Source organism: Scyliorhinus torazame, chromosome 17, assembly GCF_047496885.1.
Source record: "Scyliorhinus torazame isolate Kashiwa2021f chromosome 17, sScyTor2.1, whole genome shotgun sequence".
Classification (NCBI taxonomy): domain Eukaryota; kingdom Metazoa; phylum Chordata; class Chondrichthyes; order Carcharhiniformes; family Scyliorhinidae; genus Scyliorhinus; species Scyliorhinus torazame.
The window spans coordinates 104590754-104662842 of NC_092723.1; the positions used below are offsets into that span (position 1 = coordinate 104590754).

The following is a 72089-nucleotide window of genomic DNA, read 5'->3' on the forward strand; positions in this document are numbered from 1 at the left end:
AGCCTTTATGCGTGATGCACAGGAAGATCTGGCAGAGATCCTTCCGTTATTGAGGTGTCCATGAGGAACATGAGCACGAAGTTGACCCTGAGAGACAATCACAAATCTTCCTCCATTGAAAGAGTGGTGTCTCACATGGAGAACTAGCTTCGGGAACACCCTCAGGAGTTCCAGGGTTCACGCTCGGGCTTGCAAGCCAGCCCACCGGCTGTGATCTCTGGAGGTCACGACAGTGTGAGAGATGGATGAGGCACCTCGTCTCTCTACTAGCCACATGCCCATCAATGGTGAGCAGGGCAGTGCAAACACACCTGTCATTGACAGATGACCTGTCTGTTGTCTGTATGGGCTTCTCTCAGGGAGCTCCGGACAAGGGCAGCAGTTCCTCTGCCATTCTGCCAGTGGCCGCAACATTTGAGGAGTGCCCAGTCATGAGGCTGGTGCTCCTTCCCAGCGGAGCCAACTCAGGTACCAGTGACCAGAGGATGCCTGCCAACGTCATCATTGCCCCCACGACAGCGACGTCAGCAGACTGCTTCAAATGCCGCTGCCAGCGATGGGGGTGGGGAAGGGGGGGGCAGCACCAAGACGTAGCACCCATAGGTGTATGTTTAAGGCACCTTAAGCATAACAGGTGACATTATTTGCATTCATCACTTTGAGTTTTCTGTTTAGTTTGGCACATTTGTATGCTGCCCTTATGTTAAGTAACATAAACATGTTCCTAAATTCAATGGGCTGAGTTGGCTGCATGTTTTGTACATTGTTGGCCAGATATTGCGCAGCTTGTAAGCTGAGAGCTTTGTGCGGTGCAGGATTTCTGGATTGGGCTCTTGAGGGAAGTTTTACTGTGCAGTGAGACCTTGTTATTGGGTTGAGTCAGCCTCCATGCCTTGGATGAGCAGCTGAAGGTTCGCTCGACCACTGCATCCGTCACGTCAATGTCCCCCTGAATCTTCATGTCATCCACCTCAAAGTCCTCACCCTGTGTGTGCCCAGGCCCATCCTCCGACCCATCACCGGAATCACCCCCCCCCCACCACCACCAACCTGTGATCCTGCCTCACTCTCCTCAGCCTCCACTGGGTCTCACCTTGTCAGAGTGAGATTGTGCAGGGCCCAGCTTGGGGCAACTATCAGGGAGATACTCTCTGGAGAATGTTGCAAGAATCCCCTGGATCAGTTCAGGTATCGGAAGCTCATCTTGAGCACCCCAATGGTACACACCACCACCCCACTCTTGTGGAGGCACCACTCCTGCTGAAGCTCTCCTCAGGCTCAGTTCTTGGGTGACGGAATGGGGTCATCATAAATTGCCCTTAGTGTCCAAAAACGTTAGGTGGGATTACTGGGTTACGGGGATAGGGTAGCGGCGTGGGCTTAAGTAGGGTGCTCTTTCCAAGGGCTGGTGCATGTTGGGCCGAATGGCCTCTTTCTGCACTGTAAATTCTATGATTCTATGATCAGCCACCACTTCATGGGATAAGGAGGACCCATCTTCGAATTGTGCAGGAGCCACGAATAGCCTTAATATCTGGGAGCTCCACAAGATGTAAGAAGTGTGTAAGTTCCCTGGGTAACGGGCACAAACATGGAGAATCTATATCCTGTGGTCACAGACAATCCACACATCCATTGAGTGTATCCCTCCTGTTGTGAAAGCTCCTGGTTCTCCTGCCCGCACCTTGGTGGTCACATGATTGCAGTCTATAGCACCCTGAATGCAGGGGACCCCAGCTATTGCCGTGAACATTCGTATTCTCTCCACCTGGCTGCCCTCATGTGCCTGGTAGTTGATGAATGGGCAGGTGTGTCTAAAGGTGGCATCAGTCACCAGTTTGAAACAACTGTGTGCAGCTGATTGAGAGTTGCCGCACAAATCCCCCACTGAACCCTAAAAAGAACCAGAGGTGTAGACGTTGAGGACCACTGTGACCTTCAACTCCACTGGCATGGGGTGAACCCCTCCCCCAACAGCTGGAGATGATTTTGGGACCTAACATGTCACAAATTGATGTCTTTGTGTCCCAATCTCCTGGGCCTCAGGCACTTGGAGGTAGCTGATGCACTGCCTGTACACTCTGGCCATTGGGTAGTGGTATCTTTGGCGTCCCATCCTCGCCTGACCCGTGCCTTTCCTCTCCCAGGTCTCTGCCTTGGACACTGGCCTCGCTCACCTGGCCTCCTCTCCCTCCTGCCCCTCTCTCCTTCAGAGTAGGTCCCATCAGAGTAGTACAGTATTCCCACAGGATCAGATGCAGAGGACCGGTGCCTTGAAGATGAGGGCTCACTGTCCTCCAATCCTCACGAGAACCTTCCAGGTAATTCCTGGCATTCTGAAAGGCTGGCTTCAAATAATGAAAATAACCACAATACTCAAACTAAACTCTATACTCACACAGCTGTGAACTCTCTCTCACAGAGAAACCTTTCCTGTTCCGGAGGGGCGGGGTCTTCTAGCCTGCGATGAGGAAATGCGAAAAAGGAATGGGTTGCCAAAGAGGTTGAGGGCTACCATCACCTTGGTGGCCCCGGGAGCTGGTGTCCTCTCCATATCCCAAGTGTGCCACCATCATGGGTGGCACTGTGTCACAGTGGTTAGCACTGCTGCCTCACAGCTCCAGGATCCCAGGTTCAATTCCTGGCTCGGGTCACTGTCTGTGCGGAGTCTGCATGTTCTCCCAGTGTCTGTGTGGATTTCCTCCAGGTGCTCCAGTTTCCTCCCACATCCAAAGATGTGCAGGTTAGGTGGATTGGCTATGCTAAATTTCCCCTTAGGTTCCAAGGGTTAGGTGGTTACTGGGCTTAAGTCGGGTGTTCTTTCAAGGGCCGGTGTAGACTCGATGGGCCAAAAGACCTCCTGCACTGTAAATTCCATGATCTGGCACATGTGGTGCCCCGTCTGCCATGTGAGCCTCAGTCGGCAGTGGCACAGCCAGTTCGGCAGCTCCTCGAAGGCAGGCGCTGATGGTATAAACATGGCCTGATGCGGCACCTCCTTTGCACCTTCTCCTCAGCCTGGTGGACAACCAGCACTTGAGCCCCACTGATTGTCACCTGCTGGTCTGGGCAGGCTCCTCGCATGCAGGGTCTTCCCTTGGCTGGCCCTAGAGCCGCCGTTGCTGTGCACCCACGATGGCAGCAGCGGCTAGGTACATAGCGAGCATTGCTGGCTGTCATCTGAAATCCATGTCTGTGTGGGTTGAGGGGGAGAGACAGAGAATGTCAGCAAGATGAGGATTTCCTTGACCATCCAACACCACCAGGTTACATGGTCACTCTAAGTTGCACTGTTGTGCCACCCTCAGCATTTTCTCTTCCCCCCCCCCCACTCCCCAGGCTCCTTTGAGACAACGCAGATTACACAGCATCCCTGTACCAGTCAGTGATTGGTACCCGGCCCGTGATGTGGGGAGCCTCTATCCTTCCCACCTGTCTCTGCCAACTGAAGTACCGGTGGCTGTCGCAACCAGTGTTAGCAATAGGCTCTGTGGTCCCTGGCCTGGTTCTCCCAGTGGGATCTACTCTGGGTCACCTCACTGGGTGAGCGTTGTGCTCCCTGCCAGAAGGGTTGCAACTGGTTGTATGGTGGAGGCATTCATACAGTGCAGGAATGCGTCTCCATGCTATGTGGATGGTGTGCACACAGGTCCTACGATGGGGGTGAACGAGGGATGCATGCGTTTGCTGGGAGTTTAGTTCAGTATGATGTTGAGCCTGAGGTTTACACACAGGTTGTGATAGGGAGCTGGTCAGGCTTCCTAGCTGGGGATGGGATCAGGGGCACGGTGGGCAGGTAGGGCTTGGAGACAGCTCGTGATCCAAATTAGTGGGCTAGCTGATAGTGTCACTGGTGAGGCTTTTACTCTGAGAGGGGCAGTGTGCCAGTGTGCATTCCAGCAGCACCGGTGCATGGGTCCTTTGTTTGAGGTGAGCTCTGCAAATCCCCTCCATCCTCTGCTGTGGGGCTGCACTCCTGAGGAGTGCACTGTGGAATGCCAACACCTGGTCGGCCAGGGATTGAGCATGGCCATGCCCATTACCTTGGTGATACTGCTGGGATATGAGGGTGTCCAACTGTGCAGGTTGGGTGGGTCTCCACATGACCAATGACCTTCAGAGCATTTACAAGGTACTGTGAGCCATCAGCAGTGTCAACAGTAAAAGTTGAGTTTAAATGAATTTATAGCAGCGATGGGGGTCTCAGTCCGATCCTGAGGCGGACACCCCAAGTCCACTCACTTGCCACCAAGTCTTATCCCTGAGGTGCAGGCATACAGCCCCCAGAAAGCCCGAAATGTTTCAAAGCTTTGCTTACCTCCTTGCTTCCACTCAATGGCCATGGCGCCTGGACTCCCACTTGTAAATACTTGCACCAAATCATGCCCGCGTAACTCATGGCTGTGACGGGTGGAGCATAACAGGCGGGTGGAGAATCGAGCTTCTAGCCCATAAATCAGATTTAAATACATGCAAGTTCCCGTTTTGCATGGTATCACCTGCGCGTGACAGGTAGCTCACAGCCGCTATTGGTGGGGGATCGGAGCATCGCAACAGATTTGCCATCCAGCGGCAATCCCGTTTTTCGAGGGGCATTCCATTCTCCGCCCGATCGGGAATCCCGATATCGGCGTCGGGAAATGGAGAATCTACCCGCTTGAGTCATCCTTTCAGCCATTAACTGGAAGTTATTTAACATTTATCTACTGAAGTCGTAACAATAAGTTGAGGAAAGAACTAGTCATTCAGAGATAGGGAAGAGAAAATCATTGCTGCATTTACTGCCTCTGACTGTAACCCAGCGATGTTTTAGCTGGATACGCACACTGGGCTAAGTCGCTGGCTTTTAAAGCAGACCAAACAGGCCAGCAGCACGGTTCAATTCCCGTACCAGCCTCCCCGAACAGGCGCCGGAATGTGGCGACTAGGGACTTTTCACAGTAACTTAATTGAAGCCTACTTGTGACAATAAGCGATTTTCATTTAATTTCATGTCAGCTGCAAACTGCATTTGTGTGTAAACAAGATAAGGCTTAGATACAATGTCCCCTTCATTAAATAACTTGTAAATAAGATAGGACTTTAAACTAATTAAGTAATTCCGAAGATTCAGCAAAGGTTAAATTCAAAAACAGTGAAAGAGTTGTCAATCCGGAAGAAATGAAAATGATATGTAAATCGCTTATTGTCAAAAGTAGGCTTCCAATGAAGTTACTGTGAAAAGCCCCTAGTCGCCACATTCCGGCGCCTGTTCGGGGAGGCTGGTACGAGAATTGAACCATGCTGCTGGCCTGCCTTGGTCTGCTTTCAAAGCCAGGTCTTTAGCCTTGTGCTAAACCAATTTAGGTAAAACTAAGAGTGGAGCAGGAAAGGATCGAGAGCTTAATAAAAGTAATATCACTTTAGAGACTGAAATAGCATTCGGGAGAAATGGAGAAGGTTAATGCTGAAGATGCGTGGCGGAATTCTCCAATTGCTGACGCCTAAATCGCGTTCGCCGATCGGCCGGAGAATCCATTTTTATGCCGAAATCAGGAACGGAGTCATTTTACTGATGCTCCACCCCCTCAAAAACGGCGTACTCGTGGAGTACATCACACGCCGTTGGGACGGCCTGAGGACGTCACCTGAGGCTCTCCACCGATGCTCCGCCCCCAATGTGCCGACTTCCCGACAGCGTTGGTCGCGTGTCCTCTCAACTTTCGCTAACCTGGCTTTGCGGCTACGGACTGTGTCCAGCACCGCCATGGTCAGGAGGGAGAGCCATTCCGCTGGCAGGGAGGGCGTCGGTGGGGGGGACTAGTGGGAGGTGGTCCGGGAGTGGCGAGGGAGGTTACAGGAGGGCGGTTTTTGGCAGTCCGTGTCCACTTGCGGCCGTGCCATGTTGTATAATGCAGCCGCCACCAAGCGCATGGGCGGCCACGGACCCGGCCATTCTGCGTCCGTATTGGCAGGTAAATCCGGGCTTTACGTGGCGCGGTTGCTAAGCCCCCACCGGATGGTACAATCGGTGCGGGGGCGGTGCCGACGTTTTCGTTGTGAGACCAGACGCATCCTCCTGACACAGCTGCAGAACTGGAATATCCAGCCCACGATATTTGAATGTGCACAGGATTTGCAATAAAATAAATGAATTGTTAGAAATTAATGGTTCTAATGTAATAGCCATTACAGAAACATGGGCCCAGGTTTTTGCTCCCAGGTTGGAACCACAAAGTTGGGACAATTCCTCTCTCTGTGAACCCGACCTTTAAAAATCGCTGCTCGCATGCCGGATTGTCAGTCTGAGGAGGTCGGTTAGAATAGGAATTGGGGTGGGCAACCCCAAAAGAAGAGCCGATGCTGCCAGATGTGGGGGAGGGCTGACCCGCCTCGAGGCTCTGGCACTGCATCCAAAAATAAAAAATAGATTCAAAGATAAAAAATACTTCCACACGGCGCTGAGGACACAGGTTCGATCCCGGCCCCGGGTCACTGTCCATGTTAAGTTTGCACATTCTCCTCGTGTTTGCGTAGGACTCACCCCCACAACCCAAAATGTGCAGGCTGGGTGAATTGGCCACACTAAATTGCCCCTTAATTGGAAAAAAATAGAATTGGGTACTCTAAATTTATTTTTAATAAGATTTTTAAAAAATATTTCTAGCCCTCACACCTCCTCCCCTTACACATTCCCCATGTCCCATCTATGTTAACCCATGCCACCTCATACCCTGTATTCGCCCCCATGGGCCCCATACCCTGATTGCCAACCTATGCCACGTACCACCCCATTACACTTCATAGGCCTTATGCCAATCTCTGTCCCTGTCCCCACAACCCATGACACTATATAGTCCCTATGCCAGTGTAATGACAACTCATGCCAATCAATGCTCTCCATCCACCACCCTTTGCCCTTACACTATCCCAATTCACCTAGTATCTATGATAAATAGTATAATGAAACGTACCCCGCCATCATTCCTGCCCCTCAAAAATGGGAAGTGCCATGTTTGGCAATGGAACTTCCAATTTTGGGGCATTTCTGCTGCTTTTGCCATGACGTAGAAAATCTGGGTTGTGGTTGCAGTGTGACCAAAGTTGGGAACTAGATATTCAAGGAGACTTGAATTTTGTAAGAGATAGCCAAAACTGAAAGGTGGATGGGGGGGAAGTAGCCCTGATTATAAAGGGTAAGATATAGATAATAGAAAGAAAGGATTTTAGCTTGGAAAATTAAAACATGGAATCAGTTTGGGTGGAGTTTGGAAACAACAAGGTACAAAAAACACTCAGTAATTCATAGGTTCCCAAACAGTAGTTGTAATGGCGGCAGAGAATAAATCAAGAAATTAGAGGTGCGTAGGGCGGCATGTGGCACAGTGGATAGCACTGGGACTGTGGCGCTGAGGACCCGGGTTCAAATCCCGGCCCTGGGTCACTGTCCGTGTGGAGTTTGCACATTCTCCCCATGTCTGCGTGGGTTTCACCCCCACAACCCAAAGATGTGCAGGTTAGGTGGATTGGCCACGCTAAATTGCCCCTTAATTGGGAAAAAAAAAAAATTGGATACTCTTAAAAAAATTTTTTTTTTTAATAATTAGAGGTGCATGTAACAAAGGTAATGCAGTAATCCTGGGGGACTTTAATATTCATACTGACTGTGTAAACTTGATTTGCATTATTAGCATGGAGGGTAGGTTCAAGAAATAGATGCAGGTTAGTTTTCTAGATCAGCATATTAAAGAATCAACTTTAACATTGTTTCGCAAAAGCAGAGAATAGATTATTTTGGATCTAGTATTCTGCAATGAGAAAGGGCCAATTACAACTTTGTAGTAAAGATCCATATAGGGAGGAGTGATCATAATGTGAGAGAATTTTAGATTGGACTGAGTTTTACAGCCTTCTGTGGGGCCTGTTTTCAGCAGGAGGCACATGTAAAATATGACAGATGGCTATCCCACTGCCTTCCCGCCCAATCTGATCCCCATAAAAGGGTAGGTGGGTGAGAACGTGCCATTTTAAAATAAATAATGAATGGGAAATTGAGCTTATTAGCAAGATCCAAATATTACCCTGCCCACACCATAATGCGCTTGGTATGGACAGAAGGGAGTGAGAAAGCTGTTTTAAAATAACTTTGTGGAAAAGGCAGGAAAGAAGTGTGAGCCACTACATTCGGTAGGGGGAGGGGGGGTGGATAGCGCACACTGGGGAAACGGCAACAATATGTTACCCCCTGCCTTTATTCTGCCATGCCAGGCCTCTCAAACTGCCCTCACGCCCCCCCCCCCCTTTCTCCCCATGGCTCCCCAATCCTTCCCCATCAAAAAACCCCAGACTTGCCATGGCTGTCCTCATCCTGGGGCCATGACTCAGTTCTGGCACTACTGGATAAAAGCAAATTACTGCGGATGCTGGAATCTGAAATGAAAGAGAAAATGCTGGAAAATCTCAGCAGCTTTGACAAAGAGTCATCGGACTCGAAACGTTCGCTCTTTTCTCTCCCTACAGATGCTGCCAGACCTGCTGAGATTTTCCAGCATTTTCTCTTTAGTTTCTGGCACTACTGGGATTGCTAGAGCTCTCGAGGTCTGGACTTCCTCCCATTGAGGGGCAAACGTCTGACTCCCTGCTCATTTAGCCCGCTGGCAGTATGCTATCGCTACAAGTCGGGCTTTTTTAAAGTCGGCTCGGCTGGTGATCACCCTTTGCACCGGCAGGGGCAAGCAATGCATCCCCTTGTAAAATTCAGCCCATTGGGTTTGAGAGCGATTTAGCCAAGTCCAAAACTAAACTCTCAAATCTGCAGAAAGCAAAGCACATGCATATTACAGACAAGCTAGAGTGGGAAGCTAGATTAAAAGATGTGCTCGTAGATAAGAAATTGCAAACAATGAAAGGATAAATTCATAATTTTCAATATGCCCTCCCTTAAGGAATAAAATCCAAGGGAAAGTGGTCCATCCATAGCCAGGTAGGTTGATACCAATAGTGGGAAAATGCGAGAATCTATTAGAAGAGACACGGTAACAGGACACGTAGAAACTCATAAGATGATTAGACAGTATCAACATCAATTTAAGAAAAGGAACTCATTTTTGACAAACTTATGAGGTTTTTGAAGTCATAGAGAATCGACAAGAGAATTGATAAGGTAGATGCAATATATTTGGATTTTAAAAAGCATTCAGTAAATTGTCACTTAAGAGATTATCACTCAAAATTAGGGTTCATGGGATTGGAGTAATCTATGGATTAATAATTGGGGTTTGGCCAGGAATGGAAAACAGAAAATAGGAATAAATGGGTTATTTTCGCATTAGCAAGCTATAGCTCGCAGAATTAGGGCTCGTGCCTTGGCTCTTTACAATCTATATCGATAATTTGGATACGGGGACTGGGTTTAATGTATCAAAGTTTGCAGATAATACAAAGCTAGGTGGGAAATTGGGCATGAGGAGGACACAGAGGAAGGCTGAAAAGAGATGTAGATAGGCTAAGAGAGTGTCAAGAACACAACAGGTGGGATATAATGCAGGTAGGTATGAGGCTATCAACTTCAGTAGGTAAAGCATGTGTTTTTTGTAATGTGAGAGACTGACAAATGTTAATATTTTGAATGATCCAGTTGTCTTTTTGCATGAAACACAGAAAATTAACATGCAGGTACAGCGATAATTAGGAAAACAAATGGCATGTTGGCCCTTATTACAAAGGGATTGGAGCATAAGCCTTACAGCAGGAGTATTATGTACAGTTTTGGGACTGGATTCTCCGCCCCGCCGCGCCATATTTCCGTTTCAGCGCGCCGGTGGGATGCTCCGTTACGCCTGCTGGTCAATGGGGTTTCCCATTGTGGGGCAGCCGCATGCCGCCAGGAAACCCCCGGGCTGCAGGCAAAATGGAGCATTCCGCCGGTGGAGAATCCAGTCCTTGGTCTCCTTGCCGAAGGTAGCATGTACTTGCTTTGGAGGGAGAACATTGTAGGTTCACTAGACTAGTCCCTGGGATGAAGAGATTGTCGTATGTGGAGAGATTTAGTAGACATGGGTTATATTCCACAGAGGTTTGAAGAATGAAAGGTGATCTAATTGAAACCCACAACATTTTTAAGGGGTTTGACAGGGTAGATGCTGGGAGGATGTTTGCCCTGGCTGAGGCATCAAAAACTAAGGGCCACAATCTCTAGTGTCTGACCATTTAGTACTGAGATGAGAAATGTCTTCATTCAGAGGTTTGAAACGCTTTGGAATTTTCTAACCCCCAGATCACTGGGGATGTTCAGTAATTGAGTGTTTATAAGGCTGATTTGATGGATAGATTTTTAGATTTCGAAGGAACCAAGGGATAAGAGGTATAGTTAAAGTAGAAGATCAGCTTGACCACATTGGATGGTAGAGCAGGCTTGAACATTCGTCTGCTCTTGCAACTGTGTTACATCTACTCGAGCACTTGAAATGCTGAAAAAAGGGATTAGAATAGAGAGATGCTTGATGGCCAGGGCATACACAATGGGTCGAAGGACCTCTTTCTGGGCTGTAAACCTCTGTGACTCTATGACTCTATCAATCATGGCTCCTTGGATGATGTACCAGAGGTGACCAATGCCTCTGGAACATATCGCAGCAAGGAGTCAACACCTGCAAGGGAGAGGGCAAAATCTCGGAGCGAAGAAAACACAGAATCCCCAGTTTTCAGGCCAAATGGCTGAACAAACAGGTACAGATGAAGATTTTGAGTAGTCTCCTATTTCATGACTGGTTTGAGCTGCGTCCAACCAAGAATAATGAAAAACTGACATGATGAGTCACCATTAGTTAATTTGTGGTGTTTGCTGCCAGCTGATAGCAAAGACTGTCAGCGGTCTGGGAGCAATTATGAACTTCCTCTCAGCCTGAAAAATAAAACCTAACCCTAATCCTAACCAGTTATATAAAATATAGCAATTAAAAAGGAATTATGAGTGCACATCACATTAAACCATTACTAAGTTTTTAGGATGTATCTTAATATAATTTTACATAAAATATCTCTTCACAGATGCAGCCTGAGTCAGTACTACCCAAAGTAATAGACCAGGAACAGGGGTTATGGAGCACTGCCTGCAATTGACAAAAAAAAGATATAGATCATAGAATTTACAGAAGGAGGCCATTCGGCCCATTGAGTCATGGAAAGAGCACTGTACCTAAGCCCACACCTCCACTCTATCCCCACACCTCCACCCTACCCCTGTAACCCCACCTAACCTTTTATGGAACAGATTAACCATTCACCTGAGGAAGAAACAGTGCTCCGAAAGCTAGTGATTTGAAACAAACCTGTTGGACTTTAACCTGGTGTTGCAAGACTTCTTACAATGCTCACCCCAGTCCAATGCCAGCATCTCCACACCATAACCTTTTTTGGACACTAATGGCAATTTTAGCATAGCCAATCCACCTAACCTGCACATCTTTGGACTGTGGGAGGAAACCGGAGCACGCGGAGGAAACCCATGCTGACACGGGGACAACGTGTAGACTACACACAGACAGTGACCCAAGCCAGGAATTGAACCTGGGAGCCTGGAGCTGTGAAGCAGCTGTGCTAACCACTGTGCTACCGTGCTGTCCATGCATTCCCATGTTTCTAGTTCCCATTAGTTTACAGTAGCGTCAACAAACCAACTGATCCGGGAAGCACCAAAAGATTGCCTTCTGCAGATTAGATGAATCTCAGTGCATTACTAGGCCAGTCCAGCAGTTCTTAAATAAAGTGTTCTGTTTATCTCCACATAAAGAGCACTTGTACCATTTTTAACATGGTATTGGAGTCAGACAGGCAAAGAATGAGACATGCACTCAATCTGCCTGACCTCAGAAGCATGAGGCCCACATATTTATAACTCCCAGGGTTTATCTGCATGATACCAGTCAAATGGATGAGGGAGGGCAAACTGGGCAGTGCAGGATTTTGGGCAGCAAAAGGCAGCTGGCTGCACAGGGAAGGTTTCATGACCCTCAGGAAAGTCAATGAAAGGGAATTTCAGGAGGCCTCACAGGAGGGAGAGATGAGAGTCCATCCAGATTGTTCTTGTGGGTCCTGGGGGACAACTGCTGCTCCTGAGCCTGAAAAGAAAGTTTTAAAGCTTTACTTTAATTCAGCTTTTAAGGATCTTGATTCTCTGCACTCTGTCTTCACCTGGAAGGAAAAGCACAACGCGTACCCTATTTGACCAAGGGTAAAACTGCACTCAGAGTCCAGTAACATCAGCCGAACGCCATTTGTATATTTCAAGAAGGATTCCATCGCCCATTGGGCTTTTAGAAAATTAAACTGACATTGGATACCAACAGGCAAGTCACTTGGTCAAATTGAACTAACTGCCTGCACCAGTTTATGCCATAAGGGTAATGTTTCAATCATCTTTGCATGTCCACTCCAAAGATAGAATTTTATGTAGGCAATGGGGGCCTCGCCTGCCCCGGAGCACCTACTTTCAGGAAGGCATGACAAATTAAGTTTAATATGACACTCAACTGAGTGGCAGCAGGCCTTGCCCAGGATCAAGAACCCAAAGCCGCCGAACAATCAGAAGCTATCAGCTGTGCATTGCTCAGCAGCGCCACCACAAAGCCGGTGGCTGCTGCTGGCAATGCACCCATTGAATGCTTAGGATTGCCAAGGGATCCAGGCCGTGGGTGAGTGATGGCAGCATGGGAGAGAAGGGAGGGGATTCTGCAGCAAGGAAGGGGGCTATTTTCAGTGGGAACCCCCCCCCTTCCTGTTTCCAGGTCCCTCGATCAGATAGTACCTGACAAGGGCCACCCCCCACCCCCCTGGAAGTTCACAAACAACCCCAACAGCATTTGCTTTTTGGACTCCCCACATGGGCAAGTTTCCCATTCATTGGTGCGTGAATAGAAGTGGTGGCCGGACGAGGCTATTAAGAGGACATTAATTTCCCACTGAAAGCCCTCAATTGGTTGTGGGTGGAAAGGCCATCCATGAGCCTTCCCATCCTGAAATTATTAGGAAAGTAGTGGGAAAAAATGAAATGAAATGAAAATCACTTATTGTCACAAGTAGGTTTCAAATGAAGTTACTGTGAAAAGCCCCTAGTCGCCACATTCTGGCGCCTGTTCGGGGAGGCTGGTCTGGGAATTGAACCTGCGTTGCTGACCTTGTTCTGCTTTACAAGCCAGCTGTTTAGCCCACTGTGCTAAACCAGCCCCTCCGACAGATGGGCCTCCACCAACCACCCGTCTGCCTTTTTAAATGTGCTCTGTCTCCAAATGTGCTCTGGGGAGGACATTAATTTCCACCCCAATAGAGGACAGTTGGCACCTCTGAATACGAACTGAATTTGGGCAATTTCGATCTCGTATCCAGAAGGCTTGAGCAAACAGCATTCAACTTTCACTAATTGGCAATTTCACAGAGGGACTATAAAAAGACAAATGCTGGCTGGAAATCTATAATACAAACAGAAAATGTTGAAAATACTCAGCAGGTGAGACCACATTAGTGCAGAGAGAAACTGAATTAACATTTAAGATCTCTTTCTCCATGCTCACTGATAATCATCTCGGTACATAGGTTAACGTCTCCCACAGAGACAGTGCGTTTCAGTCTGAGCTGTGCCCAGGAATGAAGGGGTTAGCACACACGCAGATGCTGCCAGACTGGCTGAGTATTTTCAGCATTTGCTGTTTTTATGGCTGATGCAGAAGTTGCACTAGTTACGTTGAAGGTGTTCTTCCAAGATCAAGAGCAGGGCATGGTAAGTTGGACAGAGTAGGTGGAGAAATTCTCATTTTGCTGTATGTGACTTGGAATACCCGATGCCTCAGTATAACATCTTAAATGTTTGCAAAACAAAATCTCAGAATGGCAATAATTACCTGAGGTAACCACAGTGGACCAAGCTGGAAAGCTGGTACAGCAGAAAATAGCTGATCTGCTTATGTGCTATTGAAACCCAGGAAACACATATAGACCTAAATGAACAAAGTCTCCCTTGTACTTATGCTACAGGAAGGGCAGGTTTAAATGACCTTGCATTGCCTGTGTCGGATTTTCTAAACATTGTCAGATTTTCCTTCATGCTACCCTGTACCAGAATTTGCGATCATGATGTGGAGATGCCGGCGTTGGACTGGGGTGAGCACAGTAAGAAGTCTTACAACACCAGGTTAAAGTCCCAACAGGTTTGTTTCAAACACTAGCTTTCGGAGCACTGCTCCTTCCTCAGGTGAATGAACCTGAGAATTTGTGATGTTAGCCTTTCTGTGTTTTCTGGCAGTGCCAGGTGTTCGCTTTGTGGAATGACTATGCATGAATAGAAGCTTTTCGACCACAGATTTGCATTTGACTGAATATGAAAGGTGTTAACTTTCAGTTCCTTTTCAACAACTCAGAGATACGAGGTAAGAGGCTACTTGGTAGACCTAGTTGGAACAGAGCTGTTACTATATGCCTGCTTTCAGGAAATGATGGCGTTGGAGGGTTTAAGCAGCTGGCATTAGTTCCAGACCATTTGAGACAACTAGAAAACCATCAGCTCATCCTGTTCCCGAGTCTAGATCTGCCTGCGCTTTCATCAATGGAATCTCTGCACTTCAGTCTATTTTTGCTGCTCTCAGGTAAACAATCTTTACACAACTCTTCATTAAAGTATCTTATTTTGTTTCACCTTTGTCCCTTTAATTGAAGACATTTAAGCACTTTTTAAGACATTCAAAATACTTTGCAGGGTACAGTACTTCTATTAACAACGTAAAGTTCTAAAGAAACACTGAGGAATATTTGGGGTAAAACTGACCCTGCATTTCATACTTAAAGGTTATAAGTATTGCAGCGAGTCATTGAAAAAATGCAACTACAGTGGAAATTTCTTTCCCTGTTTTAATTGGGGAGACTCCAGAGATAGATAACATAAATTGGTAGATAATTGAGCATTCCAAAATTTTGGACCTTAATCCGTGATGCTGCAATCTCCTGGAATGAAGGACAAAATTAAAACGACATAGATTGAGCCTGACTTTTCGGGTTTGTGAGATTGATTTGCAATAGTTGGGATGGATTTTTTTTTGTTGCAGATTTTGAATTATCAAGGTTTTATCCTGTGAAAATTGTGAAGGGTAATCAGGAATGTGGAGTACAGCTCATAGAGGTTCCAGAGATTGCACTGACAGATTGCTCTTTTTTTCTCTTTCTCCATGCTCACTGATAATCATCTCGGTACATAGGTTAACGTCTCCCACAGAGACAGTGCATTTCAGTCTGAGCTGTGCCCAGGAACGAAGGGGTTAGCAGGTTACTGCTCCTTCATTGTTGTTTTGTATTTTGATTCAGTTTGTTCAGGGTCCACATGGGTCTCGTTATTTATAATTTGGGTGCATAATTCAAGGTCTGCTTCACTTCCTTATGCAACTTGTTTTGTCATTTTGATGTGGAGCAAGCTGCCATTATTTTTTAGATGTGTACAATGCCAAGATTAGCTGGTGCTAATACAATGATTGACTGGTATGCACATCATTTTCTCAGTGAAATTCCTGAGGGCTCTGGGCTGTGTTTTTTTGTGTTCCAAATTGTAAATACAGCAACTGTTTTGCTATCACAATTTATACTAATGGCCAGACAGCAACAAGTCAGTGCCATTGTAGTCAAATTACATTTTATTTTGGTGTTCATCACAAAGCCGGACCAGCTCCCAGCATTTGCTAGGATACCAGAGAGAAACCCCAATATTTTATTTAATTTGTAAGACTGTGAGGAAAGGATACCTCACTCCAGGAGTGGCTCCATGCACAAATAGGGATATGGTGTATTAAAACTTTAATAAGGACACACAGAGTCCAGAGTGAGTAAGATAAAGAAGTTTGGTTTATTTACAGTTATGTTATATACAGCACCTGAGGCAGCACGGTGGTGCAGTGGTTAGCACTGCTGCCTCACGGTGCCGAGGACCTGGGTTCAACCCCGGCCCCGGGTGAATCTCCGTGTGGAGTTTGCCCATTCTCCCCGTGTCTGCGTCGGTCTCACCCCCACAACCCAAAGATGTACTGGGTAGATGGATTGACCGCGCTAAATTGGAAAAACAGAATTGGGCCTTCTAACTTTTAAAATAATGTTGTATAAAACACCTGGTAGATCCCTCCCGGGTCTCTCCACGGTCGGTGTCTTACTAGCCGACATTTTATACATAGCAGAATGGAGTTCCCCTGCCCCTCAGAGGGCGAGCTTGTACTCAGCGAGAACCACGGGGAAGATAATCATTCCCACCCCATAAGTCCTCATTTCTATAAACAAAATTTCATTAGCCCACCTTTTGCGATGCTTTAATTGCACCTCACGCACAAAAAAATCTAGCTGCCTTTCAAACCATGATTTTTAAAAACCTGACTGCAGCAGTCACATTCTAACCTATACTGCACCAAATATCCAATATATCTGATATTCCTCAATGTATAGCTTTCAAAACACATTTGGAACACAGGTCAATGCAAGATCAGAAAAAAACCTGCAGTTCATCTGGTTCCAAAAATGAATACATAGGAACATGAGGAGATCCTTCAACCCTTTGAGCCTATTCTGCCTCTCAGTGAGATAATGACTGATCTGTATAACTCCGTCATCCTTGCCGCTATATCCATCTTTTTATCATGGGGTGAGATTGTGGTTGACAAGGCAACATTATTGCTCTTGAGAAGCCCAGCCTGGTCAGTTACCTTCTTGAACAACTGCAATCCAATGTGATCAAGGTATTCCCTCAATTTCATTAGGCAGGAAATTCCAGGAGTTTGACCCAACAATGAAGGAACTGCGACATATTTCCAGTCAGGCTAGTGTGTAACTTAAAAGGAAACTTGTAACTGGTGATGTTCCGCTTCCAGCTGGTTGAAATTGCAAGTTTGGAAGTTGCTCTTAAAGAATCCTTGGCAAGATGCTGCAGTGCATCGTGTGGATGGTCCATGTGGCAGCCACTGTGTGCTGCTAGGTGGAAGGAGTGAATGTTTCAGGATGGGGCGTCAATCAGGTTGCTTTGTCCTGGATGATGTTGAGCTGGACTGAACCTGGCAAGTGGAGAGTATTCCATCACACTCCTGATTTGTGCTACGAAGATGGTAGGAAGATTTTGGAGATACTGCTCTTGTAGCCACAGTATTTTTGTGGCTAGTCCAGTTACGTTTCTGGTTAATGGTGACCCTCAAGTTGGTGACCATTCATCCAGACTTATACCACTGGTACCAGATGGCTTGAAGTCTGATATTTTGTGATTTAGTGTACTCACCACAGTAAAGCATCACTGTGCTCGTTCCTGTCCCCATCTGCAACATACCCTTTCCATTCCTCCCTAGACATCTTCACTACTTGGAATTGGATATTTTCTATCTTGAAGTTCAATGCAGATCCCTACTTGAAGACATCACCTTCATGCTTAATTTTGTTACCCCATACACGATTACAACATTGCCTCCAAACGTTATGGCATTATACCCACGTGCCGCAGAAATGTCCGGTATCACTGGCCTCCGGCGTTGGCTACTCTACCCCCCAGGATGTTTGGTGACGGGAGGTTCGACATGATCTTTCCCCGTTAGCTCTTCATTACCTGAAGGCTGAGATGGTTGGTCTCCAACAACTCCAACCATCTTCTTTTATCCTTTAATTCCCTTGTCTATATGGCAAAAGTAGATCCACCTCAGATTTAAAATTATTATTTAAAAATAAATACATTTAGAATACCCAATTCATTTTTTCCAATTCAGGGGCAATTTTAGCATGGCCAATCACCTATCCTGCACACCTTTGGGTTGTGGGGGCGAAATCCACGTAAACACGGGGAGAATGTGCATACTCCACACAGACAGTGATCCAGAGCCGGGATCGAACCTGGGACTTCGGTGCCATGAGGCAGCAGTGCTAACCATTGCGCCACCGTGCTGCCTTCAGATTTAAAATTAGTAGCTACTGTTCTTTTGGGGAAGAGAGTTTTAAACTTCAACAAACCTTTACATGATAAAGTGTTTTCTGAATGGCTTGGCACTGACATTATGTCCTTTTGTCCTGGACATCCTTATCAATACACTCAAACATTCATTCAAATATTTACACAATTTCCAATCTTTCCATGTTATTTGCCTCCCTTCTCCGAGGGACAGTTTATTTCATGCCTACACTAGCTTCTGTGTAAAGCACCCAAATCTAAACTCTGGCCCAGAGATGGGAAAATTTCCAGCTCTGCGACATGGCCTTTAAAACCGGATGCCCGTTGGTTGGATTTACGTTCTGGGGAGGGGTCAGTTGAATTAGAAGTTGAGTCTGCCACCCCTGGAACAAATGGCTGTCAGATATGGAGGCAGGCTGGGCTTCTGTGCTCTGAAACATTGTTTAAGTTTATTTTAAAAGCTGAAAACATCAGCCCTCACCCACTCAACCCTCCAGGCACTCCCCATGCCAATCTATGCCACCTCATGCCCCAGCTATCACCCTTGGCCCCTCAAAACACATATGCCAACCTATGCCCCTCTACCCACCCCACATGGCCCCTCATACTCGCAATTCCCCCATGGTCATTTATAGCCCATATGCCAAATTCGTGCCGACTCAAGTCAATCCATGCCCATCTCCCTTTGGCCTTACCCTCTCCATGCTAACTCCCTTGTTTACTTTGACTGTTCGTTGACAGCTTGACAATTCCTTGACAGCTTGTCAGTTCCTTTATGTTGTTTGACAGTTCCAATGAGTTTATGCACTTTTACATTTAATTTTAACAGTTCCAAAGGGCACCTCACCTCCCTCAAAGGATGCCAGCCTCCCTTGAAGGGTTCCGTAACCTCTCCCAATGGTGTCCCAGGACCACATCCAAAGGGTGGCTATGCAAAATATCCACCAAGTTCGTGGCCCCCTGTGAAAATGGAACATGTTGTGTTCGGGGCAGGATTTAGGATTCCGGGACATTCTGGGATTTTCGTCACCAGGGGGGGATTCTCCACTGTGGTGGAAATCTGGGCCTCTGTGTGCATCTTAATCTGATGTTCCAAATAAATCTTTGATATCTTTCCCACTGATCAAACACCACAGAAATGACAAGGTGCCATGACCTCACGTGCATATTTACATATTGAGCTTGAGCCCAAATTCAGTCTTTACAGAGGGGAAGAAAGCTTTCTCTGTCTGTTAGGTGCAAAGTGTTTTACCCATGCAATTTGGGAGCTGTGCAAAACTTGGCCTGGGAGTGCTTTGCGCTCATTGAAGACATTTAAGTAAAAACACATTCCACACTCAGAACTAACATCCTTCAAGCTAAAAAAAAAGTTTAGAAACAAAAAGGCTCCATTGAACCCAATTCCCTTGTGTCTGCTAACTGAAAGTCAGCTGAATCTGCTACAGAATGTTATGCCGAGCACACCTTAATCTTGGGTTGGTGAATACTTACTTCAGAAATCTCAGTTTGGTTAATAATACAAAATTTGTTGAAAAAAGATGGCTGTGCATGAATGAATGTTGCACGTCTCAATGTACAAACATAGGAGGGTGGCTGTGGGCAAGAGAGCTGGCAGCCATGTATTTATACAGAACAAATAATAATAAACTTTATTAGTGTTACAATTAGGCTTACATTAACACCACAATGAAGTTACTGTGAAAATGGAAATACACAGCACGTTGCTCTGCATTGAAAGACAAAAAGAGATTAACATTTTGCAAACCTTCTATGTAATAGTAATAGGGAACTCTATAGTCAGGGGCACATATAGGCGCCTCTGTGGACGTGAAAGAGACTCCAGGATGGTATGTTGCCTCCCTGGTGCCAGGGTCCAGGATGTCTCCGAACGGGTAGAGGGAATCCTGAAGGGGGAGGGCAAACAGGCAGAGGTCGTTGTACATATTGGTACTAACGACATAGGCAGGAAGGGGCATGAGGTCCTGCAGCAGGAGTTCAGGGAGCTAGGCAGAAAGTTAAAAGACAGGACCTCGAGGGTTGTAATCTCGGGATTACTCCCTGTGCCACGTGCCAGTGAGGCTAGAAATAGGAAGATAGAGCAGGTAAACACGTGGCTAAACAGCTGGTGTAGGAGGGAGGGTTTCCATTATCTGGACCACTGGGAGCTCTTCCGGGGCAGGTGTGACCTGTATAAGAAGGACGGGTTGCATCTAAACCGGAGAGGCATAAATATCCTGGCCGCGAGGTTTGCTAGTGTCAAACTAGTATGGCAGGGGGGTGGGCACGGGAGCAATAGGTCAGAAGGTGAGAGCATTGAGGGAGAACTAGGGAATAGGGACAGTGTGGCTCTGAGGCAGAGCAGACGGGGAGAAGTTGCTGAACACAGCGGGTCTGGTGGCCTGAAGTGCATATGTTTTAATGCAAGGAGCATTACGGGTAAGGCAGATGAACTTAGAGCTTGGATTACTACTTGGAACTATGATGTTGTTGCCATTACAGAGACCTGGTTGAGGGAAGGGCAGGATTGGCAGCTAAACGTTCCAGGATTTAGATGTTTCAGGCGGGATAGAGGGGGATGTAAAAGGGGAGGTGGAGTTGCGCTACTTGTTCGGGAGAATATCACAGCTATACTGCGAGAGGACACCTCAGAGGGCAGTGAGGCTATATGGGTAGAGATCAGGAATAAGAAGGGTGCAGTCACAATGTTGGGGGTATACTACAGGCCTCCCAACAGCCAGCGGGAGATAGAGGAGCAGATAGGTAGACAAATTTTGGAAAAGAGTAAAAACAACAGGGTTGTGGTGATGGGAGACTTCAACTTCCCCAATATTGACTGGGACTCACTTAGTGCCAGGGGCTTAGACGGGGCGGAGTTTGTAAGGAGCATCCAGGAGGGCTTCTTAAAACAATATGTAAACAGTCCAACTAGGGAAGGGGCGGTACTGGACCTGGTATTGGGGAATGAGCCCGGCCAGGTGGTAGATGTTTCAGTAGGGGAGCATTTCGGTAACAGTGACCACAATTCAGTAAGTTTTAAAGTACTGGTGGACAAGGATAAGAGTGGTCCGAGGATGAATGTGCTAAATTGGGGGAAGGCTAATTATAACAATATTAGGCGGGAACTGAAGAACATAGATTGGGGGCGGATGTTTGAGGGCAAATCAACATCTGACATGTGGGAGGCTTTCAAGTGTCAGTTGAAAGGAATACAGGACCGGCATGTTCCTGTGAGGAAGAAAGATAAATACGGCAATTTTCGGGAACCTTGGATGACGAGTGATATTGTAGGCCTCGTCAAAAAGAAAAAGGAGGCATTTGTCAGGGCTAAGAGGCTGGGAACAGACGAAGCCTGTGTGGCATATAAGGAAAGTAGGAAGGAACTTAAGCAAGGAGTCAGGAGGGCTAGAAGGGGTCACAAAAAGTCATTAGCAAATAGCGTTAAGGAAAATCCCAAGACTTTTTACACGTACATAAAAAGCAAGAGGGTAGCCAGGGAAAGGGTTGGCCCACTGAAGGACAGGCAAGGGAATCTATGTGTGGAGCCAGAGGAAATGGGCGAGGTACTAAATGAATACTTTGCATCAGTATTCACCAAAGAGAAGGAATTGGTAGATGTTGAGTCTGGAGAAGGGTGTGTAGATAGCCTGGGTCACATTGTGATCCAAAAAGACGAGGTGTTGGGTGTCTTAAAAAATATTAAGGTAGATAAGTCCCCAGGGCCTGATGGGATCTACCCCAGAATACTGAAGGAGGCTGGAGAGGAAATTGCTGAGGCCTTGACAGAAATCTTTGGATCCTCGCTGTCTTCAGGGGATGTCCCGGAGGACTGGAGAATAGCCAATGTTGTTCCTCTGTTTAAGAAGGGTAGCAAGGATAATCCCGGGAACTACAGGCCGGTGAGCCTTACTTCAGTGGTAGGGAAATTACTGGAGAGAATTCTTAGAGACAGGATCTACTCCCATTTGGAAGCAAATGGACGTATTAGTGAGAGGCAGCACGGTTTTGTGAAGGGGAGGTCGTGTCTCACTAACTTGATAGAGTTTTTCGAGGAGGTCACTAAGATGATTGATGCAGGTAGGGCAGTAGATGTTGTCTATATGGACTTCAGTAAGGCCTTTGACAAGGTCCCGCATGGTAGACTAGTACAAAAGGTGAAGTCACACGGGATCAGGGGTGAACTGGCAAGGTGGATACAGAACTGGCTAGGCCATAGAAGGCAGAGGGTAGCAATGGAGGGATGCTTTTCTAATTGGAGGGCTGTGACCAGTGGTGTTCCACAGGGATCAGTGCTGGGACCTTTGCTCTTTGTAGTATATATAAATGATTTGGAGGAAAATGTAACTGGTCTGATTAGTAAGTTTGCAGACGACACAAAGGTTGGTGGAATTGCGGATAGCGATGAGGACTGTCTGAGGATACAGCAGGATTTAGATTGTCTGGAGACTTGGGCGGAGAGATGGCAGATGGAGTTTAATCCGGACAAATGTGAGGTAATGCATTTTGGAAGGTCTAATGCAGGTAGGGAATATACAGTGAATGGTAGAACCCTCAAGAGTATTGAAAGTCAAAGAGATCTAGGAGTACAGGTCCACAGGTCATTGAAAGGGGCAACACAGGTGGAGAAGGTAGTCAAGAAGGCATACGGCATGCTTGCCTTCATTGGCCGGGGCATTGAGTATAAGAATTGGCAAGTCATGTTGCAGCTGTATAGAACCTTAGTTAGGCCACACTTGGAGTGTAGTGTTCAATTCTGGTCGCCACACTACCAGAAGGATGTGGAGGCTTTAGAGAGGGTGCAGAAGAGATTTACCAGAATGTTGCCTGGTATGGAGGGCATAAGCTATGAGGAGCGATTGAATAAACTCGGTTTGTTCTCACTGGAACGAAGGAGGTTGAGGGGCGACCTGATAGAGGTATACAAAATTATGAGGGGCATAGACAGAGTGGATAGTCAGAGGCTTTTCCCCAGGGTAGAGGGGTCAATTACTAGGGGGCATAGGTTTAAGGTGAGAGGGGCAAGGTTTAGAGTAGATGTACGAGGCAAGTTTTTTACGCAGAGGGTAGTGGGTACCTGGAACTCGCTACCGGAGGAGGTAGTGGAAGCAGGGACGATAGGGACATTTAAGGGGCATCTTGACAAATATATGAATAGGATGGGAATAGAAGGATACGGACCCAGGAAGTGTAGAAGATTGTAGTTTAGTCGGGCAGTATGGTCGGCACGGCCTTGGAGGGCCGAAGGGCCTGTTCCTGTGCTGTACATTTCTTTGTTCTTTGTTCTTTGTTCTTCAGAATTTACTTTTAACATTAACTGGGGAGCGGTTGGGGTAGGAGGGGGGGGGGGTTGCTGCAGGGGAAGCGGTGTGGGGAGGGAAGTGATGGAGTTTTATCTAGGTTTCAACTACACAGGCCTCGAAGTATTAGAGGTGACCATGCTGAGACATACAGGATTCTCAGGGGGCTTGACAGGGTAGATGCTTGGAGGTGGTTGCCCCTTGTGGGAGAGTCTAGGGCCAGAGGGTCGCCCATTTAAGACAGACGATAATGAATCTGTGGAATCCTTTAATGCAGAGGGCTGGAGAGGCTGTGTCATTAAGTATGTTGAAGGCTGATATAGACAGATTTTTAATCAATCAGGGAATCAAGGGTTCTGGGATAAGGCAGGAAAGTTGAGTTAGGGATTATATCAGTGATGTGCCATCAATTAACACAAGACGAGTAGTGAACAAAACTGTGGCTTTAATATGCGAAACAGAAAGCCTCCTGGCCACTGATCCCGAACTGGGGCAGGGCCGGAGGTCAGCCACCTTTATACTGAGCCCGAGGGGAGGCGGAGTCATCAGGCAGTGGTTTACCCCAATACATGTAGTACAGTAACAGTTTACCACAATACATATAATACGCTAACAGTGGTTTACCACATTCACCCCCTGTTAAAAAAAGAGTCCAGCGGGGGTGAAGTGGACTTAAAGGTCGGGTCTGTCGGGGGGCTTTGACCTTCCGCCGTGATCGCCTCAGTCCCGGCTGTGGTGTGTGCACTGGTGTCGAGACCTGCGCGTCCGGGAGTGTGTTGTCTTCTTCTTCGCCCAGTAGTTGAGTCGGTGGAGGGGGGGGGCAGTGAAGCAGCGGGGGCGGTGGTGATGGTCGCCGGTGGGCCTGCGGGTGCCAAATCTTGAAACAGCTGGGTAGTGGTAGAGGGAGTGGTGGTGATGGTCGCTGGGGAACCTGCAGGTGCCAAATCCCGGAGGCAGACTGTGTCCTGCCGCCCGTCATGATGTGCCACTTAGGCATATTGTGGGTTGGCATGGAGTAGCAGGACCTTCTCATCGAGGGGATCCGATTTATGACTCCTCGCATGCTTCCGGAGGAGGATGGGCCCTGGGACTGTCAGCCAGGACAGGAGCGAAACCCCCGAGGTGGACTTTCTAGGGAAGGCAAACATACGTTCGTGAGGGGTCTCATTGGTGGCAGTGCACAGGAGCGACCAGATGGAGTGGAGCGCATCGGGACGGACCTCCTGCCAGCGGGAGACTGGGGGACCTCTAGACTGTAGGGCCAGAAGGACAGCCTTCCAGACCGTCGCGTTCTCCCTCTCCACCTGCCAGTTTCCCCGGGGGTTGTAGCTGGTCGTCCTGCTTGAGGTGATGCCCTTGCTAAGCAGGAACTAACGCAACTCATCACTCATGAAGGAGGAACCCCGATCGCTATGGATGTAAGTGGGGAAACCGAACAAGGCGAAGAGACTGTGCACGGCTTTGATGACGGTGGCAGAGGTTATGTCAGGGCATGGGATGGCAAAGGGGAATCGTGAGTACTCGTCAACAACGTTGAGGAAGTACACGTTACAGTCAGTGGAGGGGAGGGGCCCTTTGAAGTCGATGCTGAGGCGCTCAAAGTGGCGGAAGGCCTTTACCAGGTGTGCTCTCTCGGGCCGATAAAAGTGTGCTTTGCACTCCGAGCAGACCTGGCAGTCCCTGGTCATGGTCCTGACCTCCTCGATGGAGTAAGGCAGGTTGTGAGCCTTGATAAAATGAAAAAAACGGGTGACCCCCGGGTGACAGAGGTCATTGTGGAGGGCCCGAAGTCGGTCTACTTGTGCGCTGGCACATATACCGCGGGATAGGGCATCTGGGGGCTCATTGAGCTTCCCAGGTCGGTACAAGATATCGTAGTTGTAGGTGGAGAGTTCGATCCTCCACCTCAGAATCTTGTCGTTCTTGATTTTGCCCCGCTGTGTATTATTAAACATGAAGGCAACCGACAGTTGGTCAGTGAGGAGAGTGAATCGCCTGCTGGCCAGATAATGCCTCCAATGTTGCACAGCTTCCACAATAGCTTGGGCTTCCTTTTCGACGGAGGAGTGTCGGATTTCGGAGGCATAGAGGGTACGGGAGAAGAAAGCCATGGGCCTGCCTGCTTGGTTGAGGGTAGCCGCCAGTGCAAAGTCCGACACATCGCTCTCCACCAGGAACGGAATGGACTCGCCCACAGCGTGCATTGCGACTTTGGCAATATCTACCTGATGCGGTTGAAGGCCAGGCGGGCTTCAGCCGTAAGGGGAAAAATGATGGATTTAATGAATGCCTTTTCCGCATAATTGGGGACCCACTGGGCATAATAAGAGAAGAACCCCAGGCATCTCTTCAGGCCTTGGGGCAGTGGGGGAGTGGAAGTTCAAGGAGGGGGCACATGCGGTCGGGGTCAGGCCCTAGGACTCCGTTTTCCACAATGTAGCCAAGGATGGCGAGGTGGGTTGTGCGCATTTCTACTTATTGTATGTGAGGGTAAGGAGCTTAGCGGTGTGGAAGAAATGCCGGAGGTTTGCGTCATGGTCCTGCTGGTCATGGCCGCAGATGGTAACATTATCTAGGTACAGGAACGTGGCCCGCAGCCCGTACTGGTCAATCATCCGGTCCATTTCTCGCTGGAAGACTGAGACCCCATTGGTGATGCCGAAGGGAACCCTGAGGAAGTGGTAGAGGCGGCCATCTGCCTCGAAGGCAGTGTATTGGCGGTCCTCTGGGCGGATAGGGAGCTGGTGGTATGCGGACTTCAAGTCAACAGTGGAGAAGACTTGATACTGCGCAATCTGATTGACCATGTCAGATATGCGTGGGAGGGGGTATGCATCGCGCTGCGTGCACCGGTTGATCATCTGACTGTCGTCGATGACCATCCGGTGCTTCTCCCATGTCTTGGCGACCACCACCTGTGCTCTCCAGGGGCTGGTACTAGCCTCAATGATCCCCTCTCGTAGGAGTCGCTGGACCTCCGACCTGATAAAGGCCCTGTCCCGGACAGTGTATCGCCTGCTCCTTGTGGTGACGGGCTTACAGTCCGGGGTGAGATTAGCGAAGAGCGAGGGTGGGGCGACCTTAAGGGTCGCGAGGCTACAGATGGTGGGGGGGGGGGGGGGGGGGGGGGGCAGGGGTCCACCAAACTTTAAGGTCAGGCTTTGGAGGTGGCACTGAAAGTCGAGCCCCAGTAATAGGGCAGCGCAGAGATGGGGGAGGACGTAGAGCTTAAAGTTAGTGTACTCTACGCCTTGTACCGAAAGGGTCGTGACACAGTACCCCCGGATTTCTACGGAATGTGATCCGGAAGCCAGGGAGATTTTCTGGGTCGCGGGTAAAATTGGGAGGGAGCAGCGCCTTACCGTATCTGGGTGGATAAAGCTGTCTGTGTTCCCGGAGTCGAAGAGGCAGGCCGTCTCGTTCCCGTTGATCCGGACGGTCATCGTGGATTTTGTGAGATGCTGAGGTCGAGACTGGTCGGGTGTGATGGAGGTGAGCTTCGGAAGGTGGTGGGTGGACCAGTCGGAGGTAGCGGTGGCCAGCGTACGACCGGGAGCAGGCATCCCGGGAGGCGGCGGAGTGGTTCCAAAAAGGCGTCCCCCAAGGGTCGCGTGTGGCGGGTGGCATCGAAGGTGGTGTCAAAGATGGCGGCCCCCATGGGTTGCGCGTGGCGGGTGGATTCAAAGATGGCGGCGAAGATGGTGGCCCCCACGGGACGCACATGGCGGGTGGCAGCAAAGATGGCGGCAGCCACGGGTCGCAAATGGCGGGTGGCGCGGCAGATGGGGGCGGTCCTGACAGACAACAGGTAGCGCTGCTGGGCCTAGGAACTTTAGGGAAAGGTTGTACCTGGCAGACTTTGGTGAAGTGGCCCTTCCTCCCACACCCGTTGCAAATCGCGTTCCGTGCAGTGCAGCGTTGTCTGGGATGATTACCCTGGCCGCAATAGCATTTCGGGCTTCCGGCGTTGGCGGGCTGCTGCGCGGCACAGGCTTGCGCCGCACTCGAGTCGGGTGATGGCGGCGCCCACGACGTCCACGAGGGTGCCGTGTGGTCGGAGGTGTAGGCCTCCATGTTCTGGAAAGCCACTTCCAGCAAGTTTGAGAGCTGCACTGTCTCTGGGAGGCCGAGTGTGCCCCCTTCTAGCAAGCGCTGGCGGATGTAATTGGATTTAATGCCAGCGACATAGGCGTCCCTGATCAGCAGCTCCATGTGTTGGACAGCCGATATCACCTGGCAAGCACTGTTCCGGCCGAGTACCCGCAAGGCACACAGGAATTTGGCTTGTTATTCTCCGGGGCGTTGTCGCCTCGTGGCAAGGAGGTGCCTGGCGTACACCTCGTTTACTGCCTTTACGTACTGTCCCTTCAGCAGCATTCTCGCCTTCGTATACGAGGGGACGTCTCTGATAAGAAGGAAAACTTGCGGGTTCACCCGTGCGTTGAGTATTTGAAGCTTTTGGAGGTCGGTGACGTCGTCGGTGGCGGATCTGAGGCAAGCTTCGAAGCAGCTTAGCCAGTGCTCGAATGTCGCAGTGGCATCAGCTACTTGTGGGTCGAGTTCCAGGCGATCAGGCTTGAATGATGAATTCATCTTAAAAATTTAGCTTATTAAATTGATGTGCCATCAATTAACACAAGAGGAGTAGTGAACGAAACTGTGGCTTTAATAAGCTAAACAGAAAGCCTCCTGGCCACTGATCACGAACTGGGGCAGGACCGGAGGTCAGCCACCTTTATACCGAGCCCGAGGGGAGGCGGAGCCATCAGGCAGTTGTTTACCACAATACATGTAGTACAGTAACAGTTTACCACAATACATACAATACGCTAACAGTGGTTTACCACAATCAGATCAGTGATGATCTCATTGAATGGCGGGGCAGACTTGATGGGCCAAATGGCCTACATTTGCTCCTACATCTTATGGTCTTATGGCCTGGGTAGAAAATTTTGCTTAATACCATCCAGAGTGATCAGCTTGAGGCCTAGGTTATTTTAATTCATGGGCCTCATTTGCATCCCAGCTGCCCATTCAAAACAAGTGGAAAGAGGTAGTTGGCCAGCTTAGGACAGGTTAAAATCACAGAGCCCAAAGTTTGGCCACTAGCAACAAAGAAGGACGAGGTGGGGGATGTTTGGAACTGTTTTATTTTTATCCGGGCTTGGGATGTGAATGTCACCGGCAAGGCCAGTGTTTATTGCCCATCCCTAATTACCCTTGACGAGGTAGGGTGAGCTACCTTCTTGAAACACTGCAACCAAGCAGGAAACTAAAGGCCAGTCAGTCTGTCACTGGGAATCCATTGTTAAGGAGGTGGTAGCAGGACATTTAAAAATTAAATACAATCAGGCAGCGTCAACATGGTTTTGGGAAAGGGAAATTGTGTTTGTCAAACTTATTAGAGTTCTGTGATGGGACAAGCAGCATACATTAAGGGGAAATCAGATGTAGGGCAAGATTCAACGGACTGAAGTTAAAGTCTGCTGAACGGCACATTTAACGGTGTGTTTATCAGTGGCTGCAGTGCCGAGAAACGTCCCGCTATCCAACAGCACTTTGACATTTTTTGGGCCTCAGAGAGTTTCTCCCCGCCGAGGCCGCACTTGGAGAGATTTCCTTCTGGCAAGCTGAAGCTTACTAGCAGGAAAGGCTCCTCGCCGATTGGAACACCATTTTGTCTGGCAGCCTCGATCTTTCCACCCGCACTCTTTCAGGCCTTCCCCCAGTTTTTGAGCCCACCTACAGCGCCCCAACTTTGGTGAAGCCCCCGGGAACCGTCCCTCATCTCCCCTCTACCTGGCAGTGTCAACTTGACACCTGGGCACCCTGGCACTGGCAGTACAGAGGGATCTGGATGTCTTTGTATGTGAATCACCAAAAATTCAGCATGCAGGTTCAGCAAGTAATTTGGAAAGAAAATAGAATGTTGACTTTTATTACAAGGGGGTTGGAGTATAAAAGTAAGAAAGTCTTATGACAACTGTATGGGCATCTAGAGTCTCCTTATTTACAAGGGTAAACGTGCATTGTGTGCAGTTCAGAGAAAGATGATTGGGCTGACTGCTCGGATGAAGGAGTTATCTTATGAGTAAGGGTTGAGAAGGTGGGCCCATATTCACAGGAATTTAGAAGAATGGGAGGTGGTCTTATTGAAACATAAGATTCTGAGGGGGCTTGACAGGGTAGACACAGAGGAAGTTTCGTCTTGTGGGGGAATCTAGAACTAAGGGGTTGGGGTCTCCCATTTAAGACAGAGATGAGGAGGAATTTCTTCTCTCACAGAATCTTTGGAATTCTCTTCTGCAGGGAGGCTGGGTCATTGAATATGTTCAAGGCTGCATTACATAGATATTTGATCAACAAGGGAGTTAAGGGTTATGGGGGTAGGCAGGATAGATCAGCAATGATCTTGTCAAATGGCACAGCAAGTTTACATCTCCTCCTATTTCTTACGACCATATGTTTTTATGATCAGTCCATGTGCTGTACGTGCACCCACAGATCTATAAACACACTGGGAAAGAGATGCCGAGGGGGTGTATGGGGTCTGGGGCAGCAGAGATGCAGACTTTCCATTTGAGATTTGGTGTATCACTTTGACTTCTCCTGACCCTGCTGTGCCATTATTTTAACTTATCTTAAGGAGTCTCCGCTCTTTCCCTATTGTATCAGTTGCCTGTTGTACTCTACACCTGATAACAAGTTCCACTGACCTGAAAAGAACAAAATATCAGGGGTTGGATTCTCCGTTGAGAGTCCGGCCCGCTACCGTTACTAGCAAGGAGAAAGAAGTTGGCCGCTCTGTTCACTGGCGGCCGGATTCTCTGCTCCTGACGAGGGTCAATGAGAATTCCTACTGATGCCATCCCACGCCGCCGAGAAACCCGTGAGCGGGGATGCACTGCCGGCGGTACCAGAGAATCCGACCGCCAGTGAACGGCTGGGGAATTCCAGCCAGATGTTGTGTTTAATCGTTGGCACATGCGATTCCATTGGCTTGTGCCATTGACTTTGTCCAACTTCAGCCCTATTGAGTTTGTCAATGGCTGCGGGGATGGGGGAGGATTGTGTGTGGTACGCATCGAAAATATTGTATTATTTTTACTGAGAAAAGGCATACTCTCATGTGTACTCATGCACATCAATGTCAGGGTGTAAATCTGTTTGTGGTCTTCATCCAGTGCATGTCACAGCTGTGCAAGAACATCATAGACGGCAAGCAAGAAGTATTTGGGACCTGGCCGGAATGATTCGGTGCAGCACCAAGCGCTCCATTTCTTACCTCATGTATGGTTGTCACTGTGGAATTGGAGGAAAAGGCCGGCCAAAGGATGGCACTGATTGGTAAGAAAGGCTTCTGTACTCTGCAATTACTCAGAGGTGGGATTTGTTTCTCTTGGGGTTAGGCTTTGAAACACATCAAATTTATTCGAAGCCAGTGCCCAGCCTTGACATTGAAAACAACTGACAAAAATGCCTCGGAACACGAGTGCATTACCCTCACAGTCGCTAGAACAGACACTATCCACCTAGTCCTAGTGCCTACTCTCAGATTCTTGACATCACCAAGGCCAATGGTGTTCACAAACACCTATTGGCCACTGGACTCGCAGAAATAAGGGGCTGGATTCTCCGCTCCCTGACGCCGAAATCGATATCGAAGACATGGCGGAGAATCCGTTTTGGTGCTGAAATCGGGAGTGGCGCCGGTTTTTAAATTCTCCTCCCCCCCCGAAAATCGTCGTACTCGTGGAGTACGCCCTGCCGAGTATCCACCGCCTCAGGCCATTGCCAGAGGCCCACCCCGCGATGGTCCGCCCCCGACCGGCCGAATTCCCAACAGCGTGGGACTCTCATGGTCCCACCGTCCGGGATCCTCGCGTGGCGGCTGCGGACTCAGTCCAGGGGCCGCCAGTCGGGGGAGGGCCGATCGACGGGCAGGAGGGGCTTCATTCGGGGCTGGGGCAATGTGTGCGGGCGGCCCGGGGCACGCGAGCGGCCGATGCAGGGCACTACTTTGCTGGTCCAGGTCCACGGGCTGAGTCCGCCATGGAGCACTGTGCGGCCGCTGGAGGCCGCCGCCGTGCGCATGTGCCGCCTCTGACCTGGAAGTGCTGAGGCTGTCTCGGCTGCTAGAGCTGCGAACTCTACGACGGCTCCCTGCTAGCCCCCAGCAAAACGGGGAATCTGTGGCCTTTTGACAGTTTTCCTGGCGTAAAAGACCACAGTTTTCATGATGGCATGGGGACTTAGTCCCAAAATTGCTTCTCCCTATCTGAATTTTCTGATTTAAAAGATGTGTAAATGGAAACTGAAAGCAAGCAATCGCAATTTAGCAATTAAAGTTACCTTCTTAAAATAAGAAATGCTTGTTTATTCTGTCCTTCTGCCTCCCATTCTCCCAGCTCAGTTGTTCCTTAAAAGTCTGCGAATAATTTCAAATTTTATTGCTGGTAGCAAAGATTTAAATTACCCTGGGGCCTGCTGCTAGCTTAATAGAAAATCTTCCACAGGTTGGCAGCAGTATCTGCCATTGAGATGTTCAATGCTTGCTGAAAGCAATAGCTAATTAAATAAATAAAGGACAGTTACATTTATATATATGGCCCAAAGTGCTTTATGAGAACCTTCAAATTTACTATCACAATGTAGGAAACAATGAGTCCGTCAATTTGCGCATTAGCTCTGAGTTAAGGCAAACTCAGGCAGGCTAATAGTGCATCCACTGCAAGAGGCCTGAGTTAGGAAGAGCAGCATTGAGTCAGGTTGCTTGATATAGATTACTATCCAGGGACTTCTTCTGGTTAACAAATGTGTGTAGATGCTGAGCGAGGCTCAACTACAGTGCGCAAGTAATCTGCTGACAGAGATATGAACAAAGGCCAGTGAGTGAAGTGCGACAGACACTCATAGAATTGTACTTCCCTTAAGAGTTAGTGCTTTCAGAAGTAGAGGAAAAGGAAAAATGTTGGGGTCTAAATGACCGTTATTCACTTGCTTCTATGGCTGTTAGCATCCATGGAAGGAAATATTTTGGTGAGACATGAGCAGTACATTTTGACCCTCCAGACACTCACTTTAGACTAGGCGCCCAACCAGTTGGTTACTTTTCTCATTTGTTTATTCCTATTTGTCTTAAGGTGCTGTTTTGATCATGACTGCTGTTATGCAAATGCAGAGAGAGCCGGTTGTCGTCCCAAATCAGACAGTTATAACTGGTATTGCAGATATAATACTCCGAGATGTGGTGAGTAAGAGGTTACTCTTAAAAGGGCTGGATTTGAACAGGTGGTCGGGACTGGGATGGGTGCCTGAAGCCGAGATGAGTGGTGCATCCAGAAACTGGGGACCACATGAGTTCCAGTTGATTTTTTAAAGATCGGGCCTCATTTAAACGGAGTCTGTCAGCTTCCCAACTGATGCCACAACCTGGGTTTGTGAAGGAAGGTTGATTTGTGATAAAGGTGGCCCAAGGTGGGGAAGTCCAGCATGACTGAATGGCCAAAGAAGATGCTTACGTGGCCAAACAGGTTGGTTAGCAGCCTGTAAATACTTCCAATGTGCCTGAGGGCAGGTGGTAAGACCGGGAGAATTTCCCGGGCAACCATATTGCAGAAAGCAACAGCAAACCACTGAAGGACTTTGCCAAGCATCATCATGGACTAATCCAATGGAAGTCCATTTTTGCCAATGTCCTCTTAGGGCATGGTACCTGAAGGAGGAGGACATATGGCTGGCAGGCTGCTGATGTCGACACCCACCCACCTAGAGTATTATGGGGTTCAGCTCGCCAGTGGGCAAGAAGATGGTGGCCAAGCCACCCAACCTATTTTACATGTCCTCCCCATTACAAAAATACTCAGTGGGGGCAGGCAATCTGGTATTGAGAATGGATTTATTTTTTGTCCTAGGTTTACCAAACATTAAAACATGATCTGTTTTAATGGCTTTTAATTTCCTGGACAATGAAGCCACACTGTTTATAACAGCAATCACTGTATCAGAATATTTGTCCTGTACTAGCATTGCTAAGTATTTGAGGATGTTCCAGTTTGTAAACAAACGTAACCAATACAGATGTAATATTTTATAAATGTGGTACACCTCCTGAAGAATCAAAACCTTCCTCCAGGTTTCAAAAATATCTAGAAGATCAGTGTTGGCATAAAAAATGTCTGCTTTATAATTAATGGGGAACAATAAAGTGTTAGAGAGTGAGGAATTCTGGAAACATTTCTAATCTAAAGCCAAATGGGGACCAACAGCCCTGTGCAGCCTCTGAGACTGATCTCACAGCTTGAAAGCTATTAAAAGTTGAGATGCCCTGAGGTACAGCTTGAACATCGTGATAAAACAAGTACAAAATTCATCACTGTTTTGGTTCATCGAGTTTATTGTGGAGAACATAGTGAGTGTTGAAAAGGGCATTCAGTACACACAGGGAAAACATGTCGATAAACAGATTCAAATTTTCACTCTGCAATGATGTACTCTAATGAGCGCCACTGACAACCTGTAAGGAAATGTTGAGAATTCCTCATTGATTGACGAATGCAATTTATTTCATAAAACACAATTTAGTTGTATGTTGTTTCTAATATGATTCATTTACCAGAAGTGATCTAACCATCAGGAATGCTTTTAGAATTTCAATTGCAAAAATACATTATTTGAGATGCCTTTTTAAAAAAAACTATTAATCAACATTTGCTGAACTTTTGATTATTATTGAACAGCGAGTGCTGACGATATCAAGTGACTTGGGCTAAGATGTCACTGCACGCAACAGCTAAATTAATATCAAAGATATAGCCACTCGTTCGTTCAAAGTGCTCCAGTAATTATTTTATTTTCAATGTGTACTGAATCAGTGGCTACTTAAATCCGGGTCTCTCAGTAATTTAGTTGCAACTTACTTACATCTCTTATATAAATCTACAGAAATGACAGAACGGGGATCATGTGATGTGAGCGCAGGAGCGGTTGCATTTTGTGAGCTCCTGCTCTGCTTGTCTTTCAATTCTTCATTTCATCCTGATGCACATTTCATATTTGCTTTTTCTTGGGCTGCATGGCTCACGCTATGGGCGGGTTTACCGACCACCCCGCCGCATGTTTTCGGCGGCATAGGCGGCCTGCCAGCAGGATCTACCGGTCCTGCTGTGTCAATGGGATTTCCCATTGACTGCACCCTGCACATCCCCCTCGCCGGGAAACCCATGCGCCGTCATGGGACTAGAATTTCCCACGGCGCGAACAGCCGGTAAATCCACCCTGTGCCCCTGGAAGTTCCTGATTAGTGTTTTTGCGAGGAAGAGCCGAGATAAAATGTTAAAATCGTTGTTTGTTTGTGGTGGTCGTAATGGACTGTGGTGGGGCCCAGTTTGCAGTGATGCAGTTGCTGCTGAGCGGGCTCTCGCCTTGGCGGTGCAGTGGTCGCCATCGCAAATGTCATCTTGGCTGAGGATCTCTGCTCTGTCGTGCAGGTCATTAGAGCTCACTTTGAAGAATGACAGGGTTCTTTTAGACTAACAATGGAGGCGAATGCGAGAGTTCTTGCACCCGAAAGAGCACTTTCCCTGGTAAGGGGCCATCTTTGTGTCGTCGAGATCCTGCTGCATTGTGTGTCGTCTATCCTGACGGGTTCGGGAGATGGGACTCGGGCAGGGTGTGCCCCTGAGCCTGGCCTCTGGCGAGAAGTGGGAGGCAAGTTCCCGATTGAGTTCAAAGGTTGGCTGACTGCCATGCTTTGGTAATCTTGATTTGGTGGCTGGGTACATCGGATTCAATGCAGCACAGCCTGACCTGTCTACGTGACCAAGTGTCAGTTGGTCCCACCGATCACTAGTCCGATATCAGCTTATTTTCGATGCTTGTCATGAGAAGTTGGAGGGGCCCGAGCGGGCCGAGTCATTTCCCCCTGGCTGGGGCCTTGGGCGTGGACCGCCTGGGCGTCAATGAGACAGCATGGTGGAAGTGATGGTGTCTCGTGCTTCTATCGTAGAAATCCTGAAGCATTCTCATTGATCCTGCTTTGTCCTTTGCCTTCTCACGCAACATGGGAGATGTCTTTCTCCTGCTATTTACCCTGCAGTTCTTTTTTAATCCTGAACATTACTCCCTGATGATCATATTGTTGATTATTTGTTGATGTCTTTTTTGCTGTAGAGGAATGCAAATTGTGAGCATGGTGGTCTGTGCCATTGATTATACTGATCCAGCAAAATCATACTGAGTCAATTATGGAAAGTGTGATTTGTGCACAGTTTTAATCCTTCTGGTTATTGTGTCTTATAATCCTTGAGGTTGGGGGGATGGGAGTGTTTTTTAATCACCCCCTGCCACGTTTATGAAGAAGATGAGTGGAGCTGGGCTGGAGTGAAGGGTGGATGTTTGGAGTCCATATGGTTAGTTCAGTCCTCACTGAGATTGAGGGCTAGTTAGCATTAATCTGTTTCAGGTTTTGGGGGTTATTTGAATTTAAGAATCCATGAGTTTTACCTTCAATGGCCTGGGCAGATTTTGTATCCTGGGAAGGACTGGGTTTCTTCTGACTGCTCCTTGAGGTTGAATTTTTATTTTCCTCCGCTTAGGTCTCTTTCTTTACTCCTCCCTTGCGCTATCAAAACATGCTGAGGAGAGACTGATAATTCTGTTGGGTTGTTGCAGAGAGAGGACGCTCTGGGTATCCTTTCTGTGACAGTGGTCGCATTGAGCTAGGCTGGGCATCCCTTCCTAGGGCTTTTTTTCTCTTCTCTTCGTCCGGGTGAGCATTGTGGTGGTTCATATCCTGATCTGGTCCGGTGGCTTCGGGGAGGTGGGAGAGGGTGGTTTGCCTGGTTGTGCCGGGGTGAGGGAATCGGCTCTTCCTTGCAGGGCTCCTAATTTTTGGGTGTCTTAATGGGTTTTTTCCTACTTGGGCTGGGGCCCACCTTGGCTGGGGCTGGAGTAATTATCTTGTTATTAGTATGTGTGGGGATGGTGCGTTGCCCTGGATGAGATCCTGGAGGTATAGCGTCTTCTGTGTGTCAGTTGGTGCTGGGCTCGGCCAGGTCTAGTGCTGTTGCCCCTAGGGGCTCTGGATGTCCCTCTTTGAGGGTGCTTGCAGTGGGGGGGGGGGGGGGGGCATCCTGGGGGATGGGTTTTGCTTCTCGGGGGCCTGGGGATTGGCTGAGTTTTGTGCTTTGGTGGATATTCTGCTGTCCCATTGGGAGGGTAGGAAGCCTTCTTGTTGAGTGAGTGGTATTCTCCTCTTCGTTGGTGGGTGCTTGGCAGGCATCAGGGAGGCATAGGGTCTGGGTCAGGTCCTCACCCTTTGTCATCAGGTGGGTTAGTTTTGGTCATTCTGGTTCGAGTTTCCTTCTTTTTTCCCTTGGGAGAAGGCCTGATCATAATGCAAACATGTATGGAATGATTTTGATTCTGCCCTGGGCCTGTATTAGGGTTTAGTTGTGTTGTGTGACATGTATGTAAATCCCCTTAGAATTGGGGTTTCCATGTATTTTCTTTTGTTTTTGTCAGGGTAAGTATGACAAATCTGCTCTTGGCTCCCACATGGGTGCAGATGGATCTGATATTCAGAAGGAAGAGGTTGTGATGGATTGTTGCTGACGTTGACGTTGCTGGAGTTGAGGAGGATGTACATTGGTGTTCGCCTGATCAGGAGGTTAATTCTGATTCACGTGACGATTGCGGGCTTGTGCAGCATTTTGTCATATACTCATGATCTTATCCGGTTTCTCCTTCAGTTTCTAGTGGGGCGATTGGTTTCTAGTGGGGCGATGCGAGTATCTAGTTTTGTCTATTGATTGCACCGAGCCAGTTGTGTTGTTCTCCTGTCCCATTCTGTACTCATGTATGTTAAGCCGTTATTTTCTCCTTGCTTGTGGCAATATATTATTTTATAACTTTTTTGCATTATTCTCTAAAATGTAAAATCTCAATAAATATATATTTTTTTTAAGAAATAACAGAACACCAAGGTTGAACGATTTCCATATTATTTTTGGTAGCTCTTTACCAGATGGTATGCAAAGTCACTGGTGATCAAGAGAGCAGGTGTACTGTCTACTTCCTCAAGCTCAGAGTCAAAATTGTCTTCAATGGAAGTTAAGAATAACTGGGTCAAGAGGAAGTGAAAGCCCAGCAAAGTTCTTTTAGTTTAGGTACGAAGCTGATTTTTCAACATGTAAGCTAGTTCAGGTTACTCTTACATATCTCCATATTTGTATTGCAGAGAAACAAGAGCCTGTAAAGTTTAAGGAGGGAGCTTAAAGAGGGATTTGCAAAGTTACATTCCTATTAGCAGTCAAGGGCGGCAGGGTTGCACAGTGATTAGCACTGCTGCCTCACATTCTCCCCATGTCTGCGTGTGTTTCCCCCGGGTGCTCCCGTTTCCTCCCACAGTGCAAAGATGTGGATGGTCATGCCAATATTGCCCCTTAGCGTCCAAAGGTTAGGTGGGGTTACGGGAATAGGGCATGGGAGTGGGCCTAGGCAGTGTACTCTTTCAGACGGTCGGTGCAGACCCAATGAGCCGAATGGCCACCTTCTGCACTGTAGGGATTCTATAATGGAAATGGTTACTGACCAGAGAATGACACCGAACATTCGAACACTAATTATCCAGGCTCAGGCCCTCCCTTATTTCCCTGCCTCTGCACAAGGTGACATCGATTCATTTGTGTAGCTCATGCTGAGGGGGATAATACCTATAATTGTCCCATTCTATTGCACTGAGAGTTATTGCCAATTAGTCAGTGCCTTGTCTGTAACAATTTAACTTTTAATAAAACTATCGGAATTGAAAAGTCTTCCTCCTTAAATTCTGCAGAATAAATATGAAATAATGCTTTACCCTGAATGAATCAAATTGCGACCCATAATATCACTGAGTTTTTAATACTTCTTATGGCTCTGCTACACACGACAATGGGGGCTATTCTCCAAAATGGAGACCAAGTGTTCGCGCCAGCGTGAACGCCGCCACGTTTCACGACGGCGTGAAACGGGCCCGGGTACAACCGATTCTGTCCCCCACAGGGGGCCAGCACGGCACTGGAGCGGTTCATGCCGCTCCAGCCTCCCCGGCGCCAAATGGGCGCCGCGCCAACCTGCACATGCACGGGGGACTTCTTCAGCGCGCTGGCGCCGACTCAACATGGCGTCGGTGTTCAGGGGCCGGCCGTGCAACAACGTAGGCCCGGGGGGGGGAGAGGCCAGCCCTCCGATCGGTGGGCCCAGACCGCGGGCCAGACTCCATCGGAGGCCCCCCCCCGGTGAAGGATCGCTTTTCCGCGCCCCACAGGCCGCCCCCCCCCCCGACCCTTCGTGCAGAGTTCCCGCCGGCAGCGACCAAGGGTGAACGGCGCCGGTGGGACTCTGTCGTATCCGCGCGGCTGCTCGGTCCATCCGGGCCGGAGAATCGGCAGCCCCGCCGATTCCAGCAGCCCGCGGCCAGCGCCATGTCAAACGCGCCGGCGCAAATGGCGCCGATTCTCCGCACCTCAGAGAATCGCACGCCGGAGTCGGGGCGTTGTGGTGCGGTTGAGCCGATTATCCGGCCCGGCGCGGGGCTCGGAGAATCGCCCCCAGTATTTTTTTTTAAATAAATTTAGAGTACCGTTTTACTTTTTCCAATTAAGGGACAAATTAGGCGTGGCCAATCCACCTAGCTTGCACATCTTTGGGTTGTGGGGGCGAAACACATGCATAAACGGGGAGAATGTACAAACTCCACGCGGTCAGTGACCCAGAGCCGAGATTAAACCTGGGACCTCGGCACCGTGAGGCAGCATTCTCATTCAAATTATTTATATATATAGAACAAATAACAGTGGATGCAGCACCGATCCCTGAGGCACCGCTCGTCACAGGCCTCCAGTTTGAAAAACAACCCTTTGGCTTCGGTCGTCAAGCTAATTTTGTATCCAATTGGCTACATCACCCTGGGTTCTGTGAGATTTAACCTTTTGCAACAATCTACCATGCCGTACCTTGTCAAAGGCCTTGGTAAAGTCCATGTAGACAACGTCGACCGCACTGCCCTCATCTACTTTCTTGGTTATCCCTTCAAAAAATTCAATCAAATTCGTATCCCCTTACAAAACTGTGCTGACTTTCCCTAATTAGCCCTGAACTGTCTAAATGCCTCTAGATCATGTCCCTCAGAATACCTTCTAACAACTTACCCACTACAGAAGTAAGGCTCACCGGTCTGTAGTTCCAAGGCTAATCCCAATTGCCCTTCTTAAACAAGGCCACAACATTTGCTACCCTCCAATCTTCAGGCACCTCTTCTGTGGCTGTCAATGATTCAAATATCTCAGCTAGGGGCCGGCAATGACCTCCCTAGACTCCCACAACGTCCTGGGATACATTTCATCAGGTCCCGGGGATGTATCTATCTTGATGCACTTTAATATCTCCAGCACCTCCTGTGTAATATGTACACTCCTCAAGATATCACTTTTTATTTCCCCAATTTCCCTAACATTCATGCCTCTCTCTACAGTAAATACTGATGAGAAATATTCATTTAGGACCTCGCCCATCCCTTGTGGATCCGCACATAGATGATCTTGTTTATCCTTAAGAGGCCTTACCTTCCCCCTAGTTACCCTTTTACCCTTTATGTATCTGTAAAAGCTCATTGGATTTTCCTTTGCCTTATCTGCCAAGACAATCTCATGTCCCCTTTTTGCTCTCCTGATTTCTCTCTTAACTCTACTCCAACAAGCCCTATACTCTTCAAGGGATCCACTTGATCCCAGCTGCCCAGTCATGTCATATGCTTCCTTCTTCTTCCTTTTGACCATGGCCACAATATCCCGAGTCATCCAGGGTTCCCTACTTCTACCAGCCTTACCCTTCACTCTTAAGAGGAATGTGCTCACCCTGAACCCAAGCTAACACCTTTTTGAAAGACTCCCACTTACCAGCTGACCCCTTGCCTGTAAACAGGCTCCCCCAATCAACTTTAGAAAGTTCCCACCTAATACCATCGAAATTGGCCATTCCCCAATTTAGAATTTTAGCTTTTGACCAGAACTATCATTCTCCATAGCTATCTTAAAACTAATGGAGTTATAGTTACTGGTCCCAAAGTGATCCCTCACTAACACTTCTGTCACCTGCCCTTCTTTATTTTCTCTTTCTTTATAAAAATAAGGGACGGGATTCTCCGTTGCCCGACGCCAAAATCGTGTTCGCCAATCAGGCGGAGAATGAGTTACGACATTGCAATCGGGGCCGGCGCCGATTTGACGCCGGTCAGCCATGCTCCGCTTCCTTGGAAATGGCGTCATCGCTGCACGCCATTGCAACGGCATTGGCGCGACAGCGGCCGGCCCACCCATGATGCTCCGTCTCCGATGGGCCAAGTTCCCGACGGTGCGGGACACATGTGGTGCCAACCTTGCGGGAACCCAGCGTGGTGGCTGCGGACTGTGTCCAGCGCAGTCACACTCGGTCGGGATCCATGCCGCTGGCCGAGGGGGGCTTCTGCAAGGGCTGGAGAGACTGGTGTGGGGTGGCCAGTGGTGGGCTGTGGGGTCACGGATGGCGGATTGGGTCCGCGCACGGCTAGTGCCATGTGTACGGCGCGACTGCTGCAGGTCGTCAGCCATACACATGCGCGGCTTGGGACCCGGCCACTCTCCGGCCGGTTTCGGCACAAGACGTGGGGGTATCATTCGGCGCCGGTGCTAGCCTCTCATCAGTCCCGGAATTGGTGAGGGTGTCCCGCCGATTATTTGATCATAAAAGACCACACATGCTCCGTTGGCACCGACACTTAGCTGCTGAAACAGAGAATCCAGCCCCAGATGTTTTTCTGCTGAAATTTATTTTATTATTTCATGAGATGTGACATTGCTAGCAAGGTTTGTTGCCTCTCTCTAATTGTCCTTGGACTTAGTGGCTTCCAAGGCCATTTCTAAGGGCAGTTAAGCATAAACCATAAATAAAAACAGTGCTGGAAAATCGCAACATGTCATTAGCATCTTTGGAGAGGGAAAAAGAGTTGACATTTGGTGTCCAGACATCACATTGGACTCTTTTTTTTATTTGTTCATGGGATCTGGGCGTCGCTGGCTGGACGGACCTGCATTTGTTGCCCATTCCTAATTGCCCTTCAGAGGGGGGCATTTTAAGCGCCAACCACATTGCTGTGTGGGTCTGCAGTCACATGAAGGGCAGACCAGGTAAGAAAGGCAGATATCCTTCTCTGAAGGACATTAATGAACCAGGTGGGTTTTAACAACAATCAGCAAAGAGTTTCATGGTCACCATTGAGACTTTTAATTCCCGATTTTTTATTGATTTCAAATTTCACCAAATGCTGTGGCAGGATTCGAACCTGGGACTCCAAAACATTACCCTGGGTCTCTGGATTGCTAGTCTAGAGACAAAAGCACAACACCACTCTCCATTACTGAACCAGATGGAATTTTACAACAGTCAATGATAGTTTTATGGTCACCAATACCTAAGTTAGCTCTCAGTTTTTATCAGCTACCAGGTGGGATTTGAATCCACATCCCCAGAACATTAACCTGGGCCTCTGGATATTAGTCTAATAGCATTACCGCTACACATCATGTCCACGTCTTGCAGATTAGACCTGGGACAACCACTTAACAGAAGTTGTTTATTCAATTGAGGAAGTTGCATTTATGTAACTCCTTCCACATCACCAGGAATCACAAAGCGCTCCGCAGCCAATCATTAATTTTTGAAGTGTGGCCATTGTTGTTCTGTCCAACAGTGTGATAAAATGATCAGTTAAGTGTTCTGCTGGTATTATTTGAAGGATGAATCTCGGTCAGGGACATTAGGATAAGAACAATCTTCTTGTAAGAGACCTCTGGGATTTTTTTACCCTCAGGAGAGTTTACTATTTCATCTAAAACAATGACAACCGCGGTAATTCAGCATACTCTGTGGTCTGCACTGGTGTCAGTTTAGGTAATGTGCGCAAATCCTAGGGTGAGATTTGATCACACTATCTTCTGATTCACGCAAGATAACTGAGTGTTTAATGCCAATTACAGAGCATAAAGTTTCTAAAAATCTATTTGTTTTTATTGTAGGGTTCTCCTTTGACCATTGCAAAAGGATGATTTGTGAATGTGACATGAAGTTATCTCTCTGCTTGAAGAAAAATGTATACTGGAAGAGATATGCACTGTGGCCCAATTTCCTTTGTGGAAGAAGAAAACCACACTGTTATTCGTATTAAACAATATGGGTATATGCTTAAACGTGGGTCGTGGTTGAATGTAGAGCTTGCTTTGAGTTGATTCAACACGTAAGTGTTCAGCAAAATTCTCTCTAAACAATTAGGCTTTTTTTCATGATACTACAAGTGCAGCAGGACACAGGACATGAATTGTTGGAAATTACCACCATGCTACCAAAATTGCTCACAATATTCCAGGTGTGGCCTCACCAAGGCCCTGTATAATTGCAGCAAGACATCCTTGATCCTGTACTCAAATCCTTTTGCAATGAAGGTCAGCATACCATTTGCCTTCATTACTGCCTGCTATACCTGCATGCTTACCTGCAGTGACTGGTGCACAAGGACACACAAGTCACGTTGCACATTCGCCTCTCCTAAATTATGGACATTCCGATAATAGTCGACCTTCATATACTTGCTACCAAAGTGGATAATCTCGCATTTATCCAAATTATACTGTATACTCCAGTCATTTGCCCACTCACTCAACTTGTCCAAATCATACTGAAGGATCTCTGAATCCTCCTCACAACTCACCCTCCCACGCAACTTGGTATCCTCACAAATTTGGAGATATTACATTTTGTTTCCTCATCTAAATCATTAAAATATATTGTGATTTGCTGGGGTCCTAGCACCGATCCCTGAGGTACCCCACTAGTCATTGTCTGCCAATTTGAAAAAGACCCATTAATTCCTACTCTTTGTTTCCTGTCTGCCAACCAGTTTTCTATCTGTCTCAATACACCACCCCTAATCCCATGCAATTTAATTTTACACGTTAATCTCTTCTGCGGGACTTTATCAAAAACCTTCTGAAAGTCCAAATATACCATATCCATTGGCTCCCCCTCATCAACTCTACTAGTTACATCCTCGAAAGATTCCTGTATGTGTGTCAAACATGATTTCCCACTTCAAAAATCATGAATGGAAAAATCACAGACTGCACAGTTACGATATACTCCATGTGTGGAGTGTGTGATTTAGTTCTATACGTTATCCTATCTCGATAAAATGTGCTTTAGCAGCAATGTTGGTACAAATATAATTTATAGGATTCCAGCATTTTCCACAAACAAGAGTTCAAAGGCAACAACAGCTGACATTTATATAGTGCCTTTAATGCCGTAAAACAGCCCTATAACAATCATCAATCAAATTTTGGCACCGAGCCACAAAAGGAGTCATTAGAGCAGATGGCCTGAAGCTTGCTTAAAGAGATAGGTTTAAGGACAGACAAAGGAAGAAAGAGAGGTGGTGCAGCAGAGAGGTATAGGGAGGGAATGCCAGAACATAGGGCCTAGGCAGCTGAAGGCTGAGCCACCAATGATAAAGTGATTAAAATCAGGAATGCTCAAGAGGTTTTTTATAAGGCCATGAAGGAGTCCACACCGAGTAGTTCAAAGAAACTTTGTTTATTGACAATAACTATTATGTACATCACACCGTAGATCCCGACTGGGCCTGCCTTGCTGGTGCCTAACTGACCGGCTTTATAAAGCATACAACTATACATTGTTTAGAGGTCCCCGCCTTCTTAACAGGGGAGCTCATATTTTGCAAGCTTCATGGGGAAGTTAATTGTTCCCATCCCGTAAGATACTTGCGGTTATAACAAGGCCCAAATTGGATAGTGCAGATAACTCGAGGAGTTTGTATGCCTGGAGGAGATTACAGAATTAGGGAGGGACGAGGCCACAGAGAGATTTAAAAACAAGGGTGAGAATTATAAATAGAGGCATTTTTTTATTAGATCCAATGTAGGTTTGTGAACACAGGGGTGATAAGTGGACAGAACTTGTTACAAGTTAGGACAAAGGCAGCAGGGTTTCTGATGTCCTCAAGTTCACAGAGGACTGAAATGAGAGGCTGGCGAGGAGAGTATCAGAATTGTCAAGCCTAGAGGCAACAAAGGCCTGGCTGAGGGTTTGAGCAACAGAACTGAGGTGAGGCAGAGATGGGTGATGTTACAAAGGTGAAACAAAGTGGATTAAGAGATGGCTTAGATATGTGGCCGGTAGTTCATCTTGGAGTCAAGTATAACACCAAGGTTACAAATAGTCTGGTTCAGCTTCAGACAGCTGCCAGGGAGAAGGATGGAGTCAATAATCAGGGACCGAAGACAGTGGGCTCAATTTTATTGATCCTCAGGTGGCAGGAACAGAGGCAAGGGGTCTGGTAAAACAGCGCAGAGCTGTGGCTTCCCCCAATGCGGTCCCACCACTGAGGAGGTTTCCCAGTGGTAATCAAGAAACAGGCTTGGGCAAAGAATGGCTGCCCACTCCATCATTAAGGAGAGCCACCAACTGAGACAAGGGAAAATAAGAGGCGAACTATAGAGAAAGATACAAGTTCAGGGATGAGGTGGGGGGATCTTAGAGGAGGTTTGGCTTGGTGGAGTAAGGGAAAGGGTGGAGGCAATAGTAATAAAGAAATCCATGAGCTCCTCACACGAATTGTTGGAAATGAGCACAGTGAAGACAGGAGAAAAGGTTTTAAGAAGACGATCTGAAGTAGAAGAAAGAAACTGGGCATTACTGGATGATCCTGGATTTATGAGATGTTTTGCTTAGCAAGCACAAGGGTTGATAGTTCTTTATGTGAGTCAGCCAGATCTGGCAAACTAGCCAGGATTCATCCGTGAGCTTTAACTGAGAGTGATGGTCAGGTTAGATAGACTTTGACTGGAATTCTCCGGCTGTTTGCTGGTGGCGGGGTTCTCTATTCCCCCCATTGTGAATGGGAATTCCCATTGAAGCCACCCTGCGCGTAGGGAAGTCCACGGTCATCGGTGTGCTGCCAGCGGAACAGTGCGCTGCCTCCCGCTGCTGATAAACACTCAGCTGTGGGGGCCAGAGAATCCCGCCTATGGTGTACCACAGCTAAACCCAAACAGAAACACACCCATTTACTTTCCAGCAACATTTATTTGATAATAATCGGGGGAAGGAATCATGGCTGATTTTTACCCTCGCTATTGTTGCAACACTGGCCAAGACCAGTTACCACACAGACCAGAGATTGAAATGGAGCTCTTTGCACCCTGAGCCACAAGGCCACAGATTCAAGCTCCACTTCAGGAATTTGAGCACACAATCGAGGCTGAAGCTTTCATACAGTTACCATAGAGGCAGTGTCTTCTGGATGAGATGTAAAAATCCCATGTTACTTTTCGAAGAAGATCAGGAAAGACCTCCTGGTGACCTGGCCAGAAGTGTCTCAACCACAATCACTTTATTAGATTATCCGGTCATTGATCTCATTATTGTTTGTTAAACCTTATTGGACATAAAATTGGTTGTGTCCCTACATTATAACAGTAACTACACTTCAAAAGTACTTTATTGGTTTTAAAGAGCTTTGGGACATCCCTAAGGTATGACATGTGCTCCATAAATGCAAGTTCTGTCTTTCTGATTTATATGGTCTGACAGGCTTCCCAGTGGAAGTGAATTTACCCATGAAGCACATGATACAAAATTCTAATTCTGTTCATTTTATGCCTTCCAGTAATTAGTTATTGATTGTGGCATTCCAATCGCAATTGGACTCAGCCACAAAGCCAGGATTGCTCACTTCCTATATTTCCAGTTCAAGGAGCAGAGATTAAACAGGATGATATTTGTGCACAGCGACCTCATCATACCATCAGCACCATCCGCAGAATCTGAGAAAAAATGTTGGGGCGTAATCAGCAGTTACATCCAAATTTACATCCTCATTTGACCATTTTACCAATGTCAATTAATGAAATCCTACTGATCTCATTAGAAAAAAGATCATGAGGTAAAAATCAACTTAAATTAATAAAACCAGCAGGACTCAAGGAAAGTATCAGAGTCACACCTTCATGGTTTTAGGGTAAGGGCAAGGAGTAACAGGTTTAAAACGGCGATAAGGAATTCACCACCCCAGAATGCGATGGATGCCGGGACATTGAGTAAATTTAAGGAGAGAGACAGATTTTTAATTAACTATGAGTTGAAGGATTATGGAGAACGGGCAAGAACGTGGAATTGAGGCTGAGAGGAGATCAGCCATGGTCGTATTCAATGGCGGAGCGGGCTATTAGAGCTAAACTGCCCACTCCTGCTCCTAGTTCTCATATATCTTAAATTTAAATTTGAAAATTGAAGTTCAAGCTACCTAATCGTCATTCAGGTAAATGTAGGCACAGCATGTTTAAAGACACAAGTAGGCATTAGTAAATTTGTAAAATGAGAAAATACTTTAATATAGATTAGCTTAAGATGGTTTTTAGTAGAGAGTAGGGAGGCCATAACCTGCTCGGAAAATGAGTGCCAAAATGGAGTAGAGGTACAGAGGAATTTGGGGATATAGAAAACCCAATCACCCAAAGCCGCAACACTGGTTAACAAACCTGCGTTCATCTCTACAGGGGGGAATCAAAAAGCAGAAATATTGGGTGGGATTCTCCGTCAGCTGTTGCCGGAATTGGGAAACGCGATTGGGCGGAGGATCGGATTTGACGCTAAAATCATGGTTTTACTCCAAATCGCAATTCTCCAGTGCCTCGACAGCGGCATCAATGCGTTCCACTCCGCATGTACAGTAAACACTGTTGGCATATCATTAGCGGGCCTGACCCGGTATTCTCTGCGCCTCCGTGATTCTCCGTCTCTACCAGGTGAATTCCCGACGGCGAGTTTCACTTGTGCTTTCAAAAATCGGGGAATAAGCGCCATGGCTGCTGAGGGAGAGAGAAGGGTACGGAAAGTGTCCAATATTGCCATAGTTTGCTGACAGTTGCGCCGCTGGCCGGGGGGAGCAGCAGGGGGGTGGCTAGGAGATGGACTGTGGGGTCAGGTTGGACGGGCATGGAACACCATTGCCACAGTCAGCTGCGCACCGGAGTGTCAATCACAGTTTGGCACGCTGGCAGTGTCACTGCCACTCTGACAGTGCCTGGGTGGTGCTGCCAGGGTGGCACTCTCCAGGTGCCAGGGGAGTGCCAGGGTAGCACCCTGCCCTGTCCCCAACCACTCAGTGGTCTCTAATGGCCCAAGGTGCCATCACGCCTGGTTCACATTTGTGTGAACCAATACTAAAAGGTGCCCTCTCAAAGTCTCGCAGGTGCGGATGTTGACTCCCAGGGTATGAGCCTATGGCTCATTTAAATATGCAGAACTGAATCTCGCCCAGTGAGGGCGTAAGCCAGATCGCAGCAGGAGGAGGGAGTCAGGTAGATCGGGATCGGCCAGGCAAAGAGCCCGATTTAGGGTTCTCACACTATTCACCCATGCCGAATGGATCCGTGCCGGGCAGAACGGGGATGCTGATTCGCGCTCTATGGGCGCGATTCTCCAAAATCGAGACTAAGTGTTCGCGCTGCCGTGAACGCCGTCGCGTTTCATGACGGCGCGAAACGGCGCGGGGACTACCAATTCTGGCCCCCACAGGAGGCCAGCACGGTGCTGGAGTGGTTCACGCCGCTCCAGCCTCTCTCCCCGGCACTAAATGGGCGCCGTGCCAACCCGCGCATGCGCAGTTGGGCCGCGCCAACCCGCGCGGAGGACTTCTTCAGTGCTCCGGCCCCGACGCAACATGGCGCGGGGCTTCTGGGGCCGGAAGCGGAACATAGTAGGCCTGGGGAGAGTGGGGGGGGGGGGAAAGAGACCCGCAATCGGGGCCCGCCGATCGGCGGGCCAGACCCCATCGGAGCCGGTGAAGGAGCGCTTTTCCCCACCCCACAGGCCGCCCCCGACCCTTTCCGCAGAGTTCCCGCCGGCAGTGACCAGGGGTGAACGGCACCGTTGGGACTCTGCCGTTTCCGCCCGGCCGCTTGGCCCATCCGGGCTGGAGAATCGACATCCCGGCCGCGGACAGCGGCCCACGACCGGCGCCTAGAATCGCGCCCTATGTTTTGTTCTTTGCCAAGGCTCTCAAATCTGCAAAGTATCTCCAAGATTTGCTTTTTTTATTTTAGTTTACAAGCCTTCACCGTGATTTGCTTTTGTACTCGCAAATAATACTGTCATACTGCTGATTTGTAGGATATTTAGCTTAATCCATAAGCCTGAAAATGTGATATGCAAATGGTAGAAAACCAAGTTAAAGGATATAAAAAGGATAAGCCATAGAAAGTAGCTAACGACAGGCTCTAAGTACACAGGACATGAGAGCGATCGATAGGCTGTGGGACCTGACTAGCTGCCTTGGTATACAAGCTGAATTAGATATAAGTCAGAATGGAAAATGCAGTTAGAAAAAGAATGTAATCCAAAACTGACCTTAAAAGGACAATTTTATGCTGATTGAAAATGTTTTTTTCTAGTTAAAAGGATCACAGTGTTTTTTGAGTAAAATCTGCTGCTGTTCCAGTTTTCTCATTTGCGGCGAACTCTCAGATGTCGTACAGTTAGGATTTTATCTACTTTCTTAATGCTAAATTTCTTTACTCGAAGTTAAATTTCACTGAAAAGTGTACAAAATGAACAATTATGTGCTCTTGGTTACTTTTTGGACCAATGTCAAATATCAAATGAAAAATATTGTAATATGATTAAATTGAAAAGCAAAAGCATTAGACAGAAATGTTCAGTGTTTGAGAAAGTTTTTTTGTCTTCCTGTGGGAATGGTACATTGTACTTATTTTTAGTTTTACTTCTATTATCTCACATTGATTCTCATCCTCTGTGGATTCAAATTCAAGTATTATGGCATAAAACAGCGATAACTGCAATACCAATTTTCTTTATTTACAGGCTTTCTCTGTGAGGATTCAGTGCTTGTACATTACACCACTACAGATATGGGAACTCAATCATCATGGAATCATAGAATCCCTACAGTGCAGAAGGATGCCATTCGGGCCATCGACTCTGCACCGACCCTCCGAAAGAGCATGTGACTGGAGAGTCGGCGCCATTGGCGCCAGCGCGGTGCCGCGGCGCCAGTTTGGGGCCACTCTATGCACCCCCCCCCCCCCCCGATTCTCCGCCCGGGATGGGCCGAGTGGCCGCCAAAACAGCCTGAGTCCCGCCGGCACCGTTCACATCTGGGCTTACCCGGCAGGACCTCGGCATCCATGTTGTCAGGAGTGGCCTGGTTGGGGGGGGGAGGGGGGTCCGACCTCGGGAGGGGCGGGGGGGGCTCCACCATGGCCTGGCCTGCGAATGGGGCCTACCGATCGGCAGGCCAGCCTCTCCTGGTGGGGGCCTCTTTTTCATCACGCCAGCCCCTGTAGCCTATGCCATGTTGCGTCGGGGCCGGCGTGGAGAAGGAAGCTACCGCGCATGCGCGCAGTCGCGCCGGTCGCAGCGCACAAGTGCAGACCCACGGCGCCCATTTGACGTCGGTATCGGCAGCTGGTGTGGCGTGGGTCGCTCCAATGCCTTGCTGGCCTCCTGTAGGGCAGAGGATCGCTGCACTTAGCGGTCCAATGATGCCATCGATTAACTCTCCAGTTTTTACGATGGCATCAACACTCTGCCGTCAGAAGGGATAATCCTGCCCGTTGAGTCAAAAAGGCTGTAATGTACCTAATAGGAAGATGAGGTGTTGTTCCTCCAGTTTGCGTTGGGCTTCAGTGGGGGGAGGGGGGCTTGCTCTGGATGGGAAGCCTGGAATTATGAATTTTTCAGATATCTTGCTGATACTGCCACAGTCAAATAGGTAGGGAGGGAGGGATAAAGAGAGAGACCTTGGGAATGGGTCTGATGATGATCTGTAGGGGGAATTCAGTATTGGGGGAGAGAGATTGTAGGATTGTCAGGAGTCAGGGGGACTGAAACAGGTAAGAAGGTAGGTTTGGAGAAAACCCTTCACTTTTCCTCCACAAACAGTGCCAGAGATGCAATTACCTCATGGATGCACTCTTTCTCACATTTTTACTTCATGGATTTTCCAAACCTGAGAAAGCTAGCAAGAACTAGTTAAAATAAAAACATTGCTGAAATGGAAGCTTGCAGCCAATTTAAAAGCTATTAGCCCATACTGGCCCCAGCCGCTGACACCGCGCCCACCCGGTCACACCGCACCCACCCGCTAACACCACCCCTCAACACCACCCCCACTCCCCAACACCAACCTCAACACGACCCCACCAGTCGCTACCCTCACAACCCACCTATAACCCCCTCACACCACCCCTATAAACCCATCACAACCCCCCACACCACTCTTACACCCCCCACAACTCCCCACCGCCCCAAAAACCCCCACACCTCCCACCACACCTACACCCCTCCTCCATAACTCCACACCACCCCTATACTCCACAGCCTCCCACACACAGCCCCACACCACTCCTACAGCCATCCAAACCCGCAACACTCCCCCCCACACCAGCCCTACGCCCCCCATGCCAACCCTGCACCTACCACACCAGCCCTCCACCCCCCAGACACCCTACACACTCCCCATCACCCCCCCCCCACCACCCCCAGACCCTCCACACCACCCCTACAACCCCCCACACCAGACCCCCACACTACTCTGCCTCCCCCACCCCCTCAATCCCACCACACTCCTGGGTCCTGATAGCGGATTGGTGGCCTATCCTCCCTCCAGTTACAAGTGGAAGTGAACAGGCTGCTGTCAGGGTTGAAATTTTTAAAGTTGTAACTTTTCAGCAGGCCCCGGCCCACCCACTCACCCATTTCAAATGACCTCCGCTGCTTGCCCTGATGGCAGAATTCTGAGCACCTTTGCCTGCACGTGTACCGCACATATAAATCAGAGGACGATAACAGAAATTGAAGAGAACTCTAGACTATTGAAGCAAGATGACGCATGGGTCCTCTGTGTACTTTTGATGAAAGCTGTGAACACATTCTGTGGCTATTTTGCCAAGCTTTGATCATTAATGTGCAATTATGGTGCATAGGACAGAACAAAAAGATTCAAGGTCGCAGAGCTGACAACAATAGAAAGCAAATCTAATTTTAGGAACATAAGAAATAGGACCCAGAGAAGGCCATTAAGTGAATCAATATTCTATTCATACAATAGTTTCAACTGCACGTGAACATTGATTTTAAGACCGAGTTAGGCATAGTCACGTGTAGAAAACTAATCTGATTCTGATCCACAGTAAAGTTACTTGTCTGCAGTTCTGGTTTGTCTGACACAGGAAGCAGGAGAAATTCATTAGCTTATTAATATTGACATTTGAATTTGTATAGTGGTTGTAAACCGAAAAGCAGAAATTGTGTCAAATGGATAATTAAATCCCTGTAAAATGGACTAATGAGTAAGTGAATCTGGGCAGCACGGGCTGACAAAAATTCAGTCTCCCAGGGACTGAAAGGGAAGATAGTGGCAGAGTGGTAATGTCGCACAGAGGCCCATCTAGGCGAATGCTCTCGGGAACATTGGTTCAAATCCCACCATGGCAGCTGGTGGAATTCAAATTCAAATTGATAGAAAATCTGGGATAGAAAGCTCATCTCATAAAACTTGTAATATAATGACCTGTACATAAAAGGGTTTAAGGTGGGACTGGACATAGTACTGCCCACACAATGCTGTAAGAGAGCACATGACCTGCACTGAGACATCAGTGTGGTGTTGGACAGAGCAGTGTGTAGAAGCAGGCATGTAGATAGTTACTAGCTTGGACCCTTCATAAGTGAAAGGAAATTAAAAATTCTTCTCATCGCTGTCTTAAATGGGTGACCCCTTATTTTTAAACAGTGACCTGTGGTTCTAGATTCTCTCACAAGAGGGAACATCTTCGCTGATTGATCGGGGAAGCTTGTACTTCACAAGCCCTATGGGAGATCGATAATGGGTTCCCCATGGGACTCGGGGTTATGACACCGCTAAACTCCAGCAGATACAAGCCTATTGTTATTCGAATTATTAAATACTTATTTAATAACACATGACTTACTGAACTAAACCCAACATCGTACAGCAAAACTGTCATCGATTGTCATCAAAACCCATCTGTTGTTTTAGGTAAGACAGTCTCAGTCTGGCCGACATGTGACTCCAGATCAACAGCAATGTGATGAAATGAAATGAAAATCGCTTATTGTCACAAGTAGGCTTCAATGAAGTTACTGTGAAAAGCCCCTAGTTGCCACATTCCGGCGCCTGTTCGGGGAGGCTGGTACGGGAATTGAACCGTGCTGCTGGCCTGCTTGGTCTGCTTTAAAAGCCAACGATTTAGCCCAGTGTGCTAAACCAGCCCCCAGGAATTAAGAGATTGACTCTTAACTGCCCTGTGAAATTGCCCAATAAGCCGCTCAGTTCGAGGGCAATTAGGGACAGGCAACAAATCTTGGCCTTGCTCATATTCCGTGAAAGTAGAAATAAATAAAAATAGAGACAGTCAAATTGCAGCAGGCTTGACCACCACATTACAATGTCAGGGGAGATGGTGGACAAATGGTAATGTCATTGGACTAGTAATCTAGAGACACTGCTGAATTCTCTGGAACATGGGTTCAAATCCCACCATGGCAGCTAAATTCAATTAATAAATCTAGAATTGAAAGCTAGTCTCAGTAATGGTAACCATGAAAGTATAATTTATTGTTGTAAAAAACCCATCTGGTTCACTAATGTCCTTTAGGGAAGGAAATCTGCTGCCCTTACCTGGTCTGGCCTACATGTGACTCCAGATCCACAGTATTGTGGTTGACTCTTACTTAACTGCCTCTGAAATGGCCTTGCAAGCCATTTAGTTCAAGGACAGTTCGGGATATACAACACAAGCTGGCCTTTCAAGTGAGGCCCACATCCCGTGGTAGAGTAAGAAGAAACAACGCATGTTTACATGTAAACTTGGGTGAATTCCCAATCCCAACGGTGCCACCACGAGACATGACAAACAGAGGCTACATACTTCACCACAGGTTAGGGGAAGGGATTAAAGTTGTCAATCACTCAGATTTGCTCCTGCTAGTCTCTTGATGGCCAGTAGAGATCCATTAACAATCTCGACTGGCATGGAGAGTGCTATTAATCTCAACCTAGGGCAGCACGATGGCGCAGTGGGTTAGCCCTGCTGCATCACGGTGCCGAGGTCCCAGGTTCGATCCCGGCTCTGGGTCACTGTCCGTGTGGAGTTTGCACATTCTCCCCGTGTTTGCGTGGGTTTCGCCCCCACAATCCAAAAATGTGCAGGTTAGGTGGATTGGCCACGGTAAATTTCCCCTTAATTGGAAAAAATGAATTGGGTACTATAATTTATATTTTTAAAAATAAAAAATAAATAAATCTCAATAAATCAACCTACTGTAGATTTCTGTGGATCAGTGGAATCCTGCTCTGAGTCTGGGATTTTCCGCTCCCATTTTCTTCAGGCGGGTTTGGTGATGGGAGTAGAAAATCTCTGAAGAGGCCCAAATCGCATTTTACATCAGTAGGAAGTCTCGCCGCGATTGACCCCGCTCACCAGCTCCCACCAGGCAAAGTCAGGAACCTCCACACAAAAGCATTTCATTATCAGGCCCCCCCATAATAATCATCATCCCCACGCTAAAAGATCCACCCACTTCGGTCTCATCACGCCAGAGCGATTTACAACAGCGTTCGAAAGACGGGGACCTGGTGAACTCACCTCTGAGGGAAGTTTGGAGGTGAATGTTCAGCCCGCCATGGACACCACTGAGTCAGCGGTGAAAGAGAGCACCAGCGAGGACAAAAAGGAAGTGGTAAAGGCCTCGGGTTGGTGAGATATCAGCAAAGGGTCGCAGATTCATGCCATCTCATCTGTAATTGTTTGAATCCTTCCAATCAGATTTCAACCCCTTATGGGGCATTGCATTGCACCAGCCATGATCATGAATGACATTCTCTGATGCTCTGGTACTTCACCCTTCCTCAAACACTTTGTAGCTTTTGATATGTTTGATCACTGTCGTAGCGCACCGCCTTTAAGGGAAGTGCCCTGGTGGTCCATGTGGCAGGTTGGGGGCCTATCATGCAGGAGTACACAAACCATGACCAATGAGAGATCAGTATGGGGAGTGGGATCCTGGTCAGTGTGAACCCAGAGCCTGAGCGTTAACACCTATATTAGGGATTCTGTGCCTGTGCATAAGTTACTCTTCCGCGTTGCCAATAATGCTGCATTGGCGATGAGTATAAAGCGGATGGATCGCAAACCTGCAGTCATTGAGTTTGAATGGGGGGGAGGGAGAGCCTCCAAGACGATCGCAGAGTCAGAAAGCGTCGACAATACCAGTGAACAGTAAGTGAAAAATGCCCATTATTGGGAAGTTAGACCCATTCGATCAGGGGGTCGAAGACTGGAGCCAGTATATTGAGAGGCTCCATTTCTTCTTCACGACAAGTTAAATAATGGGTGCGGATAAACTAAAAGGTATCCAATTAGCAATTTGTGGACCTATACCCTAAACCTTATATGAAAATTTAACATCTCTGGAGGCTCCTGACACAAAGTAATTTATGAAGCTGGTCAGGGAGCATTCAACTCCAAACCCTTGATCACACTACAATGATAAAAGTTAGAGTTGGCTGTCAGGGACCCAAGAGAGACTATCTCCGCCTTTGTTGCCAGACCCAATCAAATGGCTGAGCACTGTGAGTTTGGTGTAGCACTGGGCGACATGCTGTGTGGCCGTTTGGTATGCATTATTAACAACATAAGTGCGCAAAAGAAGCTTCTGGCTGAAGATGACCCGAGACAGGGCGATTGAGATTGCCGAGGCAACCGAGTGCACTGAGAGGGGCATGTCAGAGCTTCAAAGCATGCAAGAGGTTAAGGTGAAGCAGTTGTGGGGCGGTATCGCTGCAAGGCACACCTCCAGGTCAACAGGCACAGAGGAAATTCAGCCACAATCCCAGGAACAGCATCGTAGTCAGTGGTCAGGAGGAAAAGATGACTGTTATTGGTGGGCGGCGGCGGGGGCGGGCGGGGGCGGGGGGGGGAATCACCCCCAGGAATCGTAGAGAGTTTATTTGCTTTTGGTGCGATAGGAAGGGCACTATCCAGGCACATTGCCATGTATGCCAAAACATGGCAACTCAAAAAGGAAAGCAGCAAATCATTGCACCAGTGAACAAAGTAGAGAAGAAGTCAGATGAGAAGTCTGAAACATAAAACTTGAACTTGATGAGAGTGAGCAAAACAGCCCCAATTGAGATGTTCTTCACAGTAAATGGGAGACCATTAAAGATGAAGGTTGACACTCGGGTGTCACCAAACGTTGTCGGTGAATAGACATTTAATTATCTTCGAGAACGTGTTCAGCCTTTGGACTTGAATGAGACAACAGCCAAGTTGGTGACATATTCAGGGAAGGCACTGAAGATTTTCGGAACAACAGTGCCCCAGTGTTCTATAAGCAACAAGATGTCCTGTTGCTTATGATCGTGGTTGAGGGACATCAACCAAGCCTGATAGGGAGCGATTGGTTGCGCCTAATCAAATTGAACTGGTTGGAAATGTTTTAAATCTTAGACAGTGTCTTTCAAGAAGTCTTGAACAGATACAAAGACCTGTTCCAGAATGAGTTGGGTCGAATACGAGGAGTGAAGGCCAAAATTTATGTCAACCCAGACTCAATGCCCAATTTTTTCGAGAAAGACTGGTTCCTTATGCTTTGCCCCAAAAGGTGGAAGCCAAACGTAAATGCCTGGAAGAACTGGAAATCATAACACCCATGCAGTTTTCCGAATGGGCAGCCCCCATCGTTCCTGTAGTAAAGCCGAACCACTCTGTAAGGATATGTGGGGACTATGAGCTTACAATTGCCAGGTTGCCAGGTGCAGCGTCTTTAAATGAGGCTCCGCCTGCTTTGACCCGCCCTTTTTTACCCGCTCCTATTTGAATGGCTCGAGCGGCTCCCCGCGCGCTCGAGCAGAGGGCGTTGAGCCGTTAAACGCGGTCTCCGTCAGTGAGGAGGCAGAAACGAAGAAGCGTCCTCGGACGATGGGGTTTGGCAACCGGCTCCTGTTCTGCCAGTGCACCGCCTACCTGCTGGCCTTCGTGCTGTCGCTGTTCACCGCTGTGCCGCTGGGCGAGGACCAGCACAAGCTGCGAGGCCGCTGCCTGCTCTACGGTGCGGGGCGCTGGCAGCAGGCGAACGGCAGCGGCTGCGCGCAGGCGCACTGCTTCCACCTGTTGCGCTGGGGCCCGCAGGCCGCCTGCCGCTACAGCCTCTTCGTGGTCATCTTCAGCTGCGCCTACTCGGCGCTGCAGGGCTTCAGGAGTACCTACCTCCTCTGCAAGAGCTTCCAGGAGTAAGCACTGGCTCAACTTGGGCAGCACGGTAGCATGGTGGTTAGCACAATTGCTTCACAGCTCCAGGGTCCCAGGTTCGATTCCGGCTTGGGTCACTGTCTGTGCGGAGTCTGCACATCCTCCCCGTGTGTGCGTGGGTTTCCTCCGGGTGCTCTGGTTTCCTCCCACAGTCCAAAGATGTGCAGGTTAGGTGGATTGGCCATGATAAATTGCCCTTAGTGTCCAAAATCGCCCTTAATGTTGGGTGGGGTTACTGGGTTATGGGGATAGGGTGGAGGTGTTGACCTTGGGTAGGGTGCTCTTTCCAAGAGCCAGTGTAGACTCGATGGGCCGAATGGCCTCCTTCTGCACTGTAAATTCTATGAAACTTCTATGAAATAATCAACCAGGAAGCCTAAGTAGATAAATACCCAATCCCATGAATTAAAGATCTTTATGCGATGTTGGCAGGGGGCCTCACAGACAGCAAGCTTGACCTCAGTTATGCATACTTGCAACTAGAATTGGATGAAGATTTCTGAAAGTTTGCAACAATTAACATGCATAAAAGGCCTCTTTCAATTCACCAAATTACCTTTTGGCATCTCCTTAGCCTGCACGATATTCCAGATCTCAATGGAAAATCTCCTTCAAGGCATCCCAAAGGTTGTGGTCTACTTGGATAACGTCCTGATAACAGAAACATTGCACAAGAATCACCTAGCAAGTTTAGAAGAGGTATTGAGAAGATTCAGATATGCAGGAATCCGACTCACACATGAGAAGTGCACTTTCCAGGCTAGTGAGGTCACTTACCTAGGTTTCTCAGTAGATTCAAAGGGCCCACACTCACTTGAAGCCATAACTGAGTCCCGGCACCTAAAATGGGGAAGAATTAAAGTCCTTCTTCGGGTTGTTTTATTCCAAATCTCGCAACAACATTGGCGCCATTGCATATTGTCTTGAAGAAAAACCAGCGATGGCAGAGAAAACAACGGGAACAAGCCTTCCAATATGTTAAGCACGTCTTGCAATCTTCAAGCCTACTGGTTCATTTGACCTGAGAAAGCCCATTCCCATTATTCTGACCTGCAATGCTCTGCCCAATGGAATAAGGACAGTCCTATCCTATATAATAGAGGAGGACTCAGAGAGGCATGAGGAATGCTATCCTATGCTGAGCGTAAATATGCGCAAATTGAAAAGAAAGGCCTTGCCGTAATCAATGGCATTAAGAGATCGCACCAGTATGTTTACGTCCAACGTTTTACAATAATAACGGACCACAAGCCACTGCTGGGGTTCCTCTGTGAAGACAAGCCAATACTACCAATCACCTCTGCCAAGTACAACAGTGGGCCATGTTGCTGGCGTGAACCACTCCGGCATCGGGCCGCCACAAAGGTATGGAATCCTCCGCACCTTCAGGGGCTAGGCTGGCCCCGGAGTGGTTTGCGCCGCGCCGGTCGGAGCGGAAGGGGCTTGGCACCACGCCAACCGGCGCGAAGGGCTTCCAATGGCTGGCTCGAGTTGGCGCATGCGTGGGTGCGCCAGCGTGTGCTGGGGTCATCCCAGCGCATGCGCAGGGGGGTTCATCTCCACGTCGGCCATCGCGGAGGACCACAGCGGCCGACGCGGAACAATAGAGTGCCCCCACGGCACAGGCCCGCCCGCGGATCGGTGGGCCCCGATCGCGGGCCAGGCCACCATGGGGGCACCCCCTGGGGCCAGATCCCCCTGCGCCCCCCAAGGACCCCGGAGGCCGCTTGCGCAGCCAGGACCCGCCGGCAAATACCTGTTGTAACATACGCCGGCGGGACTAGCCGAAAACAGGCGGCCACTCGGCCCATCGCGGGCCGGAGAATCGCCGGGAGGGGGGGCGCTGCCTGCGGCAGCCGACCGTCGCGCCGTGATTCCTGCCCCCCGTCAAATCCCCGGCATTGGAGAATTCGGCAGCCAGCGGGGGCGGGATTCACACCGCCCTCCCGGCGATTCTCCGACCCGGCGGGGGATCGGAGAATCCCGCCCCATATCTCTCAAGTAAGGTTGGACTCAGTGAGGATGGAGTCATACTTTCAGCTTCCCGAGTGGTAGTAGCAGCCCGGCCCGGGACCTCTTGTTGCAGGAAATGCATAGTGCCCAATCGGGACAGACAAAGATGAAAGATGCTCATTCGTAGCTACATCTGGTGGCCTGGCATAGACACAGATTTTGAAAACATGGTGTGCCAGTGCAGCCCTTGCCAAACAGAGCAGACACTGCTCCCTACATCTGACCACCCCCTTGGGAGTTGCCTGGATCCCCATGAATAAGGGCACATGTGGACTTTGCTGGTCCCTTCATGGGCAAGATATTCCTCATTTTAGTTGACGCCCATGCAGAGTGGTTGGAAGTACAAGAGATGGAACAACAACCTTGGCGGCCACAGTAGAAGCCTTGTAGAGATGTTTGCTACACATGGCCTCCCCAAGGTAATAGTGTCTGGCAACAGCACTCCCTTCATTAGTAAGGACGTTCAGCATTTTGTCAGAACAAATAGCATTCACCATACCAGGAATAGCCACCTATCACCCTGCCTCAAATGGGTTAGCAGAGGCAGCTGTGCAAACATTCAAGGGAGCTATGATGAATCAGTCCAGCCAACAACTATATCTGAGGTTGACCAACTTTCTTTTGTCCTGTAATCTTGGAACAGATGGAGTCGGCGGCCAGCACAAACACCCCTGTGGAAGACCTGGATCAAAGGGGATCCAGATGTCTCAAGAAGTCCCCATCATTGATCCAGGAACAACCTGGAGAAGGGGATAACCCCATGGGGTTGGTTGACCCCCAAGAACATTCTGCTAAGAGTGACAACATTGTTACCTCCGAGTTGAAGGAAAGTGTTGGGGGATCAAAATGGCCCTTGAAATCTCCTGATTGATGGACCGTTTGGACTCACTTCCCTCGTATCCCTCAGTCTTATATTCTATATAATCATTGTATAAATCCTGTTTGTTAATTGAGGGACTTAAGGGGGAGGGATGTGGTAGTGCGGCTCCTTTAAGACATGCGGGGCTTATCGTCTGGGAGCACATGAACCCTGACCGATGAGAAATCAGCACAGGTGCCTGGGATCAGGGTCCTGATTAGAGTGAAACCGGAAACCAGAGTGTTGACACCTATATTAGAGACTCTGAGCCTGTACATAAGTTACCCTTGTTAGTTGTCAATAAACACTTGGTTCTTCATTACCACTGTCTACCTGGTACTGCCTCTAGCCACCATAACCACAATGTTATTTTCCCCCCAAATCTCACCGTTTCTGTCCATTACAGTGAGGAAGATTATCCACTTGGTTTCAACCTTATCAACTAATTATCATCAATGGTTTTCTTTCCTAACCCTATACTGTCACTCTAGCCATTAAGGGATGGTTTAGCTCAGTTGGCTGGACATCTGGTTGTGACGCTGAGGCACGATCAATTGGGCAAAAGACGATAGTTGAATCCAACTGAGGCTTTATTGCTATAAGATGTGTGGCCTCCCACAGCAGCTGGTCAAATGGCTGCTGGCTGGAGGACACACATATTTATACAGGCAGGGACTACCGGCGAACCTGTAGTACAGCTCCTACCATACATCACCTAATACAGGTGCAACAGTGGTTTACCACATTCACCCCCTGTTAAAAATTGAGTCCGGCAGGGGTGGTGGATAACTATATACAACAATGAGTTAATATTTACAAGATTTGAGCAAACAAATATCCTTTGATGTCCGGTGGACCGGTCAGAGGTTTAGCCGGTCCGGGGCCTTGATGTTCCTCTGGGAGCGACGCAGTGGTGTCGGCAATGTTGGTGCTGATCTGGTCGATGGTGACTCCGGGAGCATGCCGAAATCCTCTTCATCGTCGGGCGTGGGCAGGGGGGGGGGAACGGATGGTTCTGGGGGGGGGGGGGGGGTGCTGTTGGGAGCGATGGGAGAGGGGAGGGTGGCGGAGGGGGTTTGGGGGTGGAACCTGCTGGTGCCAGGTCCATGGGGGAGAGAGTACCCTGGCGGCCATGGGAGAACGCCACGTAGGCGTACTGGGGGTTTGCGTGGAGCAAGTGCACCCTCTCCACCAATGGGTCCGCCTTGTGGAGTCGGCCGTGCTTACGGAGAAGCACGGTTCCCGGAGCTGCGAGCCAAATCGGGAGCAACACCCTGGATGTGGACTTCCTGGGGAAGGCAAAAAAGACGTTTATGGGGTGTATTGTTCGTGGCAGTGCAGAGTAATGAGCGAATGGAGTGGAGTGCATCAGGGAGGACCTTGGGTAGGGTGCTCTTTCCAAGAGCCGGTGCAGACTCGATGGGCCGAATGGCCTCCTTCTGCCAGCGGGAGGCCGGGATGTTTCTGGACCGTAGGGCCAGCTGGAACGGCCCTACATATTGTCCCGTTCTCCCTCTCTACCTGCCCGTTTCCCCGGGGGTTATAGCTGGTCGTTCTTCTGGAGGCGATACCCCTGCTGAGCAGGAACTGACGCAGCTCATCACTCATGAGTGAGGATCCCCTGTCACTGTGGATGTAGGCGGAAAAACCGAACAGAGTGAATATTGTTTTGAGGGCTTTAATGACGGTGGCAGACGTCATGTCGGGGTATGGGATGGCAAAGGGGAACCTGGAGTATTCGTTGTTCACACTGAGAAAATATGTGTGACGGTCGGTGGAGGGGCGGGGGGCCTTCACCAGGCATGCGCGGTCCGGCCGGTAGAAGTGCAGCTTGCACTCCGCACAGACCTGGCAGTCCCTGGTGATTGTCCTTACTTCCTCGACGGAGTAGGGCAGATTTTGTGCCTTAATGAAGTGGTACAACCGAGTGACTCCTGGGTGACAAAGGCTGTCGTGCAGGGCCCGGAGTCGGTGTACCTGTGCGCTGGCACATGTACCTCGTGATAGGGCATCTGGAGGTTCGTTGAGTTTGCCGGGGCGATACATTATCTCGTAATTATAGGTAATTATACCGCAAGGTTTTAGCATTTTATCATTTTTGATCTTGCCCCGCTGTGTGTTGTTGAACATGAACGCTATCGACCGTTGGTCAGTGAGGCGAGTGAATCTCCTGCCGGCCAGGTAATGCCTCCAATGCCGCACAGCTTCAACGGTAGCTTGGGCCTCCTTTTTGACGGATGAGTGCCGAATTTCTGAGGCATGAAGGCTGCGGGAAAAGAATGCCACAGGCCTGCCTGCCTGATTGGGGGTGGGGGCAGGGGCGACGTCTGATGCGTCGCTTTCTACTTGGAAGGGCAGTATCTCATCTACAGTGTGCATTGTGGCCTTGGCAATATCAGCTCTGATCCGGGCGAAGGTCTGTTGGGCCTCGGCCGTCAGGGGGAAACTGGGTGGACTGTATGAGTGGGCGGGCCTTGTCCACATAGTTTGGGACCCACTGAGCGTAGTACGAAAAGAACCCCAGGCAGCGTTTGAGGGCCTTGTGGCAGTGGGGGATGGGGAGCTCCATGAGGGGGCGCATGCGGTCGGGATCGGCCCCCAGAACACCGTTCTGGACCACATAGCCGAGGATGGCTAAGCGGTTCGTGCTGAACACGCACTTCTCCTTGTTGTAAGTGAGTAGCGGTGTGGAGAAATTTAGCGAGGTTGGCGTCATGGTCCTGCTGATCATGGCCGCAGATGGTGACGTTGTTTAGGTACAGAAAGGTAGCCTGCAACCCGTACCGGTCGACCATTCGGTCCATCTCCCTTTGGAAGACCGAGACCCCGTTTGTGACGCCGATGGGAACCCTAAGGAAGTGATATAGACGGCCGACTGCCTCGAAGGCAGTGCATGGACGATCCGATTTACGGATGGGGAGCTGGTGGTAGGCGGATTTCAGGTCTACCGTTGAGAAGACCCGGTACTGTGCAATCTGGTTAACTATGTCAGATATGCGTGGGAAGGGGTACGCGTCGAGCTGCATGTACTGGTTGATGGTCTGGCTGGAGTCCACGACCATTCGGTGTTTCTCCCCAGTTTTAACTACTACCACTTTAGCTCTCCAGGGGCTGTTGCTGGCCTCGATGATGCCTTCCCGAAGCAGCCGCTGGACTTCGGACCTGATGAAGGTCTTGTCCTGAGTGCTGTACCGTCTGCCCCTGGTGGCGACGGGTTTGCAATCTGGAGTTAGATTGGCAAAGAGGGAAGGTGGGTCGACCTTTAGGGTCGCGAGGCCGCACACAGTAAGGGGTGGTAAGGGCCCGCCGAATTTCAGAGTTAGGTTCTGGAGGTTGCACTGGAAGTCCAGGCCGAGGATTAGTGCAGCGCAGAGGTTAGGGAGGACTTAGAGGCGGAAGCCGCTGAATTCTACGCCATGGACCATGAGCGTGACCATACAGTACCCCTGGATCGCTACGCAATGGGATCCGGAGGCCAGGGAAATTTTTGGGTTGGCGGGGTGTATCGTGAGTGAGCAGCGCCTTACCGTATTCGGGTGTATGAAGCTTTCGGTGCTCCCGCAGTCCAGCAGGCAGGAGGTTACATGACCGTCAACTTTCACGCTGGTGGATGCGTTGGTCAGGTTATGCGGACGAGACTGGTCGATTGACATGGAGGCGAGTCTTGGTTGGTCGTTGGGTATTGGGGCGGCTGGTGACCCCGGGTCCTGGAATGCTGGTGGTGCCCATGTGCTGAGGGTTAGACAAGATGGCGGCGCCCGAAGATCTTGGGGGTTACAAAATGGCGGCGCCCATGGAACGCACGATGCGGGGGTGGAACAAGATGGCAGCTCCCATGGAATGCACGTGTTGCGCGGAGGGGAAGATGGCGACGCCCACTGGCCGCATTTAGTCTGAGGGGGGATGGCGGCATCCATTGTCCATGACGGGGGTGGGGGCGATAGCGACTACTGAGCGGGCCTGGCAGTGCTTCTGTTGGTCGCAAAAATAGCATCGGGGGCCCCCGGGGTTCGCTGGCTGGCGTGCAGCGCAGGCGTATTGGGTGGGAAGCCCCCCCCCCCCGCTGGGGCGGCTGTCTGTGGGGTCCACGAAGCGTAGGAGGGGTGGGCCGCGTGGCTGGGGGTGTAGGACTGGACGTTGCGCAGGGCGACCATCATGGAGAGCGCTAGCGTTTTAGTCTCTGCGAGGTCGCACTGGCCCCTTCTAGGAGTCGCTGGCGTATGAGATCTGACCCAATTCCAGTCACAAAAGTATCCCGCATCAGGAGGTCTGAGTGTTCCATGGCCGTAACGGCCTGACAGTCACAGTCCCGGACTAGTGGAATTAGGGCCCGCCAGAAGTCCTCTATGGACTCACCAGGGAGTTGAGAGCGAGTAGCGAGTGCATGCCTGGCAAAGAGCGTGTTCATTTTCTGTGCGTAGTTGTCCTTGAGTAGAGTCATGGCTTCGGCGTGGTTTGGCACGTCCTGGATTAACGGAAAGACTTTGGAGCTCAACCTGGAATATAAAATCTGAATCTTCTGAGCCTCCGGAACAAGGGTTGGTGCCGCGTTGATATACGCCTCGAAGCAAGCTAGCCAGTGCTGGAAGTCTTTTCTGGCGTCGCTTGAGTGAGGATCCAGCTGCAGGCGATCTGGTTTGATGCGGAGGTCCATCCTTAGAAACTGATAGCACTAAATTGAGGCACGATTAATTGGACAAAAGGCGATAGTTGAATCCAACTGAGGGTTTATTGCTATCAGATGTGTGACCTTCCACAGCAGCTGGCGAAATGGCTGCTGGCTGGAAGACACGCATATTTATACAGGCAGGGACTACCGGCGAGCCTGTAGTATAGGTCCTACCGTACATCACCTAATACAGGTGCAACAGTGGTTTACCACAGACGCAAAGCCAACAGCGTGGGTTCAATTCCCGTACTGGCTGATGTTATTCATGAAGGTCCACCTTCTTGATCTTGCCCCTCACCTGAGGTGTGGTGATCCTCAGGTTAAATCACCACCAATCAGCTCTCCCCCTCAAAGGGCAAAGCAGCCGATGGTCGGCTGGGCATATGGTGACTTTACCTTACCCATTAATTCTTGGTCCGCTTCTCTTCCTTTGTCCTTGCAGTCAACACTCCCTCCCCTTGGCCCCTTGGCCCCCACCCCATGATCCTGCTGCCCACCTGGAACTTGGGTCCTTTGCTAATCCTGAACCTCTTGTGGCTGCATTACATGCACCTCCTTTGTTTAGCTGCCAAACAACAAAGAGCTGACGGTCTCTGACTGACTGGCAGCTCTTGACGGGTGCGACCTCTGACCCAGGATCTTCAATCCCAGGGAAGGCCCATTGCTGCCCAATTAATTAATTTCCTGAATGGCACTGAATGCCGTGGCCAACCTGAAATGTGGTGATACATGGCTCCTGCCAGTTCTTCAGCTGTTGGGCATTAAATATCAGCCCACCGTCCAGACTTGGACACAAATTTCACTGCAGCTGGGTCAAAATCCTGGAACTCCCTAACAGTGAGTGTACCTTCACCACATGGACTGTAGCAGTTCAAGAAGGCAGCCCACCAGCATCTTCTCAAGGGGAATTTGGAATGGGCAATAAATGCTGGCCTAGGATGCCCACATCCTGACAGTGGATAATATATATATTATGGTTTAGCAGACCATATATTCTGAAAGCAGACCAAGGCAGGTCAGCAGCACTGTTCAATTCCCGTTCCAGCCTCCCCGAACAGGCGCCGGACTAGGGGCTTTTCACAGTAACTTCATTTGAGGCCTACTTGTGACAATAAGCGATTTTCATTTCATTTCATTTCATATATTTGAAATTAGTTGGAAAGAAATGTGTTTTACATTGACTTTTGCTCCAGAGCTTGGCTTCAAATAAATTAGTTGTGGGCCTGAATGCCTCTTTGCCCCAGTTTAACCCAATAATATATGTATGCAATGTTTTCACCTGTGTAATAATAATCTTTATTATTGTCACAAGTAGGCTTACATTAACACTGCAATGAAGTTACTGTGAAAATCCCCTAGGTGCCACACTCAGACGCTATTTGGGTACACAGAGGGAGAATTCAGAATGTCCAAATTACCTAACAGCACGTCTTTCGGGACTTGTGGGAGGAAATCGGAGCACTTGGAGGAAACCCACGCAGACACGGTGAGAACGTGCAGACACAGCACAGACAGTAACCCAAACCGGGAATTGAACCTGCGACCATGGCACTGTGAAGCAACAGTGCAAACCACTCTGCTACCGTGCTGCTCTAGAGGGTCAGTGCAGACTTAATGGGCCGAATGGCCTCCTGCTGCGCTGTAGGGATTGTTTGATTCTATGATCAGTAGCTGCAGGAAAGATTGAACTGCTGTTGCTATGTTTTCTCAGCTCTGAAAAGGACTTTGTGAAATTTCACCGAACACAACTATAGTTTTGGGCCTTTGACCTTGATGTAAAAAGGTAATCAGAAATGTTGTTTTTGCAGGAAGTTATGTATTTCAGTTTATCTCTTCTTTGCCTGAGATACACAGAAATCAAACAGCATAAAGAGTTTTCACTCTTTATGCTAAACGATGTTCGGCAATGCCCTATTTACTCATGAACTGTATAGTAGTCCTACATCAACTTACAGGTGTCAGCTCATAGCTGAACTGCAGAGTAAACAACATAAAATATTTATCAAACTAAAAATTCCAGAGCGTAGAATGTGCGCAAAAGAAATATGACGAATCGCACAAAATACAATAATGACTGTTGTTATGTACGTCTTTTATTTCGGCATGTTTCATTTCAGTGAGATATATCACCCCTGGGAAATATCACTCCTGCAAATATTATAAATGCTGAACAGCAGACCGCTCCTCTGAAGGTAATACACAATCTCATTTGTAACTTACTGATCAAGGTCTAATTGCAGTTCAGGTTACAAGTACTTTGTTTACCCACAGAACTGCACGATTTGAAATCTCTTCACTGCTTCAAGTGTCACGACTTAAACAGGACAATTGAATTGCATGATACTGTTCCCCAATCAAGGCCATGTCTTCGTGCTGTTCATCTTCTCCTGCAAATCCTTGGGAAATTAAAGCATTGACAAGAAAAATACAGGCACAAGAATGTTGTTATGTTTGGGGATAGGTTTTCTACCACTATCGAGAAGGCCGCCAACAACCACAGAACGTTTTATTCGATTTCCTTTCCCACTGGCTGTAAGAACGCAGTTTCAGTCCCCCAGTTTCTTGATCTCCGTTTCTGAAGATGTCACCTTCCACAATGAGGTTGACCCTCACTGAATCTGTCCTATTTCCTTCAATTCTACTCGCATCACTTCCTCTCTCGCAGAACCACAAATCTATCCCCATTCCACCACAACAGCCTCAATAGTAAATGGATCGTCCTCTCTCATTTCTGTCAAGTCCAACAACGTTTTCCAATACCCTCACCCTGCAGCTTTCTAAAGGTACCATTCCTCAAAGTTACCTTAATCCAATCCTCAATTCTCCCCAACACCACTCCCACATCCCAACATCCCCTCCACATCCCAGCAACCACTCCATATCCCAACACCCTCTCCACGTCCCAAACCCCCTCCAGTTTCCTACATTTCCTCCACTTTACAAAACCCCCTCCAGTTTCCAACAGTCCCTCCACTTCCAAACATACCACCAACTTTCGAAACCCCCCTACACTTCACAAAACTCAGTCCACTTCCCAAAACCCCTCCACTTCCCAACACTCAGTCTACTTCCCAAAACCCCCTCCACTTCCCAACACTCAGTCCACTTCCCAAAACCCCCTCCAGTTTCCTACATTCCCTCCACTTTACAAAACCCACCTTTAATTTCCAGCACTCCACCCACTTCCCAACATACCACCCACTTTCAAAAACACCCTACACTTCCCAAAACTCAGTCCACTTCCCAAAATCCCCTCCAGTTTCCTACATTCCCTCCACTTTACAACACACACACAACTCCCCACATTTTCCAACACCCAACACCCTCTCCACTTTCCAGCACCCCCTCCACTTTCCAACACCCCCTCCACTTTCCAACACTCCCTCCACTTTTCAGCACCCCCTCCACTTTCCAACACCCACTCCACATTCCAAAACCCCCTCCACTTTCCAATATTCCCTCCACATCCCAACACCCCTCCACTTTGCAACACCCACTCCACTTTCCAACACTCTCTCCACTTTCCAACAGTCCCTCCACTTTCCAACACCCTCTCCACTTTCCAACATTCCCTCCACTTTCCAACCCTCTCTCCACTTTCCAACAGTCCCTCCACTTTCCAACACCCTCTCCACTTTCCAAGAGTCCCTCCACTTTCAAACAGTCCCTCCACTTTCCCACACCCCCTCCACTTCCCAATACCCTCTCCACTTCCCAACACCCTCTGCACTTTCCAAAAGTCCCTCCACTTTCCGACACCCTCTCCACTCTCCAACACCCCCTCCACTTCCCAACACCATCTCCACTTCCCAACACCCCCTCCACTTTCCAACATTCCCTCCACTTTCCAACACCCTCTCCATTTCCAACACACTCTCCACTTTCCAACACCCCCTCCACTTCCCAACACTCCCTCCACTTTACAACACCCCCTCCACTTTCCAACACCCACACCCCACTTTCCAACATTCCCTCCACATCCCAACACCCCCTTAACTTCCCAACACCCCCTCCACATTCCAACATCCCCTCCACTTTCCAACACCCCCTTCACTTTCCAACATTCCCTCCACATCCCAACACTCCCTCCACTTCCCAACACCCCATCCATTTTCCAACACCCCCTCCACTTTCCAACACCCTCTCCACTTTCCAACACCCCCTCCACTTTCCAACAGACCCTCCACTTTGCAACACCCCCTCCACTTTCCAACATTCCCTCCACTTTCCAACACCCCCTCCACATTCCAACATTCCCTCCACATCCCAACACCCCCTCCACTTTCCAACACCCCCTACACTTTCCAACACCCCCTCCACTTTCCAACATTCCCTCCACATCCCAACACCCCCTCCACTTTCCAACACCCCCTACACTTTCCAACACTCCCTCCACTTTCATACACCCCCTCCACTTTCCGACACCCCATCCACTTTCCAACACTCCCTCCACTTTCCAACACCCTCTCCACTTTCCAACACCCACTCCACTTTCCAACACTCCCTCCACTTTCCAACACCCTCTCCACTTTCCAGCACCCCCTCCACTTTCCAACACCCTCTCCACTTTCCAACACCCACTCCACTTTCCAACACTCCCTCCACTTTCCAACACTCCCTCCATTTTCCAACACCCTCTCCACTTTCCAGCACCCCCTCCACTTTCCAACACCCCTCCACTTTCCAACATTTCCTCCACATCCCAACACTCCCTCCGCTTTCCAACACACCCTCCACTTTCCGACACCCCCTCCACTTCCCAACACCCCCTCCACTTTCCAACACCCCCTCCACTTTCCAACACCGCCTCCACTTTCCGACACCCCCTCCACTTCCCAACACCCCCTCCACTTTCCAACACCCCCTCCACTTTCCAACATTCCCTCCACATCCCAACACTCCCTCCACTTCCCAACACCCCCTCCACTTTCCAACAGCCTCTCCACTTTCCAACACCCCCTCAACTTTCCAGCACCCCCTCCACTTTCCAACACCCCCTCCACTTTCCAACAGTCCCTCCACTTTCCAACACCCCCTCCACTTCCCAACACCCTCTCCACTTTCCAACACCCCCTCCACTTTCCAACACCCCCTCAAATTTCCAGCACCCCCTCCACTTTCCAACACCCCCTCAACTTTCCAGCACCCCCTCCACTTTCCAACACCCCCTCCACTTCCCAACACCCCCTCCACTTTCCAACACCCCCTCCACTTTCCAACACCCACTCCACTTTCCAACATTTCCTCCACATCCCAACACTCCCTCCGCTTTCCAACACACCCTCCACTTTCCGACACCCCCTCCACTTCCCAACACCCCCTCCACTTTCCAACACCCCCTCCACTTTCCAACACCGCCTCCACTTTCCGACACCCCCTCCACTTCCCAACACCCCCTCCACTTTCCAACACCCCCTCCACTTTCCAACATTCCCTCCACATCCCAACACTCCCTCCACTTCCCAACACCCCCTCCACTTTCCAACAGCCTCTCCACTTTCCAACACCCCCTCAACTTTCCAGCACCCCCTCCACTTTCCAACACCCCCTCCACTTTCCAACAGTCCCTCCACTTTCCAACACCCCCTCCACTTCCCAACACCCTCTCCACTTTCCAACACCCCCTCCACTTTCCAACACCCCCTCAAATTTCCAGCACCCCCTCCACTTTCCAACACCCCCTCAACTTTCCAGCACCCCCTCCACTTTCCAACACCCCCTCCACTTTCCAACACCCTCTCCACTTTCCAACGGTCCCTCCACTTTCCAAAACCCCCTCCACTTTCCAACACCCCCTCCACTTTCCAGAACCCCCTCCACTTTCGAACACTCTCTCCACTTTCCAACAGTCCCTCCACTTTCCAAAACCCCCTCCACTTTCCAGCACCCCCTCCACTTTCCAGCACCCCCTCCACTTTCCAACACCCCCTCCACTTTCCAACAGTCACTCCACTTTCCAACACCCACTCCACTTTCCAGCACCCTCTCCACTTTCCAACACATTCTGCACTTTCCAACACCCCCTCCACTTTCCAACAGCCCCTCCACTTCCCAACACCCCCTCCACTTTCCAACATTCCCTCCACATCCCAACACCCCCTTAACTTCCCAACACCCCCTCCACTTTCCAACACCCCCTCCACTTTCCAACACCCCCTCCACTTTCCAACATTCCCTCCACATCCCAACACTCCCTCCACTTCCCAACACCCCCTCCACTTTGCAACACCCCCTCCACTTTCCAACATTCCCTCCACATCCCAACACTCCCGCCACTTCCCAACACCCCCTCCACTTTCCAACATTCCCTTAACTTCCCAACACCCCCTCCACTTTCCAACATTCCCTTAACTTCACAACACCCCCTCCACTTTCCAACACCCCCTCCACTTTCCAACATTCCCTCCACATCCCAACACTCCCTCCACTTCCCAACACCCCTCCACTTTCCAACACCCCCTCCACTTTCCAACACCCCCTCCACTTTCCAACATTCCCTTAACTTCCCAACACCCCCTCCACTTTCCAACACCCCCTCCACTTTCCAACACCCCCTCCACTTTCCAACATTCCCTCCACATCCCAACACCCCTTCCACTTTCCAACACCCCCTCCACTTTCCAACAGTCCCTCCACTTTCCAACACCCTCTCCACTTTCCCACACCCCCTCCACTTTCCAACACCCTCTCCATTTCCAACACACCCTCCATTTCCCAACAACCCCTCACTTCCCAACACCCCCTCCACTTTCCAACACCCCCTCCACTTCCCAACACCCCCTCGACTTTCCAACACCCCATCCACTTTCCAAGACCCTCTCCATTTCCAACACACCCTCCACTTTCCAACACCCCCTCCACTTCCCAACACCCCCTCACTTCCCAACACCCCCTCCACTTTCCAACACCCCCTCCACTTCCCAACACCCCCTCCACTTTCCAACACCCCATCCACTTTCCAAGACCTTCTCCATTTACAACACCCCCTCCACTTCCCAACGCCCCCTCCACTTTCCAACAGCCCCTCTACTTTCCAACACCCCCTCCACATCCCAACACTCCCTCCACTTGCCAACACCCCCTCCACTTTCCAACACCCCCTCCACTTTCCAACACCCTCTCCACTTTCCAACAGTCCCTCCACTTTCCAACAGTCCCTCCACTTTCCGACACCCCCTCCACTTTCCCACACCCCCTCCACTTCCCAACAACCTCTCCACTTCCCAACACCCTCTCCACTTTCCAAATCCCCTCCACTTTACGACACCCTCTCCACTCTCCAACACCCCCTCCACTTCCCAACACCGTCTCCACATCCCAACACCCCCTCCACTTTCCAACATTCCCTCCACTTTCCAACACCCCATCCACTTTCCAACACCCTCTCCATTTCCAACACACCCTCCACTTTCCAACACACCCTCCACTTTCCAACAGCACCTCCACTTTCCAACACCCCCTCCACTTTGCAACAATCCCTCCACTTTCCAACACCCCCTCCACTTTCCAACACCCCATCCACTTTCCAAGACCCTCTCCATTTCCAACACACCCTCCACTTTCCAACACCCCCTCCACTTCCCAACACCCCCTCCACTTCCCAACACCCCCTCCACTTTCCAACACCCCCTCCACTTCCCAACACCCCCTCCACTTTCCAACACCCCATCCACTTTCCAAGACCTTCTCCATTTACAACACCCCCTCCACTTCCCAACGCCCCCTCCACTTTCCGACAGCCCCTCTACTTTCCAACACCCCCTCCACAACCCAACACTCCCTCCACTTGCCAACACCCCCTCCACTTTCCAACACCCCCTCCACTTTCCAACACCCCCTTCACTTTCCAACAGTCCCTCCACTTTCCAACACCCCCTCCAAT

At 49.0% G+C, this 72089-nt stretch overlaps 1 protein-coding gene across 2 annotated transcripts; it reads left to right on the forward strand.

Annotated features, from left to right (window-relative positions):
* Window positions 1-14088: 14088 nt before the first annotated feature.
* Window positions 14089-49021, forward strand: LOC140394037 (basic phospholipase A2 homolog). 2 transcript variants are annotated; one of them, XM_072480823.1, is made up of 5 exons: window positions 14089-14180; window positions 14460-14615; window positions 30402-30564; window positions 32361-32467; window positions 42312-49021. In XM_072480823.1, the coding sequence occupies exons 2-5, from the start codon at window positions 14576-14578 to the stop codon at window positions 42458-42460; spliced, it is 459 nt and encodes a 152-aa protein (XP_072336924.1). In that variant the 5' UTR covers window positions 14089-14180; window positions 14460-14575; the 3' UTR covers window positions 42461-49021. The 2 variants fall into 2 exon arrangements, with proteins under 2 accessions (XP_072336924.1, XP_072336923.1); XM_072480822.1 differs by having other exon boundaries at window positions 14114-14615.
* The last annotated feature ends 23068 nt before the right edge of the window (window positions 49022-72089 follow it).

What these genes read in the sequence shown, in the direction of transcription:
- LOC140394037 (XM_072480822.1), top strand. Translation starts at nt 14,351, where the DNA reads ATGAAAGGTGTTAACTTTCAGTTCCTTTTCAACAACTCAGAGATACGA. An exon ending in CCAAAGGATGGCACTGATTG is followed by an intron (nt 30,565 to 32,360) that starts GTAAGAAAGGCT and finishes ATTTGTCTTAAG; the next exon opens with GTGCTGTTTTGATCATGACT. An exon ending in ATATAATACTCCGAGATGTG is followed by an intron (nt 32,468 to 42,311) that starts GTGAGTAAGAGG and finishes TTTTTATTGTAG; the next exon opens with GGTTCTCCTTTGACCATTGC.